The 68,164-nt window shown below is 41.3% G+C and overlaps 1 protein-coding gene across 1 annotated transcript; it reads left to right on the top strand.

Annotated features, from left to right (window-relative positions):
- The first annotated feature begins 20,200 nt into the window (after window positions 1-20,200).
- LOC129639997 (phosphatidylinositol-binding clathrin assembly protein-like) lies at window positions 20,201-60,789 on the top strand. Its single transcript, XM_055565272.1, has 14 exons — window positions 20,201-20,279; window positions 32,654-32,796; window positions 34,383-34,458; window positions 35,563-35,665; window positions 35,829-35,922; window positions 36,035-36,146; window positions 37,000-37,106; window positions 37,990-38,046; window positions 46,873-46,952; window positions 47,723-47,799; window positions 52,678-52,761; window positions 52,865-52,895; window positions 58,615-58,741; window positions 60,781-60,789. The coding sequence occupies exons 1-14, from the start codon at window positions 20,201-20,203 to the stop codon at window positions 60,787-60,789; spliced, it is 1,179 nt and encodes a 392-aa protein (XP_055421247.1).
- The last annotated feature ends 7,375 nt before the right edge of the window (window positions 60,790-68,164 follow it).

Raw genomic sequence — 68,164 nt, 5'->3', positions numbered from 1 at the left:
TCTGAGCCACCAGGAAAGCCCAAGAATACTGCAGTGGGTAGCCTAAATCCTTCTCTTCCTGACTCAGGAATCGAACCAGGGTCTCCTGCATTGCAGGTGGATTCTTTACCAGAGAAACAGAATCTTATTCTTCACTTTTAAATCTTCTGTAAACTGTGTTTTGAATTTCAACAATGAACATGCACTACTTTCATAATAAAAACTAAAATAAAATGTCCAATGTTTAAAAGCACAAAAAGTAACATAAACAGACTCACAGACACAGAGAACAGACTTTTGATTGTCAAGGTGGAGAGGGGGGTGGGGGATGGAAGGAATGGGATTTTGGGGTTAGCAGATACAAACTATTATATATAGAATGGGTAAACAACAAGGTCCTACTGTATAGCACAGGGAAATATATTCAATATCCTGTGATAAACCATAATGGATAAGAAAAATAAAGCACAAAAAGTAATATAATAAAACTTGGAAAGTACAAAGGGAAACTCACCTGTAATCTCATCATTATAATACAATTACTATCACTTTTGCTATTCCTTTCTTTTCCTCTTTATTTATGTTTTTACCTAGTTCTAGTATTAATGCATCTTATATTTTTATATGTAGACTTCATTCATTTGACATAATCTTTAAAATTTTACATAGTGCACTGACTTCATAATTATCATCTTAAATAGTCACTTACTATTCTATCTGATGGCAGCACCATGATTTACTCAATCATTCACTAAATAAAGAACAACAGACCAGAGTTACATACTACAGTACTACAAATGTCCAATTTTCAACAAAAAATATGACAGCAAAAAAAGCAAAGTATGACCCACTGACAGCCAAAAAGATATTAATAAAAACTATCCTAGACAAAGCCCAGGCATTGGATTTACTAGACTAAGAATTTAAATCAACAGTTGTAAATACGTTCAATGAGCAAAAGGAAACCAATAGAATGATGTCTCAAAAAATGAAAGATAATAACAGGAGACAGAAAAAGTTTTAAAAGGAACAAAACAGAAATTTTGGAGCTGAAATGTATAATATCTGAAATTAAAAATGCCCTGCAGAGGCATAACAGCATACTTGAGCAGCCACAGCCACCGCCAAGTCGCTTCAGTCGTGTCCGACTCTGTGTGACCCCATAGTCGGCAGCCCACCAGGCTCCCCCGTCTCTGGGATTCTCCAGGCAAGAACACTGGAGTGGGTTGCCATTTCCTTCTCCAATGCAGGAAAGTGAAAAGTGAGAGTGAAGTCGCTCAGTTGTGTCTGACTCTTAGCGACCCCATGGACTGCAGCCTACCAGGCTTCTCCATCCGTGGGATTTTCCAGGCAAGAGTACTGGAGTGGGGTGCCATTGCCTTCTCCCACATACTTGAGCAGGCAGAAACAACCACTGACTTTAAGATAGGTCAGTTATCTGAGACTGAGAATCAGAAAGACAAATGAAAAGGAACAGGACCCAAAGACTCATCAGACAACATTAAGCCTACCAACATACGTAATTGGGGGTCCAGATAAAGAGAAGGGGGAGAAAAGAATAAGAAGTAATGACTTAAAATTTGCCAAGTTTGGTGAACTCTTTGAATCTACACATTCAAGAAGCTCAAAGATTCCAAATATGATAAACTCAAGAGACCCATACCTAGAACACATGGTCAAAATGTCTAAAGCAAAAGACAATGAATCTTGAAATCAGCAAAAGAAAAATAATTCATCACAAACAAGGACACTTCAACAATACTGACAACTGAATTCTTATTAGAAAGCAGAGGCCAGAAGGCAGTGGGATGATATATTTGAAATGCTGAAAGAAAAAGCTATGTCTAAGAAAACTATGCAGAAGTGAAGTTATAAAAAGACATTCCCAGAAGTGCATGAAACCCAGGGCCCACTTGGGACAGTTCCCCTGCAGAGCAACCTGGAGCCTGAGCAGTATAGACCGGGAAAGCACACACACCGTGAGCAGCAAACCCAAGTGTGGTCCATACACTGTGAACACAACCCACACATGCCAGTGATATTTGTTTGCAGTGTTCCTCCCTCCCCACAACACAACTGAACAAGTGAGCCTAAATAAGTGACCACCTTCGTCTCCTTGTGTGAGGTCAGAAATTAGACACTGAAGAGATTTTCAGACAGAGGAAGCCAAACTAAACAAAGAGGGAACCGCTCTAGAAGTGACTGGTGCAACAGATTAAAACCCTATAGTTAGCATTGACTAATCATTGGAAGGGGCCTATAGACTTTGAGAAGAAGCATAAGCTGGAACAAGGAACTATCTGAAACTGAACTGACCCCACACTGTCCCCAACAGCTCCAGACAAATTCCGAGATTTATTTTTACTATTATCATTTAAAATTTTTTTCTTTTTAAGTTCTTTATTACTAATTTTCATGTTTATAACCTATTACCTTGCAATAAAATACCCTATTTTTAAAGCAAATTTCACACACACATATATATATATATATATATATATATATATATAATTTTTGTGATTCATTTTGTTTTGTATTTTTAATATTGTATTTTTGAGGGTCTAACCTCTACTCTAGAGTTTTAATCTTTGCTTTTTGGTATTTGTTATCAATTTTGTACCTTTAAGAATCTATCTTAATCTTTAGTACTTTAATCTTTAATCTTCAGTACCCATTTTCACTTAGGGGTGTGATTACTGGCTTGATTGCTCTCTCCCCTTTCTCCTCCAGGTCACCTCAATCTCCTCCCTCCCCCTTCTCTTCTCTATGTAACTCTGTGAACCTCTCTGGGTGTTCCAGACTGTGGAGAGCACATAGGGAACTGATTACTGGCTAGATTGCTCTCTCCCCTCTTTTGACTCCCCTTCTCCTCCTGGTCACCTCTATCTTCCTCCGCCCTCTTCTCTTCTCCATGTAACTCAATGAACCTCTCTGGGTGTCCCTCACTGTGGAGAATCTTTTCACCATTAACCTAGATGTTTTATCATCTGGCCGTATGGATGGAGAAGTCTTGAGGCTACTGTAAGAATAAGACTGAAAGCCAGAGGCAGGAGGCTTAAATCCAAAATTGAGAACACCAGAAAACTCCTGACTCCAGGGAACATAAATCAACAAGAGCTCATCCAAAAGCCTCCATACCTACACTGAAACCAAGCTCCACCCAAGAGTCAACAAGTTTCAGAGCAAGACATACCATGCTAATTCTCCAGCAATGCAGGAACACAGCCCTGAGCATTAAAATACAGGCTGCCCAAAGACACACCAAACCCATAGACACCCCAAAACTCACTACTGGACACTTCATTGCACTCCAGAGAGACAATATCCAGTTCCACCCACCAGAATACAGATGCAAGTTTCGCTAACCAGGAAACCTTGACAAGCCACTAGTCCAACCCCACCCACAGGGAGAAACCTCCACAATAAAGAGGAACTACAAACTTCCAGCCTACAGAAAGGCCATGCCAAATACAGCTATCTAAAGAAAATGAAAAGGCAGAGAAATATTCAGCAGGTAAAAGAACATGATAAATGTCCACCAAACCAAACAAAAGAGGAGGAGATAGGTAGTCTACCTAAAAAAGAATTCAGAATAATGATAGTAAAGATGATCCAAAATCTTGAAAACAAAATGGAGTTACAGATAAATAGACTAGAGACAAGGATTGAGAAGGTGCAAGAAATGTTGAACAAAGACCTAGAAGAAATAAAAAAGAGTCAATCAATAATGAATAATGCAATAACTGAGATCAAAAGCACTCTGGAGGGAAACAACAGTAGAATAACTGCGGCAGAAGATAGGATTAGTGAGGTGGAAGATAGAATGGTGGAAATAAATGAAGCAGAGAGGAAAAAAGAAAAATGAATTAAAAGAAATGAGGACAATCTCAGAGACCTCCGGGACAATGTTAAACACACCAACATTCAAATCATAGGAGTCCCAGAAGAAGAAGACAAAAAGGAAGTGCATGAGAAAATACTTGAGGAGATAATAGTTGAAAACTTCCCCAAAATAGGGAAGGAAATAGCCACCCAAGTCCAAGAAATCCAGAGAGTCCCAAACAGGATAAATCCAAGGTGAAACACCCCAAGACACATATTAATCAAATCAATGAAGATCAAACACAAAGAGCAAATGTTAAAAGCAGTAAGGGAAAAACAACAAGTAACACACAAGGGGATCCCCATAAGGATAACAGCTGATCTTTCAATAGAAACTTCAGGCCAGAAGGGAATGGCAGGACATACTTAAAGTGATGAAAGAGAAAAACCTACAACCCAGATTATTATACCCAGCAAGGATCTCATTCAAATATGAAGGAGAAATCAAAAGCTTTACAGATAAACAAAAGCTGAGAGAATTCAGTACCACCAAACCAGCTCCTCAACAAATGCTAAAGGATCTTCTCTAGACAGGAAACACAGAAAAGGCTTATAAACTTGAACCCAAAACAACAAAGTAAATGGCAAAGGGATCATACTTATCAATAATCACCTTAAAAGTAAATGGGTTGAATGCCCCAACCAAAAGACAAAGACTGGCTGAATAGATACAAAACAAGACCCCTGTATAGGCTATCTACAAGAGACCCACCTTAAACTGAGGGACATATACAGACTGAAAGTGAAGGGCTAGAAAAAGTCATTTCATGCAAATTGAGACAAAAAGAAAGCAGGAGTAGCAATATTCAGATCAGATAAAATACACTCTTAAATAAAGGCCATGAAAAGAGACAAAAAAGGACACTACATAATGATCAAAGGATCAACCCAAGAAAAAGACATAACAATTATAAATATATATGCACACAACATAGAAGCACTATAATATGTAAGGCAAATGCTAACATATGAAAGGGGAAATTAACAGTAACACAATAATAGTGGGAGACTTTAATACCCCCACTCGCACCTATGGATAGATCAACCAAACAGAAAATTAGCAAGGAAATACAAACTTTAAATGATACAATAGACCAGTTAGACCTAATTGATATCTATAGGACATTTCACCCCAAAACAATGAATTTCACCTTTTTCTCAAGCGCACATGGAACCTTCTCCAGGATAGATCACATCCTGGGCCATAAATCTAGCCTTGGTAAATTCAAAAAGCTGAAATTATTCCAAGCATCTTTTCTGACCACAATGAAGTAAGATTACATGTGAACTACAGGGAAAAAAAAAACTATTAAAAATACAAATATATGGAAGCTAAACAACATGCTTCTGAACAACAAACAAATCACAGAAGCAATCAAAAAATAAATCAAAATATTCATAGAAACGAATGAAAATAAAAACACAGCAACCCAAAACCTGTGAGACTCTGTAAAAGCAGTGCTAAGGGGAAGGATCAGAGCAATACAAGCTTACCTCAAGAAACAAGAAAAAAGTCAAATAAAGTACATAACTCTACACCTCAAGCAACTAGAAAAGGAAGAAATGAAGAACCCCAGGGTTAGTAGAAGGAAAGAATTCATGAAAATTAGGGCAGAAATCAATGAAAGAGAAACAAAGGAGACTATAGCAAAAATCAACAAAACTTAAAGCTGGTTCTTTGAGAAGATAAATAAAATAGACAAACCATTAGCCAGACTCATCAAGAAAAAAGGCAGAAGAATCAAATAAAAAAATTAGACATGAAAATGGAGAAATCACAACAGACAACACAGAAATACAAAGGATCATAAAAGACTACTATCAGCAAGTATATGACAATAAGATGGACAACTTGGAAGAAATGTATGAATTCTTAGAAAAGGATAACTTTCCAAAACTGAAACAGGAAGAAACAGAAAATCTTAACAGACCCATCACAACCATGGAAATTGAAACTATAATAAAAAATCTTCCAACAAACAAAAGCCCAGGACCAGGTGGCTTCACAGGTGAATTCTACCACAAATTTAGAGAAGAGCTAACACCTATCCTACTCAAACTCTTCCAGAAAATTGCAGAGGAAGGTAAACTGCCAAACTCATTCTATAAGGCCACCATCACCCTAATACTAAAACCAGATAAAGATGCCACAAAAAAAGAGAACTACAGGCCAATATCACTGATGCACATAGATGCAAAAACCCTCAACAAAATTCTAGCAAACAGAAGCCAACAACATATTAAAAAGATCATACATTATGACCAAGTGGGCTTTATCTCAGGGATGCAAGGATTCTTTAATATTTGCAAATCAATCAATGTGATACACCACATTAACATATTGAAAGATAAAAACCATATGGTTATCTCAATAGATGCAGAGAAAGCCTTTGACAAAACTCAACACCAATTTATGATAAAAACTCTCCAGAAAGCAGGCATAGAAGGAACATACCTCAACATAATAAAAGCCATATATGATAAACCCACAGCAAACATTATTCTCAATGGTGAAAAATTGAAAGCATTTCCCCTAAAGTCAGGAACAAGACAAGGGTGCCCACTCTCACCACTACTATTCAACATAGTTTTGGAAGTTTTAGCCACAGCAATCAGAAAAGAAAAAGAAATAAAAGGAATCCAGGTTGGAAAAGAAGAAGTAAAACTCTGTTTGCAGATGACATGATCATCTACATAGAAAACCCTAAAGACACCACCAGAAAACTATAAAAGCTAATCAATGAATATAGTAACTTTGCAGGATATACAATTAATAGACAAAAATGCCTTGCATTCCTACACACTAACAATGAGAAAACAGAAAAAGAAATTAAAGAAACAATTCCATTTGCCATTGCAATGAAAAGAATAAAATACTTTGGAATAAATCTACCTAAAGAAACAAAACAACCTATATATAGAAAATTATAAAACACTAATGAAAGAATTCAAAGATGACACAAATAGATGCAGAAATATACTATGTTCATGGCTCAGAAGAATCAGTATAGAGTAAATGAGTATACTACCCAAAGCAATCTATAGCTTCAATGCAATCCCTATCAAACTATCAATGGTATTTTTCACAGAGCTAGAACAAATAATTTCACAATTTGTATGGCAATACAAAAAAACTCAAATAGCCAAAGCAATCTTGAGGAAGAAGAATGGAACTGGGGGAATCAACCTACCTGACTTCAGGCTCTACTACAAAGCCACAGTCATCAAGACAGTATGGTACTGGCACAAAGACAGAAATATAGATCAATGGAACAAAATAGAAAGCCCAGAGATAAATCCACGCACCTATGGACACCTTATCTTTGAAAAAGGGGGCAAGAATATACAATGGAGAAAAGACAATCTCTTTAACAAGTGGTGCTGGGAAAACTGGTCAACCACTTGGAAAAGAATGAAACTAGAACACTTTCTAACACCATACAAAAAATAAACTCAAAATGCATTAAAGATCTAAATGTAGGACCGGAAACTATAAAACTCCTAGAGGAGAACATAGGGAAAACACTCTCTGACATACATCACAGCAGGATCCTCTATGACCCACCTCCCAGAGTAATGGAAATAAAGCAAAAATAAACAAATGTGACCTAATTAAACCTAAAAGCTTTTGCACAATGAAGGAAACTATTAGCAAGGTGAAAAGACAGCCTTCAGAATGGGAGAAAATAATAGCAAACAAAGCAACTGACAAAGAATTAATCTCAAAAATGTACAAGCAGCTCATGCAGCTCAATACCAGAAAAATAAGCGACCCAATAAAAAAATGGGCCAAAGAACTAAACAGACATTTCTCCAAAGAAGACATACAGATGGCTAACAAACACATGAATAGATGCTCAACATCACTCATTATCAGAGAAATGCAAATCAAAACCACAATGAGACACCATCTCACGCCAGTTAGAATGGCTGCAATCCAAAAGTCTACAAACAATAAATGCTGGAGAGGGTGTGGAGAAAAGAGAAACCTCTTACACTGTTAGTGGGAATGCGAACTAGTACAGCCTCTGTGGAGATCAGTGTGGAGATTCCTTAAAAAACTGGAAATAGAACTGCCATATGACCCAGCAATCCCACTGCTGGGCATACAGTCCGAGGAAACCAGAATTGAAAGAGACACGTGTACCCCAATGTTCATCGCAGCACTGTTTATAATAGCCAGGACATGGAAGCCACCTAGAAGTCCATCAGCAGATGAATGGATAAGGAAGTTGTGGTACATATACACAATAGAATATTACTCAGCTATTAAAAAGAATGCATTTGAATCAGTTCTAAGGAAGTGGATGAACCTGGACCCTATTATACAGAGTGAAGTCAGTCAGAAAGAAAAGCACCAATACAGTATATTAATGCATATATATGGAACTTAGAAAGATGGTAATGATGACCCTATATGCAAAACAGCAAAAGAGACACAGATGTAAAGAACAGACTTTTGGACTCTGTGGGAGAAGGCGAGGATGGGATGATTTGAGAGAATAGCATTGAAACATGTATATTACCATATGTGATCACCAGTCCAGGTTTGATGCATGAGACAGGGCGCTCAGGGCTGGTGCACTGGGATGACTCTGAGGGATGGGATGGGGTGGGAGGTGGGTTCAGGATGGGCGACATGTGTACACTCATGGCTAATTCGTGTCGATGTATGGCAAAAGCCACTACAATATTGTAAAGTAATTAGCCTCCAATTAAAATAGATTAATTTAAAAAAGACATTCCTAAATTAAAAAAACAGATAATTCATTATTAATAGATCTGTCTTACAAGAAATACTAGAGTCCTTTAGGCTGAAATGAAAGAACATCAGAGAGTAACTCAAATTCACACAAAGAAATAAAGATCAGTGGTGAAGGCAACAACATAGGTAAATATAAAAGACAGTATAATTTTATTTTTGTAATTTACAAACTTCATACCAAGAAAATCCCAGGACCAGATGGTTTCACAGGTGAATTCTATGATACTTTCAAATTAATGCTAATTCTGAATTAACACCAATCCTTCAAAAATTATTCAAAAATAGAAGAGGAAATACTTCCTAACTCATTCTACGAGGCCAAAACTATTCTATGTCAAAACCACACAAAGTGTTCATAAGAAAAGAAAACCAGAGACAAGTATGAAACTGGACCCGTGCCTGACAACATATACAAACAGTAAGTTAAGATGTATCACAGACCTCCCTGTTAAGAGCTAAAATTATAAAACTCATAGAAGAAGACATGGGGTAAATACTTGTAACACTGGATTAGGCAATGATTCTTTTTAAAATTAATTTATTTATTTTAATTGGAGGCTAATTACTTTACAATATTGTAATGGTTTTGCCATACATTGACATAAATCAGTCATGGGTGTACATGTGTCCCCCATCTTGAACCTTTTCCCACCTTCCTCCCCATCCCATCCCTCAGGGTTGTCCCAGTGCAGCAGCTTTGAATGCCCTGTTTCATGCATCGAACTTGGACTGGTCATCTGTTTCACATATGGTAATATACACGTTTCAATGCTGTTCTCTCAAAATAGCCCACACTCGCCTTCTCCCACAGAGTCCAAAAGTCTGTTCTTTACATCTGTGTCTCTTTTGCTGTCTCACATATAGGGTCATCGTTACCATAGGCAATGATCCTTTAGGTATGGCACCAAAGCATAAACAGCAAAAGAAAAAATAGATAAATTTGACTGGAATACTGTCCAAGATAGATCATAATTGGAGAACAAAAGGCTTAAATTTATGACAAATGCAATCACATTAAGTATCTTTTATGACAACAATGGTATGAAATCAGAAATCAGTAACAGGAGTAAAATGTACTCATATGTGGAAATTAACACATTCCTGAATAATCACTGGGTCATAAAATAAATCAAAGGAAAATTTTAAAAATACCTTGAGACAAATTAAAAATTGAGACAACAAATCCTATGGGATGTGGTGAGAGCACATCCATGAAGGAATTTTAGAGTAAGAAATGCATGGATTACGCAAAAAGAGAGACATCAACAAAACAACCTAATTTTACACTTCATGGAACTAGAAAAAGAACAAACTGAACACAAAGGAGAAAGAAGGAAAGAATAAAGATTAGAGCAGAAATAAATGGAATAGAGACCAGAAGGGCAACAAAAAGATCAACACAATTGAGTTGGTTTTTTAAGATAAAATTGACAAACCTTTAGCTACTTTAATGAAGAAAAAAAAAGAGAGAAGACTTAAATAATAAAGTCAGAAATGAAAAGGAAGACATTACAACTGATACCACAGAAATACAAAGGATTATAAGAGAATACTATGAAAAATTATATGCCAATAAGTAAGATGACATAGAATGGATAATTTCTTAGAAACTTACAACCTACCAAGACTGAATCATGAATAGAACATCTGAACAGACCAACAATAAATAAGATTGAAGCAGTAATCACAAAACTCCCAGTACAGAAAAGCTCATGACCAGATGGTTTCATGGGTGAATTATACAAAGCATTTAAAGCATAATTGATGACAATCCTGCTTAAACTGTTCCAAAAATTTGAAGGGGAAGGAACATATTGATTTTCATTTAGTAAGGCCAGCATTATCCTTATACCAAAGTCAGATACAGACACTACAAGGAGGGAAAATTACAGGGCAAAATCCCTGATGAATAAAAATGGAAAAAATCCTCAACAGAATGCTAGCAAACTGAATTCAACATCATGATAAAAGGATCAAACAAAACGATCAATTGGAATTTATCCCCAAGATGCAAGGATTGTTCACATACACAAATCAATAAACATAATATACTACATTAACAGAATGAAGGATACAAATCATATAATCATCTCAACAAATGCAGAAAAAGCATTTGACAAAACCCAACATCTCTTCATGATAAAACTCTACAGATTTTTTTTTTTAGGAGAAATGTATCTCAACATAATAAGAGCCATATAACAAGCCCATAGCTAACATCATCCTCAGTGGTAAAAAGTGATCTTTTTCTCAAAGATCAGAAATAAGACAAGGGTGCCTATTTACTACTTCTTTTTAACATAATACTGGTAGTCCTCTGTAGAGCAATTAGGCAAGAAAAAGAAATAAAAGGCATCCAGATTGAAAATAAAGATGAAAAATTATTTGTTTGCAGATGACATGGTCTTATTTGTAGAAAAACCTAAAAACTCTACCAAAAATTTCTAGAATTAATAAACAAATTCAGTGAAGTTGCAGGATACAAAATCAACATACAAAAATCAGTTGTATTTCTGTACACTAATGAACTATCTGGAAAAGAATTTAAGAAAACATTCACATATACAATAGCATCAAAAAACACTTAGAAATAATTTTAGCCAAGCAAATGAAAGATCCACAAGTCTTCAGACCAGGCTTGATGCATGATACAGGATGCTTGGGGCTGGTGCACTGGGATGACCCAGAGGGATGGTATGGGGAGGGAGGTGGGAGAGGGGTTCAGAATGGGAACACATGTACACCCGTGGCGGATTCATGTTGATGTATGGCAAAACTAATACAATATTGTATTTTTATTTTATTGTAAAGTAATTAGCCTCCAATTAAAATAAATAAATTTATATTAAAAAAAGATCTTGTGCCTTGAAAAATATAAGATATTAATGGAAGAATTTGAAGATGATACAAATAAATGGAAACATATCCTGAGTTCATGGGGAATTCCCTGGCAGTCCAGTCATTAGCACTCTGCACTTACCAAGGGTCCAGGTTCAATCCGTGGAGGGAAACTAAGATCCCTCAAACTGCATGGCATGGCCAAACAAATAAAAATAAAAAAGAAATTCTAATATATCCTGTGTTCATGGATTGGAAGAAAGAATATTGTTAAAATGATCATAATATCTAAAGTGATCTACAGATTATGCACTGGAGAAGGAAATGGCAACCCACTCCAGTATTCTTGCCTGGAGAATTCCAGGGACGGGAGCCTGGTGGGCTGCCATCTATGGGGTCGCAAAGAGTCAGACACAACTGACGTGACTTAGCAGCAGCAGATCTACAGATTTAATGCAATCCCCATCAAAATTCCAATGGTATTTTTAACAGAAATAGAAAAAACAATACTAAAAATCATATGGAACCATGAAAGACCCCAAACATCCAAAATGATCCTGAGCAAAAAGAATAAAGCTGGGGGCTTCTAGATTTCAAATGATATTACAGAACTACAGTTATCAAAGCACTATGGTACTGGCATAAAAACAGACTCAGAGATCAATGGAACAGAATAAAGTACAAGAATAAACCCACACATACACAGTCAACTAAATATTGGATAAGGGAGCCAAGAATGCACAATGGGGAAAAGGTAGTCTTCTCCATAAGTGGTGTTGGGAAAACTAGATATCCATAAGCAAATGAATGAAACTGGACCACTATCTTACACCATACACAAAAATTAACTCAAATGGATTAAATACTTAAATGTAAAATCTGAAAGGATAAAACTCCTAGAATTAAATCTAGGGGGATGCTCCTTGACATCCATCTGGGCAAAGACTTTTTAAATTTGACACTGAAAGCAAAAGCAACAATAGCAAAAATAAACAAGTGGTGCTACAACAAACTAAAAAGCTATACAGCAATGGATACCATCAACAAAATGAAAAGTTAACCCATGGAATGTGAGAAGGTATTTGTATATCATATATCTGATAAGAGGTTAATACCTCAAATATGGCTTCACTGATAGCTCAGCTTGTAAAGAATCTGCCTGCAATGTGGGAGACCTGGGCTCAATTCCTGGTTTGGGAAGATCCCCTGGAGAAGGGAAAGGCTACCCACTCCGGTATTCTGGCCTGGATAATTCCATGAACTGTATAGTCCATGGAGTCACAAAGAGCTGGACACGACGGAGTGACTTTCACTCTCAAATATATAAGGAACTTTTATAACAATAGCAAAAAAAAAAATGCAAGCAATCTAATTTAAGAATAGACCTGAGACCTGAATAAATGCTTTCCAGAGAAGACGTACAAATAGCCAACATGCACATGAAAACATGCTCAACACTGAGAATCATCAACGAAATACAAATCAAAACCACAATGAGCTACCTTCTCACATGTGTCAGGATGGCTGTTATCAAAAAGACAACAAAAAACAAGTATCCATGAGGATGTAGAGAAAAGGGAGCCCTCATACAGTGTTGATGGGAATATAAACTGGTATAGCTTATGGACGGAGGTTTGTGACATTGTACAGGAGACAGGGATCAAGACCATCCCCATGGAAAAGAAATGCAAAAAAGCAAAATGGCTGTCTGGGGAGGCCTTACAAATAGCTGTGAAAAGAAGAGAAGCAAAAAGCAAAGGAGAAAAGGAAAGATATAAGCATCTGCATGCAGAGTTCCAAAGAATAGCAAGAAAAGATAAGAAAGCCTTCCTCAGTGATCAATGCAAAGAAATAGAGGAAAGACTAGAGATCTCTTCAAGAAAATTAGAGATGCCAAGGGAACATTTCATGCAAAGATGGGCTCGATAAAATGGTATGGTATGGACCTAACAGAAGCAGAAGATATTAAGAGGTGGCAAGAATACACAGAAGAACTGTACAAAAAAGAGCTTCACGACCAAGATAATCATGATGGTGTGATCACTCACCTAGAGCCAGACGTCCTGGAATGTGAAGTCAAGTGGGCCTTAGAAAGCATCACTACAAACAAAGCTAGTGGAGGTGATGGAATTCCAGTTGAGCTATTTCAAATCCTGAAAGATGATTCTGTGAAAGTGCTGCACTCAATTTGCCAGCAAATTTGGAAAACTCAGCAGTGGCCACAGGACTGGACAAGGTCAGTTTTCATTCCAATCCCAAAGAAAGGCAATGCCAAAGAATGCTCAAACTACCACACAATTGCACTCATCTCACACGCTAGTAAAGTAATGCTAAAAATTCTCCAAGCCAGGCTTCAGCAATACGTGAACCATGAACTCCCAGATGTTCAAGCTGGTTTTAGAAAAGGCAGAGGAACCAGAGATCAAATTGCCAACAACTGCTGGATCACTGAAAAAGCAAGAGAGTTCCAGAAAAATATCTATTTCTGCTTTATTGACTATGCCAAAGCCTTTGACTGTGTGGATCACAATAAACTGTGGAAAATTCTTCAAGAGATGGGAATACCAGACCACCTGACCTGCCTCTTGAGAAACCTATATGCAGGTCAGGAAGCAAGAGTTAGAGCTGGACATGGAACAACAGACTGGTTCCAAATAGGAAAAGGAGTACGTCAAGGCTGGATATTGTCAGCCTGCTTATTTAACTTCTATGCAGAGTACATCATGAGAAACGCTGGGCTGGAAGAAGCACAAGCTGGAATCAGGATTGCTGGGAGAAATATCAATAACCTCAGATATGCAGATGACGCCAGCCTTATGGCAGAAAGTGAAGAGGAACTCAAAAGCCTCTTGATGAAAGTGAAAGAGGAGAGTGAAAAAGTTGGCTTAAAGCTCAACATTCAGAAAACTAAGATCATGGCATCTGGTCCCATCACTTCATGGGAAATAGATGGGGAAAGAGTGGAAACAGTGTCAGACTTTATTTTTCTGGGCTCCAAAATCACTGCAGATGGTGATTGCAGCCATGAAATTAAAAGATGCTTACTCCTTGGAAGGAAAGTTATGACCAACCTAGACAGTATATTGAAAAGCAGAGACATTACTTTGCCAACAAAGGTCCGTCCAGTCAAGGCTATGGTTTTTCTGGTGGTCATTTATGGATGTGAGAGTTGGACTGTGAAGAAAGCTGAGTGCTGAAGAATTGATGCTTTTGAACTGTGGTGTTGGAGAAGACTTTTGAGAGTCCCTTGGACTGCAAGGAGATCCAACCAGTCCATCCTAAAGGAGATCAGTCCTGGGTGTTCATTGGAAGGACTGATTCTGAAACTGAAACTCCAATACTTTGGCCACCTCATGCAAAAGGTTGACTCATTGGAAAAGACCCTGATGCTGGGAGGGATTGGGGGCAGGAGGAGAAGGGGACGACAGAGGATGAGATGGCTGGATGGTAGCACTGACTCGATGGACGTGAGTTTGAGTGAACTCTGGGAGTTGGTGATGGACAGGGAGGCCTGGTGTGCTGCAATTCATGGGGTCGCAAAGAGTCGGAGATGACTGAGCAACTGAACTGAACTGAACTGATAGCCATTTCCAAAACAGTATGGAGATTCTTCAAAAAAATTAGAAATAGAAGTACCATATGATCCAGCAATCCACCTTTTGGGCATATATCTGTAGGAAATGAAAGCAAGATCTCAAAGGTGTGTGTGTGTGTGTGTGTGTGTGTTTGTGTGTGTGTGTGTAGGCAGCCATTAAAAAAAGAAGGAAATTCTGCCATTTGTAACAACATACATAAGCCTGGAGGACATTATGCTAGGTGAAATAAGCTAAGCACAGAATGACAAATAATATATTATTTCACTTATATATGGAATCTGAAAATGTCGAACTTTTATAACCAGAAAGTGGAATAATGTTTGCTGGGGGCTGGAAGTGGGGGAAATGGGGAGGAGTTGATCAAAGGATACACATTTTCAGTTATATGATGAGTTCATTAAAAAAAGATGAATGAGTTCTAGGGATCTAACACACAGCATGATGACCATAATTAATAATATTGCATACTTGAAATTTGCTAAAAGAATAGATCATAAGTGTTCTAACCACAGAAAATATTTCAAGTATGGAGATGATGGATGTGTTAATTAACTAGATTATGGTGATCATTTCAGAGTCCTTATCTTTCACACCTTTAAAGAAAACATTATGGTGTACAACCTAAATATTTACAATTTTTATTTGTTAATCATACCTCAATAAAGCTGAAAAAAGATAAAGAACCAAAGTAAAAAATTAGCAAAGTATAAAAAAAGAAAAATATCAGCAAAGGATCAGAATGGACATTACTCCAAAGTAGATACACAAATTGCAATATGCACATGAAAAAATTATACTAAATTATTAGTCATCAGGAAAATGTAAATGAAAATTACAAAGGGATACCACTTCCACCCATTCAGATGGCTATAATTAAACAAATGGAAAAGAAATGTTGGCAAGGATGTTGAAAAATTGGTACCCTTACACATTGCTGGTGGAATTGTAATAAGGTTCAGTCCTATGGAAAATACTTGGCACTTCCTTATAAAGTTCAACACAGAATAACTATATGAACATGCAATTCCACTCCTAGGTATGTATCTAAAAGAACTGAAAAAGGGTATTGAAAGAAATACTTGCATGTGAAGCAGTATTCACAATAGTTCAAAAAGGGAAACAACCAAAATGTTCATCAATGAATGGATAAATTGTAGTATATCCATACAATGGAATATTATTTGGTCATAAAAAGAAAGGAAGTACTAATTAATGCCACAACATGAATGAAGCTGGAATATATGCTAAGTGAACAAGCCCAGTTTCAAAGGTCCACATATTGACTGAGTCCTTTCATATGAAATATTCAGAATAGGAAAATCTTCAGAGACATAAAGTAGAATAGTGATTGACTAGGGATGGGAGGTTTAGGTGGAAATGAGGAATGATGGCTAATGAGTGTGGAGTTTCTTTGTAAACTGTTGTAAATTGATCCTGGTGCTGGTCATACAACTCTGAATATACTAAAAACTACCAGTTTGTAAACTAAATGGGTGAATGGTATGATAGTGTACATGCTCAGTCACTCAGTTGTGTCTGACTCTTTGCAACCCCATGGACTGCAACCCTCCAGGCTCCTCTGTCCATGGAATTTTCCAGGCAGGAATACTGGATTTGGTTGTCATTTCCTCCACCAGGGGATCCTTACAGCCCAGGAATCAGACCTGGGTCTCCTGCACTGGTAAGTAGATTCTTTACCACTGCACCATGATATATGAATTAAATATCATCTATGAATTAAATACCAATAAAGTTGTTTGAGAAAACATATGCTGAAAGGATAGAAGAGATATTAAAGTAATGTATGTGCCTGTCTAAACAAACTTTAACATTCTGTAAAGGAATATATAAAAATATAGCACTCAGTGAAGCAAAATTAACAATATTTGACATCTATACAAAATTGCATGGGAAGAAGCAGAAAAAATGTTAGCTACGTCAAAGACAAAAATAAGTCAATAGAAACAGAGCCAGAAATGTCAAAGATGAAGGAATTGGTTGATAAGCATACAACCTTGATAGTTACTGTGCTATCCTCAAGGGTTTAAAGGAAAATGTTAACATAATGAAGAGAGCGTTGAAAGATAAGAATCAAATGGAAATTCTAGAGATGAAAAATACCTTATTGGACATGAAAAAACGGGATTAAGAGAAGATTAGACTCTGCAAAACTAAGATCAGTGAACTTGAAGACATAGCAAAATAAAGTCTCCAACCTGAAGTTCAGGGTTGGGGAGAAAGGCTATAAAAATGCAAATGAACAGAGCTTCAGTCACTTGTGATACAATACCAATAAAGGTAAAACACATTTAATTGAACACTGCATTGAGCAGGAAAAGAAAAATGCAGCTTTCAAAGACCTAAATGTAAGACCAGAAACTATAAAACTCTTAAAGGAAAACTTGATGACATAAGTGAAAGCAAGATCCTTTATGACCCACCTCCTAGAGGAATGGAAATAAAAACAAAAGTAAACAAGTGGGACCTGATTAAACTTAAAAGCTTTTGCACAGCAAAGGAAACTACAAGCAAGGTGAAAAGACAACCCTCAGAATGGGAGAAAATAATAGCAAATGAAACAAGTGACAAAGGATTAATTTCCAAAATATACAAGCAACTCAATACCAAAAAACCAAACAACCCAATCAAAAAGTGGGAAAAATAACCTAAACAGATATTTCTCCAAAGAAGACATACAGATGGCTAACAAACACATGAAAAGATTCTCATCATTGCTCATTATCAGAGAAATGCAAATCAAAACTACAAAGAGATATCACCTCACACTGGTCAAAATGGCCATTATGAAAAAGTCTACAGACAATAAATGCTGGAGAGGGTGTGGAGAATAGGGAATGCTCTTGCACTGTTGGTGGGAATGTAAACTGATACAGCCCCTATGGAAGACGGTATGGAGATTCCTTAAAAAAACTAGAAATAAAACCACCATATGACCCAGAAATCCCAATCCTAGGCATATACCCTGAGGAAATCAGGGTTGAAAAAGGCATGTATCCTATTGTTCATTGCAGCACTATTTACAATAGCTGGAACATGGAAGCAACCTAGATGTCCACAGACAGATAAATGGATAAAGAAGTTGTGGTACATATACACAATGGAATATTACTCAGCCATAAAAGGTATGCCTTTGAGTCAGTTCTAATGAGGTGGATGAACCTAGAACCTATTATACGAAGTTAAGTAAGTTGGAAAGAGAAAGATAAATATCGTATTCTATTGCATATATACAGAATCTAGAAAAATGGTACTGAAGAATCTATTTACAGGGCAGCAGTGGAGAAACAGACATAGAGAATAGACTTATGGACATGGGGAGAGGGGAGGGGAGGGTAAAATGTATGGAAAGAGTAACATGGAAACTTACATTCAGTTCAGTCACTCAGTCATGTCCGACCCTTTGCAACCCCATGAATCGCAGCACGCCAAGCCTCTCTGTCTGTCACCAACTCCCGGAGTCTACTCAAACTCACATCGATTGAGTCAGTGATGCCATCCAGCCATCTCATCCTGTCATCCCCTTCTCCTCCTGCCCCTAATCCCTCCCAGCATCAGGGTCTTTTCCAATGAGTCAACTCTTTGCATGAGGTGGCCAAAATATTGGAGTTTCAGCTTTAGCATCAGTCCTTCCAATGAACACCCAGGACTGATCTCCTTTAGGATGGACTGGTTGGATCTTCTTGCAGTCCAAGGGGCTCTCAAGAGTCTTCTCCAACACCACAGTTCAAAAGCATCAATTCTTCGGTGCTCAGCTTTCTTCACAGTCCAACTCTCACATCCATACATGACCACAGGAAAAACCATAGCCTTCACTAGACGGACCTTTGTTGGCAAAGTAATGTCTCTGCTTTTTAATATGCTATCTAGGTTGGTCATAACTTTCCTTCCAAGGAGTAAGCATCTTTTAATTTCATGGCTTCAATCACCATTTGTAAAATAGCCAACGGGAATTTGCTGTATGGTTCAGGAAACTCAAACAGGGGCTCTGTATCAACCTAGAAGGGTGGGATGGGGAGGGAGATGGGAGGGACTGATTCATGTTGAAGTTTGCCAGAAAACAACAAAATTCTGTAAAGCAATCATCCTTCAATTAAAAAATAAATTAATTTAAAACATATGCAGCTTTCATGGATACACTGAACATTTACCTTGGTAGCGCATATATTCTGTTCTATAAAATAGATCTCAATTATATTTAAAAGACTGAAATAATATCTTTGACAGCAACAAAAGCTGTACTTAACCCTAATGTCCTATACTATAAAAAAAAAAGAATCTTAAATAAAGAATCGAACCTCTCTTCAGAAACTAGAAAGTGAAGAGGAAAATAAACTGCAAGCAAGTAGAAGCAATGGATTAATACAGATAGAAGTAGAAATCAATGACATAGAAAAGAGAATGAAATCAATGAAACCGAAACGTGGTCCTTTGAGAGGATCAATCAAATTAATAGTTGTCTAGCCAGATCGATTAAGGAAGAAAAAGAAGGCATACATTACTATCAGGAATGAGAGTAGTAAGATCACTACAGACTGCAGGGGTAAAGGAAATAGTATTAAGAAGTCTATGACCTTCCATATATGATGCTGGGTGAAGGGCTGAAGGCCAGGGATTTGGGCAGGATATAGATCCCGTTACCCGTGACCGTAGCCTCCCTAAGAAGGCCAGGTCAAGGATTTCCAAAGCACTGTCACATGACCGCTTAACTTCCTAAGACCAAAAGATCTCCAGATCTTTCATCTGTGGTCTGCAATATGTCCCTCTTTCTCATGATATTCACTCAATGGTGGTTGTTTATTCTCTTATTGAGGGTCTATCACACCATGAGTCTGCCTGGGTCGCCTGAGATGCTCCGCCTCACTCGGGGTTCTGCCCCGCCTGAACCCGCTATACCCGGACCCAGCACCTCGTGACTTCACGCCTCACCTCATAAATCTGCAGGCCTGAGTCAGGGGGCGCAGGACAGAGTGGCGGTGAAGGCCTGCTACCGTGCAAGGTCTTTCTTCCGTCATCTCAGGCGCCCCTCCCATCGCCCGGGTCCTGGCTCAGTCTGCTGGCCGGAAGAGGAGGGACCAGTTTCCGCTGCCTACCCTCGTGGCTGGCAGCTTGCGACGCAGTTATGGGGTCATCCGTGTCCAAGGCTGCCCTCGGGGCGACCACCAACGAGCCCACAGAACCCGAGCAGAAACACCTGGCGGGTGAGTAGGCTCCATGGCCTCGCAGGCCCTGCTGCAGCCCCAGCCCCCCCCACCGGCCCCCCCACCAGTTCCCCCCCCCACCGCCCCCCCCACCAGTTCCCCCCCCCACCGCCCCCCCCACCAGTTCCCCCCCCCGCCCCCCCACCAGTTCCCCCCCGCCCCCCCCACCAGTTCCCCCCCGCCCCCCCCCAGTTCCCCCCCCACCGCCCCCCCACCAGTTCCCCACCCCCCCCGCCCCCCCCACCAGTTCCCCACCCCGCCCCCGCCTCTGCGCCGGGAGGCCACGGGCGTGGAGGAGGGTGCGTTCGCACTCCAGTGCCTTTGATTGAGCCTGGAATCCAACCTATCTATGGTCTCTTTAACCCCAAACGTCGAACTCTTTACACTTTCCGCCTGAAGCTTGGGACATAATAGCCAGCGGAGTAACAACTCGGTTTTCTGAGAGGGGTCTCATTCTTAAAGTTATCTGTTGCCCAGAGACTCCCTGTGGAGAAAGTATGGGGGTCTGTGTGTGTGTGCATGCTCAATCATGTCTGACTCTTTGTGCCGGAACAGTGGCGGATGGGGGGTGTGTGTGTGTGTGTGTGTGTGTGTGTGTATGTATGTGCATGCTCAGTTGTGTGCGACTCTACGCCAGAGCAGTGGTTTATGGGTGTGTGTGTGCACGCACACGCTCAGTCATCTCCGACTCTTCACTGGAGCAGTGGGATATGGGTGTGTGTGCGCATGTGCACGCATGTGCATGCATACTCAGTCATGTCCAATTCTTTGTGCCAGAGCAGAGGCGTATGGCTGTGTGTGTGTGTGTGTGTGTGTCTGTGCTCATTCCTGTCCGACTCTTTGCACCAGAGCAGTGGCGTGTGTGTGCGCGAGCTCAGTCATGTCCTACTCTTTGTGCCGGAGCAGTGGCATATGGGTGTGCATGTGTGTCTGTGTGTGAGCTCAGTCGTGTCCGACTCTATGCACCTGAGCAGTGGTGTTGGGTGTGTGTGTGTGTGTGTGTGTGCTCAATCGTGTCTGACTCTTGGCATTGGAGCAGTGGTGGATGGCTGTGTGTGTGTGTGTGTGTGAGTGCTCAGTTGTGTCCGACTCTGCACCAGAGCAGTGGAGTATGGGTGTGTGTGTGTGTGTGCTCAGTGGTGTCCAACTCTTTGCACCAGAGCAGTGGCATATAAGGGTGTGTGTGTGTGTGTGCACACTCCGTAGTGTCTGCCTCTTTGTGGTGGATCAGTGGCATATGGGTGTGTATGTGTGTGTATGTGTGTGCATGTTCAATCGTGACTGACTCTTTTCACCAGAGCAGTGGTGTATGTGTGTGTGCATGCATGTGTGTATGTGTGTTCATGCTCAGTACTGTCCAACTCTGTGCTGGAGCAGTGGCATATGGGTGGGTGCATGTGTATGTGTGTGTGCTGTCATATCTGACTCTGCACCAGAGCAGTGGCATTGGGTGTGTGTGTGTATGTGTGTGTGTGTGCTCAGTCATGTCTGACACTTGGTGCCAGAGCAGTGGCATATGGGTGTGTGTGTGTGTGTGTGTGTGCGTGCTCAGTTATGTCCGACTCTTGTGCCAGAGCAGTGGCAGATGGGGGTGTGCATGTGTGTGTATGTCTTTGTGCGAACTCAGTCATGTTCTAATCTTTGTGCCTGAGCAGTGGTGTATGGGTGTGTGTGTGTGTGCTCAGTCGTGTCCGACTCTGTACCAGAGCAGTGGCAATATGTGTGTGTGTGTTCATGCTCAGTCCTGTCCGACTCTTTGCGCTGGAGCAGTGGAATCTGGGTGTCTCTGTGTGTGTGTTTGCACGTGTGCACTCAGTTGTGTCTGACTCTTTGTGATGGAACAGTGGCATATGGATGTGTGCATGTGTGTGTGTGTGTGTGCGCGCTCAGTCCTGTCCGACTCTTTGCACCAGAGCAGTGGCGTATGGGTGTGTGTGTGTGTCTGTGTGTGAGGTCAGTCATGTCCAACTCTATGGTCTGAGCAGTGGTGCTGGGTATGTGTGAGTGTGTGCATGCTCAGTCATGTCTGACTCTTTCCACTGGAGCAGTGGTAGATGGCTGTGTGTGTGTGTGTGAGTGTGCTCAGTTGTGTCTGACTCTGCACCAAAGCAGTGGCATATGGGTGTGTGTGCTCAATCATGTCCAACTATTTTCATTGGAGCAGTGGCATATGGGGGCGTGTGTGTGTGTATGCTCGTGCGTGCTAAGTCATATCTGACTCTGTACCAGAGCAGTGGCATATGGGTGTGTGTGTGTATGTGTGCATGCTCAGTCATGTTTGACTCTTTGCACTGAAGCAGTGGCATATGGGTGTGTGTGTGTGTGTGTATGCACATGCATGCTAAGTCATATCTGAATCCGAACCAGAGCAGTGGCATATGGGTGTGTGTGTGTGTATGTGTGCATGCTCAGTTGTGTCTGATTCTTTGCACTGAAGCAGTGGCGTATTGGTGTGTGTGTGTGTGCTCAGTTGTGTCCAACTTTTTGCACTGGCTCAGTGGCATATAGGTGTGTGTGCGTGTGCGCACGCGTGCGCACATGCATGCTCTGTAGTGTCTGACCCTTTGTGTTGGAACAGTGGTGTATGGGTGTGTGTGTGTGCTCAGTCATGTCCGACTGCACCAGTGTGGTGACATATGGGGGTGTGTGTGTGTGTGTGTGCGTGTTCAGTCATGTCTGACTCTTTTTGCTGGAGCAGTGGCATACGGGTTTGTGCGTGTGTGTGTGTGTGTGTGTGATCAGTCATGTCTGACTCTGCACCAGAGCAGTGGTGTATGGTTGTGTGTATGTGTGTTCATGCTCAGTCCTGTCTGACTCTTTGAGCTGGAGCAGTGGCATATGGGTGTGTGCATTTGTGTGTTTGTGTGTATGTGTGCTCAGTCGTGTCCAACTCTTTGCACTGGAGCAGTGGCTTATGGGTGTGTGCGTGTGTGTGTGTGTGGGCTCAGTCATGTCCAACTCTTTGCACTGGAGAAGTGGCATATGGGTTTGTGCATGTGTGTGTGTATACTCATTCATGTCCGACTCTTTGCACTGGAGCAGTGGTGGATATGTGTGTGTGTGTGTGTGTGTGTGCATGTGCTCAGTCATGTTCGACTCTTTGCGCCAGAGCAGTGGCAGATGAGTGGGTGTGTGTGTGTGTACATGCTCAGTCATGTCCAACTCTTTGCACTGAGCATTGGCATATGGGGGTGTGGGTGTGTGTGTATGTGCAGAGTCATCTCCGACTCTTTGTGCCAAAGCAGTGGCATATGGCTGTGTGTGTGTTTGTGTGTCTGTGTGCGAACTCAGTTGTTTCTGACTATTTGCACCTGAACAGTGGTGTATGGGTGTATGTGTGTGTGTGTGTGTGTTCAGTCATGTCTGACTCTGCACCGGAGCAGTGGTGGATGGCTGTGTGTGTGTGTGTGTGTGCTCAATCGTGTCGGACTCTGTACCAGAGCAGTGGCATATATGTGTGTGTGTGTGTGTATGTGTGCATGCTCAGTCGTGTCTGACTCTTTGCACTGGAGCAGTGGCATGTGGGTGTGTGTGTGTGCATGTGTGTGTGTGCATGTGCACTCAGTTGTGTCCAACTTTTTGCACTGGAGCAGTGGCATATAGGTGTGTGTGTGTGCGCACGCATGTGCACACTCTGTACTGTCCGACTGTTTGTGGTGGAACAGGTGCGTATGGGTGTGTGCGTGTGTGTGCTCGGTCAAGTCCGACTGCACCAGCACAGTGGCATATGGGTGTGTATGTGGGTGTGTGTGTGTTCATTCGTGTCTGACTCTTTTCGCTGGAGCAGTGGCATATGGGTCTGTGCATGTGTGTGTGCGTGTGTGTGTGTGATCAGTCATGTCTGACTCTGCACCAGAGCAGTGGTGTATGGTTGTGTGTTTGTGTTCATGCTCAGTCCTGTCTTACTCTTTGCGCTGGAGCAGTGGCATATGAGTGTGTGCGTGTGTGTGTGTGCTCAGTTATGTCCAACTCTTTGCACTGGAGCAGTGGCATATGTGTGTGTGTGTGTGTGTGTGTGTCCTCAGTAGTGTCTGACTCTTTGTGGTGAAGCAGTGGCATATGGCTGTGTGTGTATGTGTGCTTGGTCATGTCCGACTGCACCAGGCAGTGGCGTATGGGTGTGTGTGTGTGTGTGTGGGTGGGTGGGTGTGTGTGCTCAGTCATGTCTGACACTTGGTGCCAGAGCAGTGGCATATGGGTGTGTGTGTGTGTGTGTGCGTGCACACGTGTGCTCAGTTATGTCGGACTCTTTGTGCAAGAGCAGTGGCATATGGGTGTGTGTGTGTGTGTGTGTGCGTGCACTCAGTTGTGTCCAACTTTTTGCACCAGAGCAGTGGCATGTGTGTGTGTGTGTGTGTGTGTGTGTGTGTGAATGCTCAGTCGTGTCCATATGTGTGAATGTTCAGTTGTGTCCAACTCTTTGCACTGAAGCAGTGGCATATGGGTGTGTGTGTGCACATGCACATGCTCAGTTGTGTCCAACTTTTTGCACCAGAGCAGGGGCATATAGGTTTGTGTGTGTGTGTGTGTGCACACGCATATACACTCTGTAGTGTCTGACTCTTTATGGTGGAACAGTGGCATATTGGTGTGTGCATGTGTGTGCTCAGTCATGTCTGACTCTGCACCAGGCAGTGGCGTATGGGTGTGTGTGTGGGGGTGGGTGGGTGGGTGTGCTCAGTCATGTTTGACACTTGGTGCCAGAGCAGTGGCATATGGGTGTGTGTGTGTGTGTGCACACACATGCGTGCTCAGTTATGTCCGACTCTTTGTGCAAGAGCAATGGCAGATGGGTCTGTGCATGTGTGTGTGTGTGTATGGGATCAGTCATGTCTGACAATTTGAGCTGGAGCAGTGGCATATGGGTGTGTGCATTTGTGTGTGTGTGCTCAGTCATGTCCAACTCTTTGCACTGGAGCAGTGGCATGTGTGTGTGTGTGTGTGTGTGTGAATGCTCAGTCGTGTCCATATGTGTGAATGTTCAGTTGTGTCCAACTCTTTGCACTGAAGCAGTGGCATATGGGTGTGTGTGTGCACGTGCACACGCTCAGTTGTGTCCAACTTTTTGCACCAGAGCAGGGGCATATAGGTTTGTGTGTGTGTGTGTGCGCACGCATATACACTCTGTAGTGTCTGACTCTTTATGGTGGAACAGTGGCATATTGGTGTGTGCATGTGTGTGCTCAGTCATGTCCGACTCTGCACCAGGCAGTGGCGTATGGGGGTGTGTGTGTGGGGGGGTGGGTGGGTGTGTGTGCTCAGTCATGTCTGACACTTGGTGCCAGAGCAGTGGCATATGGGTGTGTGTGTGTGTGTGTGTGCACACACATGTGTGCTCAGTTATGTCCGACTCTTTGTGCAAGAGCAGTGGCAGATGGGTCTGTGCATGTGTGTGTGTGTGTATGGGATCAGTCATGTCTGACAATTTGAGCTGGAGCAGTGGCATATGGGTGTGTGCATTTGTGTGTGTGTGCTCAGTCATGTCCAACTCTTTGCACTGGAGCAGTCACATATGGGTGTGTGCGTGTGTGTGTGCTCAGTCATGTCCGACTCTTTGCACTGGAGCTGTGGTGGATGGGTGTGTGTGTGTGTGTCTACGTGCTCAGTTGTGTCAGACTTTTTCCACCAGAGCAGTGGCGGATGGCTGTGTGTGTGTGTGTGCTCAGTTGTGTCCGACTCTTTGTGCTGGAGCAGTGGCCTATGGTGTATGCGTCTGTGTGCTCAATCTTGTCCAACTATTTGCATTGGAGCAGTGGCATATGGGGGTTTGTGTGTGTATGTGCATGCATGCTAAGTCATATCTGACTCTGTACTGGAGCAGTGGCATTTGGTTGTGTGTGTGTGCATGTGTGTGTGCTCAGTCATGTCTGACTCTTTGCACTGAAGCAGTGGCATATGAGTGTGTGTGTGCGTGTGTGCACGCGTGCATGCTCTGTAGTGTCCAGCTCTTTGTGATGGAACAGTGGTGTATGGGTGTGTGCGTGTGTGTGCTCGGTCATGTTTGACTGCACCAGCACAGTGGCATAAGGGTGTGTGTGTGCATGTTCAGTCGTGTCTGAGTCATTTTGCTGGAGCAGTGGCATATGGGTCTATGCATGTGTGTGTGTGTGCGCGCGTGCACGTGTGTGTGTGTGTGATCAGTCATGTCTGACTCTGAACCAGAGCAGTGGCGTATGGTTGTGTATGTGTTCATGATCAGTCCTGTCTGACACTTTGAGCTGGAGCAGTGGCATATGGGTGTGTGCATTTGTGTGTTTATGTGTGTGCTCAGTCTTGTCCAACTCTTGGCACTGGAGCAGTGGCATATGAGTGTGTGTGTGTGTGTGTGTGTGCACTCAGTTGTGTCCAACTTTTTGCACCGGAGCAGTGGCATATAGGTGTGTGTGTGTGTGTGTGTGCTCAATTGTGTCCAACTCTTTGCACTGAGCAGTGGCATATGGGGGTGTGGGTGTGTGTGAACATGCAGAGTCATGTCAGACTTTTTGTGCCAGAGCAGTGGCATATGGCTGTGTGTGTGTTTCTGTGTCTCTGTGCGAACTCAGTCTTGTCCTACTTTTTGCACCAGAGCAGTGGCGTATGGGTGTGTGTGCATGTGCAGAGTCATATCCAATTCTTTGTGCCGGAGCAGTTGCATATGTCTGTGTGTGTGTTTGTGTGTCTCTATGTGAACTCACGGAGAAGGCAATGGCAACCCACTCCAGTACTCTTGCCTGGAAAATCCCATGGATGTAGGAGCCTGGTAGGCTACAGTCCATGGGGTCGCGAAGAGTCGGACACGACTGAATGACTTCACTTTCACTTTTCACTTTCATGCACTGGAGAAGGAAATGGCAACCCACTCCAGTGTTCTTGCCTGGAGAATCCCAGGGACGGAGGAGCCTGTTGGGCTGCCATCTATGGGGTCACACAGAGTCGGACACGACTGAAGCGACTTAGCAGCAGCAGCAGCAGCATGCGAACTCAGTTATTTCTGACTGTTTGCACCTGAGCAGTGGTTTATGGGTGTATGAGTGTGTGTGTGCTCAGTCATGTCTGATTCTGCACCAGAGCAGTGGTGGATGGCTGTGTGTGTGTGTGTGTGTGTGCGTGCTCAATCATGTCCGACTCTTTGCATTGGAGCAGTGGCATATGGGGGTGTGTGTGTGTATGCATGTGCATGCAAAGTCATATCTGACTCTGTACCAGAGCAGTGGCATATGGGTGTGCACATTTGTGTGTTCGTATGTGTGTGTGCTCAGTCTTGTCTAACTCTTTGCACTGGAGCAGTGGCATATGGAGGTGTGCGTGCGTGTGTGTGTGTGCTCATTCATGTCCAACTCTTGGCACTGGAGCAGTGGCATATGTTTGTGTGTGTGTGTGTGTGTGTGTGTGTGTGTGTGTGTGCTCAGTAGTGTCTGACTCTTTGTGGTGGAGCAGTAGCATATGGCTGTGAGTGTGTGTGTGTGCTCGGTTGAGTCCAACTCTTTGCATTGGAGCAGTGGCATATGGGGGGGGGTGTGTGTATGCACGTGCATGCTAAGTCTTATCTGACTCTGTACCAGAGCAGTGGCATATGGATGTTCGCATTTGTGTGTTTGTATGTGTGTGTGCTCAGTCGTCTCCAACTCTTTGCACTGGAGCAGTGGCATATGGGTGTGTGCGTATGTGTGTGTGTGCTCAGTTGTGTCCAACTCTGCACTGGAGCAGTGGCATATGGGTGTGTGTGTGTGTGTGTGCATGCTCAGTAGTGTCTGACACTTTGTGGTGGTGCAGTGGTATATGGCTGTGTGTGTGTGTGTGAGATCAGTCACGTCTGACTCTGCACCAGAGCAGTGGCGTATGGTTGTGTGTGTGTGTTCATGCTCAGTCCTGTCTGACTCTTTGAGCTGGAGCAGTGGCATATGGGTGTGCGTTTGTGTGTTTGTGTGTGTATGTGCTTAGTCATGTCCAACTCTTTGCACTGAAACAGTGGCATATGGGTGTGTGTGTGTGTGTGTATGTGTGCATGCTCAGTCGTGTCCAACTCTTTGCACTGAAGCAGTGGCATATGGGTTTGTGTGTGTGTGTGTGCACTCAATTGTGTCCAACTGTTTGCGTCGGAGCAGTGGCATATGAGGGGGTGTGTGTGTATGCACATGCATGCTAAGTCATATCTGACTCTGTACCAGAGCAGTGGCATATGGTTGTGTGTTTGTGTATGTGTGCATGCTCAGTCGTGTCCGACTCTTTGCACTGAAGCAGTGGCATATGAGTGTGAGTGTGTGTGTGTGTGTGTGCTCAGTTGTGTCCAACTTTTTGCACCGGAGCAGTGGCATATAGGGGTGTGTGTGTGTGTGTGTGTGCGTGTGTGCATGCTCTGTAGTGTCTGACTCTTTGTAGTAGAACAGTGGCGTATGGGTGTGTGCGTGTGAGTGCTCGGTCATGTCCGACTGCACCAGCGCAGTGGCATATGGGTATGTGCGTGTGTGTGTGTGTCCTCAGTAGTGTCTGAATTTTTGTGGTGGAGCAGTGGCATATGGCTATGTGTGTGTGCTCGGTCCTGTCCAACTCTGCACCAGAGCAGTTGCATATGAGTGTGTGTGTGTGTCTGCATGCTCAGTTGTGTCTGACTCGTTGCACGGGATCAGTGGCATATGGCTGTGTGTGTGTGTGTGTTTGTTTGCTCTGTCATGTATGACTCTGAACCAGAGCAGTGGCATGTGGTTGTGTGGGTATTGTATTCGTGCTCGGTCGTGTGTGACTCTTGGTGCCGGAGCAGTGCAGATGGCTGTATGTGTGTGTGTTTGTGCTCAATCGTGTCTGACTCTTTGCCAGAGCAGTGGCGTATGGGTGTGTGTGTTCATGCTCAGTCCTGTCCCACTCTTTGCGCCTGAGCAGTGGCATATGGGTGTGCATGCGCGTGTGTGTGTATGTGCACTTTCTCATGTCCAACTCTTTGCACTGGAGCAGTGGCATATGGGTGTGTGTGCGTGTCCATGCACTCAGTAGTGTCTGACTCTTTGTGGTGGAATAGTGGCGTATGGGTGTGTGTGTGTGCTCGGTCATGTCCAACTGCACCAGAGCAGTGGCATATGCGTTTGTGCATGTGTGTGTGTGTGTGTGTGCTCAGTTGTGTCCAATTCTTTGTGCCAGAACAGTGGCATAGGTGTGTGTGTTTGTGTGTGTGTGTGTGCGTGTGCTCAGTCCTCCATTACTCTGTGCACTGGAGTAGTGGTAGATGGGTGTGTGTGTGTGTGTGTGTACTCAATCATGTCCAACTCTGCGCTAGATCAGTCACAGACTGGTGTGTGTGTGTATGTGTGTGTGTTTGTGTGCATGCTCAGTCATGTCTGACTCTTTGTCCCAGAGCAGTGGCATGTGGAAGTGTGTGTGTTTGTGTGTGTGTGCACGTGTGTGCGTGCATGCTCAGTCATGTCCAACTCTGTGCTGGAGCAGTGGTGTATGTGTGTGTGTGTGCATGCTCAGTCATGTGTGATTCTGTGCAGGAACAGTGGCAGATGGGTGTGTGTGTGTGTGTGCTCAGTGCTGTCCAACTCTGCAGCAGAGTAGTGGTGGATGGCTGTGTGTGTGTGTTGTGTGTGTGCACTCAGTCATGTCCTACATTTTGTACCAGAGCAGTGGCATATGGGTGTGTGTTTGTGCATTTGTGTGTGTGCGTGCTCAGTCCTGTCTGACTTTTTGTCCCAGAGCAGAGGCATATGGGTGTGTGTGTGTGTGTGTGTGTGTGCATGCTCAGTTGTGTCCGACTCTTTGTGCTAGAGCAGTGGCCTATGGTGTGTGTGTGTGTGTGTGTGCGCTCAATCGTGTCCAACTCTTTGCATTGGAGCAGCGGCATATGGGGGTGTGTGTGTGTGTATGTGTGTGCATGCTCAGTCATATCTGACTCTGTGCCAGAGCAGTTGCATATGGGGGGGTGTGTGTGTGCTCAGTCATGTTTGATTCTGCACTGGAGCACTGGCGGATGGATGTGTGTGTTTGTGTGTGTGCATGCTCAGTCGTGTCCAACTCTTTGCTCCAGAGCAGTGGTGTATGGGTTTGTGCCTGTGTGTGTGCATGCTCAGTCATGTCCAACTCTGCTCCAGAGCAGTGGCATATGGGTTTGTGCCTGTGTGCATGCTCAGTCGTGTCTGACTCTATGTGCTGGAGCAATGGAGTATGTGTGTGTGTGTGTGTGCTCAGTCATGTCCGACTCTTTGCACCAGAGCAGTGGTGTATGGGTGTGTGTGTGTGTGTGCTCAGTCATTTCCAACTCTTTGCACCAGAGCAGTGGTGTATGGGTGTGTGTGTGTGTGTGTGCTCAGTCATTTCCAACTCTTTGCGCCAGAGCAGTGGTGTATGGGTGTGTGTGTGTGTGTGTGTGTGTGTGTGTGTGTTTGCTCAGTCATGTCTGACTCTTTGCACAGGAGCAGTGGCTTCATAAACAGTCTGTGCTGTTGGCAATAGATGTAAATCCCATTGCTATTACAACCTTTGTAGCTGATTCAGCCTTTTGATCAACTCTTGATTTTGCTCTTTGGCTTCAAAACTATTCATTGACCTAATGTGCGTTGGTCTCCTGAAGTTTTTTCTTACCATCATGATAACGGGTGTTTATTGCAGCAACTACCAGTTCACCACAGTTAAGCAGATTAATTTCCTCTTGCTATATATATTTTCAAAGTTTCCTGAAAATTATTCTCAACAGGTCCCATATTAGATTCTGGGACAGTATATATAATCCAGCCCTGTGGTAGGATGTAACATGTACCAGGATTAACTTTTCAAAACCTGAAGGTTAAGCAATAATTACCAATGTTAAGGGTGCATGGAACCAAACAGGAGCACTTGAATCAGTACCAGCATAACTGAAAGATTCAGTCCAAAGACTGAAATCATGCTGAAGCAGAAATGAAAAGGTTGCAGAGGAAACTGCATAGAAAGAGGAATGAAGCAGACCTAAAGATAAAAAATATAGCAGAGAATCTCATTCTTCATAACCTTAAACATGGCATGAACATGTGTGCTAAGTTGTTTCAGTCGTGTCCAAGTCTGTGCAACTCTGTGGACTGTACCTGCCAGGCTCCTCTGTCCATGAGATTCTCCAAACAAGAATACTGGAGTGGGTTCCTATGCCCTTTTCCAGGGGATCTTCCCCACCAATAATCAAACCCATGACTCCTGTATTGCAGGGAGATTATTTACTGCCTGAGCCACCAGGGAAGCCTGCCAAACATGGCACAGCAACTGGCACATATTAGGCATTGACGCTGAGTATATATGTTTGTTGAATAAGTAAATCTTACTTTGCAGGGTCAGTCTGTCACTTTAATCCACTAGCATATTTGTTAAGCCCCCTCCTCAGTACCTGTCCTACTGCTGTGCATATGAAGATGCTGCATAATGGATAAGTGCTATGGATGAAGTTGTTTTAGAATGATAGTTTATAGATGGTTTGGAAAGCAAGGAGAATTTTTGAAGTGATAAACAGCAAGGAATCATTGCATGTTCTTCAGTAGGAAAACGAAGCAATGAGACTTACCTTTTGAGGGGCTGTAAAAGTCAATTAATTAATGGTTATAACCTTGAGGCAGGAAAGCAGAAAGCTGTTGCAATAAACCAGGTATGAGGCTGTGGGGAAGTGGACTAAAGAAGAAGAAGCAGTAAGAAATTAAAAGGTGTAAACCAAAAAGTAAGTCTTAGGGAGACAAAGCTCCTTACTGAACCTTCATGGAATGACACTTTTCTTGAGTGAGGCACAATGACATAATATTTAATACCTTGATCTTCAAAGTCAAACAAACCTTATTTCAAATCCCAGCCCTTCCACTGAACTACCTGTATGACCTCGAGCATGTTACTTACCTTCTTGAGTCTTATCCATTTATTTAACAAGTATTTTCCTTACTTCTTCCAACTTGGTATGTGCCAGCTACTGTGCTGGGTCTTGAGGAGACACTGGTGAGCAGAGTCAATGCAATCACAATCCTCATTAACTCTATGGAACAAATAGGATAAACAGTCATTCAGTGTCACCTACCATGTTAGTACCAGGTGACTCAGTGGTAAAGAATCCGCCTGCAATACAAGAGAAGTGGGTTTGACCCCTGGGTTGGGAAGACCCCCTGGAAGAGGAAATGGCAACCCACTCCAGGATTCTTGCCTGGAGAATCCCATGGACAGAGGAGCCTGGTGGGCTACAGTCTGTGGGGTTGCAAAGAGTCAGACATGGCTGAACAACTGAGCATGGGCATGCACAAATTTTACTATTGGAAATGAAGAAAACGTTTCAGATGATTCTCTTTGTCATGTCTCTGAGATTTGATTGCATCTGTATTTCAGGTAAAGTTACCGATTTTGGTTTTGAAATTTTTTTTCCTCAGTCTGTGTTTTAATGCTTGTCACTGTCTCTAATTTAGATCTGATCCAGTACATAAATGGAACAAATATGAGTGTTGTTCATCTGGCTGACATTCTTTCTGAGAAAACTGGTAGCAGCAGCTGGGTGGTGGTGTTCAAAGCCCTGGTTACTGTCCATCACCTCATGGTGTATGGAAATGAGGTGAGCATGGTGTATATTCCTTCCTTTTAGTACAAAGGACTGTCGGGACACAACTGCTGAAAATGCTCAGTGTGTTAGGGGCTTACTACATTTTGCTTCCATTCATGACAAGTGGGGAAAGTACATAGAAGTAGATATTAAAACACCAATTTTTCCATTTTTACTTATGAATTTCTCCTTGCAATCAGTATTTAATAAAGTATACCATTTTGCTAGTAGAGGAAGTATACCATGGAATGATATTTAGAGTCCAATATAATTTCTATAAATGTTTAAAATTCAAACAATATTTGTCCATGTAACAGGTATATATATGAAACTATAAATAAAATAGGATGCAAAGATAACACATGAAAATTTTGATAATGTTTCCTTCTAGGTAGGAGAAGTAAATTGAACTTGAGGATGGGACAAAGGACACTATTAACTTGATCTGTAAGGCTTTATGCCTCTTATTTTAAAAATAGAGTTGAAGGGAATTTCCTGGTGGTCCAGTCGTTAAGAATCTGCCTTGCAATGTAGGGGATGAGAGTTCGATCCCCAGCTGGGAAACTAAGATCCCACATGCCACAGGCCAACTGAGCCTGTGCCACAGCTAGAGATTCGGTGCGCCACAACAAAAGATCCCGTGTAACAAAATGAAGATCCATTGTGCTGCAACTAAAACCTAACTCAGCCAAATAAATAAATGATAAATTCCTGCCAAAAAATAGAACTGAAGGAGATATGTGCAAAAGTTAGCAGTTGTCATTTCTGGGCATTGGGGTCCAGAGATGTACCACAGTATTCTTTTTATTTTTCCATTAATTGAATTGTTAAATAATTTAACATGAATGATTAAAATAATTAATCCTATAATTGCCACTGACCCTTGAATACCCCAGGTTTGAGCTGCACAGGTCCTCTTGTATGTGGCTTTTTTCCATTGTAAATACTACAGCACTACGATATTCATTCTTGGTTGATTCCACAGGCATGGATGGAATCACAGTTACAGTGGTATGGCATCTACAGATAGCTGACTGTAAATTATATGTGGGTTTTATTCCCTGGTGGCTCAGCTGGTAAAGAATCCACCTGCAATGTGGGAGACCTGGGTTTGATCCCTGGATTGGGAAGATCCCCTGGAAAAGGGAAAGGCTACCCACTCCAGTATTCTGGCCTGGAGAATTCCATGCACTGTATATAGTCGATGGGGTTGCAAAGAGTTGGATATGACTGGGTGACTTTCACTTTATATACTATGAATTATATGGGAATTTTCGACTGCATGGTGGGTCAGTGTCCCTAATTCCTGAGATGTTACTGATAGAAAGACGTGGGTGAAAAGTGTGTATTCACATTAGCTTTAATGTTTAACCCCTTGTTTATTTGGTGGGTATGTCAACAGACTTGGCAGCACTACAGATCCTTATGTTGGCTATCCCAGGGTGTGATGGTGCTCACCTTAATCAATGCCCCTGAAAGAGATAGAAGATACGTGCGATAGAATTATGTTAAGTATGTATCCACAAAGACAAAATCACGAATGAACTCTATTTGTGAACTGAAACTAATTTTGAGAATTTGGCACACTTGTTTGACAGCGTTTTATCCAGCATCTTGCATCGAGAAGTTCTTTGTTCACTTTACACAACTTTCTGGATACAAGTGTCGTAGAAGGTAAGATGATTCTTTGATGGAAATATTTCTTTGTGGCAAGGAGGGAAATGTTCTGGAAACCATGCCTAGTTTATAAAAATGGTTCTGAATGATGAAGGGTGTGATGTGGTGTACGTTTTATGATGGAAAGTAATTTCTAAATTCATTGACACAACACATATGCAGGTATTTACTCAGTGAGGCTTTCCTGCCTCAGCCTCCCAAAAATCATGGTCCCTTTATCCCTTCTCTGCTTGAGTTTTATTCTTTCCACTTCTCAGCAACTAAACATCTCTGTATTTTTCTTTTCTTTTGCTTGTCTATCAATCACCATTGGAGTATAAGATCCATGTAGGCAGATTTTTTCTTTTCTTTTTTTTTTTTTTGGCGGGGGGAGGTCTCTGTTGTTCACTACTGAACCTACAGCATCATAGTGAACACTGAATAATTGTTGAATGAATAAGTAAATTGAATAAATGAATCAAGGCCCATAGTGAGCAGCTGAGTTTCAGTCATGGCCTTTCTCTTTACATTTTGTCTATGAAGTAGGGGCAAGGTCGTTTGTTGAATGAAAGGAAGACCAGAGCAATGGTAACAAGGGGATAGCGGGTGTCAGGAAAATGCTAAGGATTTATAATAGTGTCTATGAAAATGTGAAAAGAACTAATAAAGTTCAGTTATTTCTCCGGTTCAGAAATGTCACCATCAATACCACATCCAAAGGTGATATCAACACTTTGAGGAAGGGCTGGTGCACTGGGATGACCCTGAGGGATGGCATGGGGAGTGAGGTGGGAGGGAGGGTCAGGATGGGGAACACATGTACACCCATGGCTGATTCATGTGAATGTATGACAAAAACCACCACAATATTGTGAAGTAATTAGCCTTCAATTAAAAATAAATAAATAAACATAAATTCATTTAAAAAATAATCTTTAACAGAAAGTTTTAGGAATACTGTACTTGATGAGTAATAAAAGCCATTCTAGTGTTTTATGCGTCAAAGATACTGTTGAGGGGTATGTGTGAATGTGGAATGATAAATCTTTGCATTTGATGACATATGTTGTAAATGGTTAACATTGGTTAAACTGGAAATAATAAAAGGTATTTCATTTTTAGGCTATGCTATGTCAGCTTTCATCAGACGATATAGCAAGTACTTGAATGAAAAGTCACTCGCGTATAGACTGATGGAGTCAGACATCACCAAAATCAAGAGAGGGTAGGTAAATATTGTTAGTTTTTAAGCAAGAAGTACTGCAGTACATATCTATTCTGATATGTAGTTTGGCAAAAATGCAGCTGTTTTTCAAGATGCCAATGTCACTGTGCTTCTCAAACTCTTAATTAGCATTGATGTTATGAACTTTTTTTATCTTTTATAGGACAGACGGTGTGATGAGAACTATGAACACTAAGAAACTGCTGAACACTCTTCCAGTTATTCAAATTCAGTTTGATGCTCTTCTGAATTTTAATGTAAGAGCTTTATAAATCCTTTTTTAAGAAAATATTGTTAAGCAGCATTGTTTGACTGTAGGTGGAAGAGGGAAAAAACCATGGTGGTAATTGATTCCTCTTTAATTTCCAGGCAAATGCTGATGAACTAACTAATGGTATAATACATGCTGCTTTCATGCTCCTCTTTAAGGATTCTCTTCGCCTCTTTGTAGCCTATAATGAGGGGATCCTTAATCTGCTAGGTAAGCTAAAGAATAGACATGACTTTTTAAAAACTAAACTGGCAAAAATTCTTTATTTGTAAAAACCTTTTATATCTACATTTAGATTCATCTGTGTTTTAGGTTCAAAATAGAAGATCCTTACAAGGTCATATATATTTACATAACTAGACATCATATTGCTTTTTTTGTTAAAAATAATTAATCACCCACAGAACTTTTCAATTTGTATATAAGTGCTAACTGATACTTCTGGGAAATTTATTGGGAAATTAACATGGATTGCCATATTTATTCATTACACAGTAAGTCCCACTCAACTAATGTTAAATAGTACAATTCTAACTTTCCTAAGATACAGCCTACAAATTATTGTTTTGATCATATACAAGCAAATGTTTCTTAGGCTTTTTAAGAAACTTCAGTCATCATTTAGCCCTAACCAGTTTCATTGTTGACAATTTGAGATATTTCTTACATTTAGGAAGTGCCTGGTACATTTGTTGAGTTATAAAGGGTAGGAAATAACAGCCTCTCTGTCAGAGACCATCAGAACTTGATGTTAATCAAAAAGATTCCAGGCTAGAATTTGTAGAAATTAAACAAAACTATCTAAATTATATGTGTATGCTATTAAATGCCATATATATTACCAGCACCAGTGTTCAGCATGCAGTAGTTCCTGTATAAAAAATCTGTTGTTTATACTTAGATGTGCAGTGTTGTTTGATAAAGCAAAACATTATTGGATTAAAACTATAATTGTTTTCAAGAAGTTAAAATAATATCCAGAATTAACATATAATCATCAGAAAGGAATTAAACTTGGGATTGCTAAAATACTGGCTACTTTGTCATTTTTTTCTATTTTTAGATAAATATTTTGACATGGGAAAGAAGCAATGCAGGGAAAGTTTGGATGTTTACATCAAGTTCCTCGAAAGAATGACCAAATTGGCACAGTTCCTTAAAGTTGCAGAGGTACAGAAATCTATTTCTAGCCACAGCTTTTGTGCTATTTTCTGTATTAGTTTAGTATCCTGTACAACTATACCTCCACCCCACAATCACTGCCACATAAACAGAAATGGGTAGTTTTAACTATTTTGTAAACAGTACAACTAAAAACTAGGAATAGGTACTTCAAATGTACCCTCCAGTGCACTTGTGATCAAAAACAATCTTACAATGATTTCTGTTTGTGACTTGAGGATAATTTATACCAAGCTTACCTTCCTACCAGAAACAGCTCTAAAACCAGTGAGATAAGGAAACATATGAGGTGGGCCACAGGTTTGCCCTAGTAGCTAATTCTGAGTGTTTGAAAAGTTAGAACACATTTGTATGATATCCAAAATGAAGCCAAGCTCTTCACAAAACAACAAAGACTCAAAATCTGACAGGTCTTTTTAAATTTTACCCTAAGAGCAAATATAAGTTTATGCTTAAGTGTGCAAGGAATTCTTTTGTGGTTGTTGCTCAGTCGCTAAGTTTTGTCCAATTGTTTGCGACCCTGTGGACTGTAGCCCACCAGGCTCCTCTGTCCAGAGGATTTCCCAGGCAAGAAAACTGGAGTGGGTCGCCATTTCCTCCTCCAGGGGATCTTCCTGACCCAAGTATCAAACCTGCGTCTCCTTCATTGGCAGGTGGATTCTTTACTGCTAAGCCACCTGGGAAGCCCCACAAGACATACTTTAGCCTGCCATTTTTCTTGATCTGGGTGTGTACCAGTCCAGCAAGGCACTCTTGCTCTTGGAGTCCTTTCTCTTTAGTGTACAAATTGGTCTCACACTTACTTTTCTTTGTTAACAATCCTTGCTGTAATGTTTGCTCCCCACCCTCCCCTTTTTTTTTCTATTTTCAGCAAGCTGGAATTGACCAGAATGACATTCCATATCTTTCTCAGGTCAGTACATCTCTTGTCTGTCTTTAAGTGGCTTTTTGTCTTTGGGCTGTGTTTATCACCTGAGATGCCATCATTTTCTGTATGGTTACATGTGTATTTTCATTTCCCTGAGAGTAACATTTATATTTCTACTTATATATACATAGACTTGTGTCTTTGGAACAGGTCTGTGAGCTGTAGGTCTTACAAAAGAGGTCGTTCCCCGCTGAGTGCTAAATGGTGACTTATAGTGTAACAACTCCAACATGCTTTTTCAGTGGACAGAACTGATTGGTGAAAATAGCAAGGTATTCTTTACATCTGTGTCTCTTTTGCTGTCTCGCATATAGGGTCATCGTTACCATCTATCTAAATTCCATATATATACATTAATATACTGTATTGGTGTTTTTCTTTCTGACTTACTTTGCTCTGTATAATGTAAAGAACAGACTGTTCAACTCTGTGGGAGAAGACGAGGGTGGGATGATTTGAGAGAATAGCATTGAAACATGTATATTATCATATATGAAATAGATCGCCAGTCCAAGTTCGATGCATGAGGCAAGGTGCTCAGGGCTGTTGCACTGGGATGACCCTGAGGGATGGGATGGGGAGGGAGGTGGGAGGGAGGGTTAGGATGGGGAACCTATGTACACCCATGGCTGATTCATGTGAATGTAGGGCAAAAACCACCACAAAATGGTAAAGTAATTAGCCTCCAATTAAAATAAAAAAATAATAATAAAAAAAAAAGAAAATATCAAGGTATTGCAAACAGTGAGTTTAAACTTGAGGCTGCGTTATCTGCCTTTCAAGTGTGTCACCTCAAGCAACTCATTTGCATTCTCTATGCCTCCTTTATGCAAATGCAGAATGAGGGTGATGCTATTGTCTGCCTTACAGCAGAGTTGTGAGCATCAGATGAGCTCAGGCTTTTTCCTTCCCCCAAAGTCTCTCGTCAGGAATCCCTCAGATGGCAGGCGGTGCAGGTGAGGATGAAATGCGGGTCTGGCAGTCTGCTCATGCAGCCCGTGGGTGCCCTGTGGACCTGCCTGCTCTCCATCCCACGTGTATTGTAGGGCTCGAGCAGCAGGAGTTGCAGGCCCAGCCTACTGACCCGCTCTGGGACCCAGACTAACACAGCAAGCTACTTTAGGTCATTTGGAATATGAGCCAAAGCAGTCTTTCCTGGTCTCCAGATCTCCAAGAGACCTCCCAGTACTCATGTTTCCTTTTTCATGGTGAGACGTGTGAGATAACACTTTATCTTCTATTTTGAATGGGATTTCCTGGTAGACCCCTGGCCGCTGATGCTCTAAAAATTTTACTGCTATGGAAGCCTCCTGAATCTTTGTAGGGTTGACCTCCCATCCCCTGGAGTGCATATCACTTTCCAAGGTCCCCTTTCTGCTCATCTGGTCCATTTAGCATGACATCATGAATGGAAGTAGATCAGTGCAATATTCTGAGGGGTAACCAAAGGGTCTAAACTTCTTCTGACCATATTCTGACCAACATATGGGTTGAGAGAGTTAACACAGCCTGAACAGGATCATAAATGTATAGCATTGTCCATTTCATCTGCCCACAAACTCTTACTGATTCATACTTTAGATGGCAATGGAAAGCACAGCACTCACCAGACTGTTAGCCACATACCATGTTCCTGAGACTACATTAACCTACATCTACTGAAGAGCTATGACAAACCTAGATAATATATTAAAAAGCAGAGACATCACTTTTCCGGCAAAGGTCTTTAGAGTCAAAGGTTTGGTTTTTCCAGTAGCCATGTATGGATGTTAGAGCTGGATTATAAAGAAGGCTAAGCACTGAAGAAGTGATACTTTTGAACTGTGGTGTTGGAGAAGACTCTTGAGAGTCCCTTGGACTGCAAGGAGATCCAACCAGTCAATCCTAAAGGAGATTAGTCCTGGGTGTTCATTAGGGGAACTGATGTTGAAGGTGAAACTCCAATCCTTTGGCCACCTGATGCGAAGAGCTGACTCATTAGAAAAGACCCTGATGCTGGGAAAGTTTGAAGGCAGGAGGAGAAGGGGATGACAGAAGATGAGATGGTTGGATGGCATCACCGACTCAATGGACCTGAGTTTGGGTAAACTCTGGGAGTTGGTGATGGACAGGGAGGCCTGGCGTGCTGCGTTTCATGGGGTCACAAAGAGTCAGACACTACTGAGCAATTGAACAACAGCAACAAAAACCAAAGAAACTATAGTGGCTGCAACTGGGTTACTACTTGATTGATTATGCTGCGGCTTGTCATTCTTCAGGGCCTGACTGGTTTGGGGGCCATACTGGTGAGTTATATGGAGATAAAGTAGGGACCATCACCCCTGCATCCTTTTTACTTTTAAGATTGGCACGGATTTCTGCAATCCTCCTAGGAGGTGATCTTGTTTATTTTTACTGTTTTTAACTGGAATGTAGGTAGAGGAGCATGTCCCCAGCTGGCAATGCTGTGACTTAACTGTAGTTAGAGGCCTAGAGGCCAGGAAGGGGGTGAGGACATATCCTGATGAGGCATTCAACTTGGGGGGGTAGAACTCTCCATAGCATCTCCAGCAAGGGAGGAGGAGAAAGCTTCTTCAAGTTCAGAGCCTTCTGGGGAATCTGGGGACTCAGAACTTCCATGGCTATCCCCCAGGTCTCCCCATCCCATAAGTCAGGTCCTTAACTCTAGCACAACCTGCTGCCTGACTCTGGTGTTGCAGAGCTGCCTTGGTTGAGACTGGAGGAATGGGAGGTGGTCAGGCATGTATGGGGGGAAGCTTGTGAAGAAAAAACCCAATGGACCTTGGGAGGACAGGATCATTGCAGCTGCAAAGAAATGTTGAGTTTGGTGTCAGGAGAAGGAGGGAGTGTCTATCTGATGACTTCTCAAAAACCTTTGAGGGAAACATACGTGTCTTCACAAGCATTCCTTCATGTGTGGAGAGGTACCAAAGTGACCTATTTTCTGCACAGACATTGAACCCCATCAAATGGTCCACAATGGGAACCACTGTTGGATGCTATAAGGCACAGCTTCTGGAATGAGAATTCCACTAACCAGACAGAGAGACAATGAGAATGTCTGCCTTAGTAGAGGAGAAGATGGGATTTCATTGCCCAGAGTCACTATAATTAGTGATATCTCCCCAGATATCATCCTCTGACTTTCTCTGCCTTGACCTCCCTTCCTTGAGGGTGGTGGCAAAGGTGGGAATGGTTCCCCTGCTGAGAATTTCGAAGCCCAACATGGTGACACAGACCAGCTTCAGTTGAATCGGCCCATCATGGCAGCAGACAAGCTTCAGTTGAACTGGGCTTTGGCGTCTTGGCCTTGGCCCCCTTCAGTGCTCAGTGCCTGCGGCCGGAGCTTTGGAGGAGGGGCCCATCTGGACAAGACAGACCCCGGTTAGAGATCCTTTCTTCCCATGAGACCCTCCTCTGTCCTCCTTACCTCCACTCTTCCTGGTTCCTAGGATCCCCAGGACCCCTGAATCAGAAACCAAAATCGATGGCTGGGGGAGAGACCACAGAAGTCAGGCGAGGCACTTTGATGTTCAAGTATCACGCAGGTCTCCACTCCTTGCCCCGTGAATCAGCTGCTTTTACTGCAAGGGCTTCCTTATCAGCACACTGGCTTGGGGCCCTCAGCCAGTGCAGAGAGTCATCTGTCCCAGCCTTGGGCTGGCTGAGCTGCTCACTGGGCATGTGCTTTCTGGGGCATTCTGGAAAGCCCGGGATGGACTGAGACGAAGGCTCTCTGGGATGGGAGGGAGGCGGGGAGTCACTTGATCTTTTAATTCAATGGATCACATTTGAAAAGAGCCAGAAGAATGGTCCCCTGGCTCCTCTGATGACATATTGATTCAAAGTTCAAGATGAGGTCTTCCTTCCTTCCTCCTCTTTGCCCCCTCGGTCAGCCCCCTTGAGAAAGGTCCATGCATCCTTGGGAGGAGCGTTTGCAGTCAATCTTGATGTTCGACCCCTGCAAGGCTGCGGAGGTCTTCCTCTGCACCTCTGCATCACTTGGCTAGTTTCTCTCATGCTTCCGACAATCTTGACTTTACGTGGAGGAAGGGAAATGTTAAGTGCACGCTCCCCATGTTCAGACTCAGCTAAACCCTTCGTTTTCTGAAGAGGCGTCTACCTCACTTCCTTGGCTGATCCTTCCTCCTCGGTCTCAACCCCGTCTCTGGCTCATGGAGCATCCTTCCATGAGTGGCTGTCCGTTGTGTCTGTCTGGGTCTACCCCTTTTCTTGCCACCCTTCCCCACTCTTTCATTCGTGTTGGGTTCAACTCCCCTAAAACTCACGCATTGGCTGCACTGCTTGCAATTCATTTTTCACCCAAGCACTTCAAACCTGGGCTGCACCCCTCAGCAGAGTTCCAGGAGCCCAAACTCAGGGGGACCTACCGGATGGCATGGCCATGGTTTTGGTGGGCAGAGGGCTACTGGGTGCTTCCAGAAGAGCTCGGAGAGCCTCCCGCCTACCCTTTTGCTGGAATCGTTGGAAAGCAAATTGGATGAAAAAAGAATGTTTCCAACCCACATTGTGCAGGGAAAGGCAACTTCTCTCTGTTTATAATTTTGTCATGTGTTTGTTGAATGACTGAGTGACTGATCCAGAAATTCTTTGTGCCTTTGCTGTACATGTGTGTTTGCCCTGCTGATGTTGGCAGTCCCCTCATCATTTTGGGTCCCTCTCCCTCTTTTTTTCCCATCTTGTATGTTTGAACATTTGAAGCTCACCCTGGACTCCAGACCTCCTAGTTTCCCTGCTGCTCAGGGGCCTGTGGCCTCTGGCTAGGGACATACTCGCCAATTCCTTTGTGCTGAGAGTGCCCACGTGTTTAAGAGGCGTCTGTGGGGAAGTCTTCTCCTTGTCCCCATACTTGGTGTGATGGGAAATTCCTCTGAACAGATTTCTGCTTTGCTGCATCATCCCAGCAGCCCATGAGTGATACCCAGCCTCCTCTGAGTCTTCTCAGACTCATGTGTTTGCTGCTTTGCTTTTCTTTTAAAAAAATTTTTTTAATTTAATTGGAGGATAAGTGTTGCCCTTCTTGATAACTTTTGTGCCATTATCCCTGTTGCTCTCAGAATGGTCCCTTAGCCCTGCCACACCTCTGTGAACATTTCCTTCGTTAAACCCTTTTCCAGCTGCTAGTTCAGCCGCATTGGGGTTGGTCTCTGCCACCTTAAGCTCAAGAACTAGCTTCAGCTCACTTCTCCGCTGCTCTACGTCCATGTACTTTGCCCCCTGCTGATTGCTTTATGCAATGCAACCAGGATGCTGGTCTGAGAACTTTCACAATACAGATCTAATCATTTCATTCCTCACTTCAAAGCCATCCAGTAGTCATCCAGTATTCTCAAGGTGTCTAGGTTTGTCATAGCTTTCCTGCTAGAAAAATCGTCTTCTAATTTCATGACTGCAGTCACCATCTGCAGTGATTTTCAGTTCAGTTCAGTTGTTCAAAGAGGCGTGTCTGACTCTTTACAACCCCATGGACTGCAGCATGCCAGGCTTCCCGGTCCATCACCAACTCCCAGAGTTTACTGAAACTCATGTTCATCGAGTCAGTGATGCCATCCAACCATCTCATCCTCTGTTGTCCCCTTCTCCTCCCACCTTCAATCTTTCCCAGAATCAGTCTTTTCAAATGAGTCAGTTCTTCGCATCAGGTGGCCAAAGTATTAGAGCTTCAGCTTTAGCATCAGTCCTGCCAATGTATATTCAGGACTGATTTCCTTTAGGATTGACTGGTTGGATCTCCTTGCAGTCCAAGGGACTCTCAACTGTCTTCTCCAACAGCACAGTTCAAAAGCATCAGTTCTTTGGTGCTCAGCTTTCTTTATAGTCCAACTCTCACATCCATACATGACTACTGGAAAAACCATAGCCTTGACTAGACGGACCTTTGTTGGCAAAGTAATGTTTCTGCTTTTGAATATGCTGTCTAGGTTACTCATAGCTTTTCTTCCAAGGAGCAAGTGTGTTTGAATTTCATGGCTACAGTCACCATCTGCAGTGATTTTGGAGCCCCCCCCAAATAAAGTCTCTCACTGTTTCCACTGTTTCCCCATCTATTTGCCATGAAGTGATGGGACCAGATGCCATGATCTTTGTTTTCTGAATGTTGAGTGTTAAGACAGCTTTTTCACTCTCCTCTTTCACTTTCATCAAGAGGCTCTTTAGTTCTCTTCACTTTCTGCCATAAGGGTGGTGTCATCTGCATATCTGAGGTTATTGATATTTCTCCCGGCAATCTTGATTCCAGCTTGTGCTTCATCCAGCCCAGCCTTTCGCACGATGTACTCTGAATATATTAAATAAGCAGGGTGACAATATACAGCCTTGATGTACTCCTTTCCCACTTTGGAGCCAGTCCATTGTTCCATGTCTGGTTCTAACTGTTACTTCTTGACCTGCATGCAGGTTTCTCAGGAGGCAGGTCAGATGGTCTAGTATTCTCATCTCTTGAAGAATTTTTCACAGTTTGTTGATATCCACACAGTCAGAGGCTTTGGTGTAGTCAATAAAGCAGATGTAGATGTTTCTCTGGAACTTTCTTGCTTTTTCGATGATCCAGCGGATGTTGGCAATTTGATCTCTGGTTCCTCTGTCTTTTCAAACTCCAGCTTGAACATCTGGAATTTGGGCAGTGATTTTAGAGCCCAAGCATAGGAAGTCTGTCACTGCTTCTGCTTTTTCCCCTTCTATTTGCCATGAAGTGATGGGGCTGGGTGCCATGATCTTAATTATTTTAATATTTAGTTTTAAACCTAGACAGTGTGTTAAAAACCAAGGACATCACTTTGCTGACAAAGGTCCAAATAGTCAAGGCTGTGGTCTTTCCAGTAATCATGTACAGTTGTGAGAACTGGACCTTAAAGAAGGCAGAGCGCTGAAGAATTGATGCTTTTGAACTGTGATGCTAGAGAAGACTCTTGAGAGTCTCTTGGACTGCAGGGAGATCAAACCAGTAAATCTTAAAGGAAATCAACCCTGAATACTCTTTGGAAGGACTGATACTGAAGCTGAAGCTCCAAACTTTGGCTGCCTGATGCAAATAGCTGGATCATTGGAAAAGACCCAGATGCTGGGAAAGATTGAGAACAGGCAGAGAAGAGGGCGACAGAGGATGAGATGGCTGGATGGCATCACTGATACAATGGACATGAACTTGGGAAAACTCTGGGAGATGGTGAGTGACAAGGAAGACTGGCATGCTGCAGTCCATCGGGTCTCCAAGAGTTGGACCTGACTTGGCGACTGAAAAACAACAATTTTCAGGTTAATGTCCAAATGCCACAACGTTGACATGAGTTTAAGGTCTTGCACCATTGAAAACCCTCCCAGTTTCATCTCCTCCACGCTCCCCTTGGCTCTCCCTGCCCCGGCAACATAGTTCACCTTTACTTGTGGTCTGTGCCATATGCCCCCCTGTCATCCTCATTCATTTCATACCATCCTACTTTTCTCCCTCAGCTCTCATATCAGCTGTTATGTTGTTCAGCTTGCTTGTCTCTCATCCCTCACTTGATCAGATTCACCTAAACACCGATTATCATGTACCTCTCCTTCATAGTACTTTTCACAGCTTTCATTTGACATTTATTCGTTTGGTTATTTGTTATCTCTCCTCTCCCACACCCCAGGTCATGAGGCCTGCTGTATTCTTTGTGCCTGGTGGTTTCTAGTAGTTTATTAACAAACTCCTCCTGAGGAGTGAGTGATTGGATCAGGGGAGACATACTGGGACACACAGAACCCTGGTTGGGAATTGACCTTATGTAAGAAACACACTTCTCCCATCTTTAATTGGAGTGGAAAATGAAAGGATGCATCCACATTCATTTGGCAAATACCAATTAAGCAGTTATTATATGCCAAACACCAAGATTCATCAATGAACAGACAAAATTGCTGTCTTTTTCAGTTCAGTTCAGTTCAGTCACTCAGTCGTGTCCAACTCTTTGTGACTCCGTGGACTGCAGCATGCCAGTCCATCCCTGTCCATCACCATCTCCCAGAGTTTACCCAAACTCATGTCCGTTGAGTCGGTGATGCCATCCAACCATCTCATCCTCTGTCACCCCCTTCTCCTCCCACCTTCAATCTTTCCCAGCATCAGGGTCTTTTCCAATGAGTCATCTCTTCACATCAGGTGGCCAAAGTATTGGAGTTTCAGCTTCAACATCAGTCCCTTAGAGTTTTATATTTTACTGCAAGGAGACAGGCAATAAACATACACAGAATGAAACCTATAATTTCAAGGATGATCATTGCCATGAAGAAAAAAAAAGGTGGTGATGGTAAAGAGATTGTTGGTAGGTACTGTTTTCTCTAGGACACCCAAGGAAATCCTGGTTGAGGAGGTGACATTCCAGGGGAGACCAGAGACCATGAATGAGCTTCTCTGTTCCCTGCTGTGTTTCTTTCTCTGTCTCTCTGTTTTCTTCTCTCCTCCTCTCCCTCTTCCCCACTAGGCTTAATGTTTTACTGAAATTTATCTAATAATCTAGTGACTCATGAAAGAGCCATAAGTAATGAATAATTTCAAGCCCAGTGTCGTTTCCAAAGGAGACAGATATTTTAGCAGCTGTTTGATCATCTTAAGGGACTTTTGTTGTTTCTTTAAAAAGGTATGTAAAAGCATAGTCTGAAAATCTGATTTCATACCAAGATGCTACTTTTAAGAATGAATTTACTTGTAGCAATGATTTCACTTTAATCATTTGCTGGACAGGTGTCCTAATTGTTTTTCAGAAACTTTTCATGATATCAGAGAGTCTGAATTTGCTAATAACTATCAAAAAACAACTTTTTCCTAATTATCTTTAGGCACCCTACAGTTTACTTGAAGCACTAAAACAGCATTTGGCTTCTCTGGAGGACAAACATGACATTCTACCTCCTTATGGGTAAGTTGATAAATTTCGTAATATAGATTAATTTTGTTTTCATCTAAATAATTTGTCTTAGTTTAGCAACATCTGATTGACTAAAGAAATTTTGGGCTTTAAATATGGTGAAATAGTATATAGCCATTTTTTAATGATAATATGGAATAGAGGTTTTCAATCTTTTGTGGGATTCCATACTCTTCACAGAGTTGTCGGCCTCCCAGAGGAACATCTTTTGTTATACTGAATGATTCTGAAAGTCATAAGTTGGCCCTAGAAGAACCTCTCTTTGAAGAATTTGATTTATTCCCTTAGGGACTCTGCTAGGGAGAATTAACTATTGTGGATGATTATTTAATGGTATGGCAAACTGTTTATCCACAAACATACATGTACTCTTCTACATACATACAAATTAAATAATATAAACTTTGAGGTGCATCACTTCAAAATATTCATGTTAGCTATTTCTGAGTAGAATAATCATGGTTGATTTCAGCTTCCTGTTTTGTCCTTTTCAGTATTGTTCAAAGATTTCTATCAGGGTCATGTATTATTCATTCAGTCTACTTTTTAAGGTTATGTTAATTATATTTGATTTATACTATCAACCTCTACTAGACAAGTCTGTTGACTATTAATTATCTCTTTATCATAGGTAGGTATGTAGTTAGTATATAATAGAATGGATAGATAAATAAATGAAAGAAATGCAGGCTCAGCCAGGTAGGATATTTGTATCTCTCTTGATTGCCTAGCATGACTCATCTTTCCTGTGATCTCTTTAGCATGCAGCGTGCATTGATTCCCTCCATACCAAACGGTCCAGTTGTGAGAACCTCAGCAAGCAAAGTCAGGTTTTCAGGTGATATGACTCTGTTCTATGATTATGACAGTGATAATTGAGGGCAGGATTAGAATCTTTAATTCTTTAATTTCCTAACCACTCACTATATGTGCCGCCTCTTCCTAAAGCAATCTTTGACCTAGCAACTTCATTTCTAGGAAGTTATCCCATATATATTCATAGTTGTGAAATGTCATATGAACAAGGATATACCTTACAACATTGTAATAACAAAATGACCCTCTATAAGGGGCACTGGAATGGAATGACCTCCAACATGTATTGTAAAATACATGTATTTTCTATTGTTGAATAGAAAATGAGCAAGGTGGGAAACAGTGTATAGTATGCTATTGCTTATTCTTTTTAAAAACAAAAAAGAAAGCATATATATTTCTTTAATTTCTTAGAGAATATTTCTGGAAGGATATCTGAGAAATGAATAAAATGGAAAGGGATGGGTGAGCGAGTCTTCACTGTATCCATTTTTGTAATTTCTGAATTTTGTACCTTCAAATATTACTTAGAAGATAAGTGTTAAAAAGTAAACACATAATACATACATAAATCAAGTGTGATGTCTGTACGTGGAGCAAGTCTTGCTTACCAGGGAAGTCCAAAGGTTAGTTAGCCTTATACTCAGTGAGTATACAAGATACAACTCAGACCAGCTTGCAGGAGCCCAACTGCTATTGTCTCAGGAAATCTGGAAGCTAGTTGATGACACAGTGGTAACTTGAAATTGGCTGTGATGTAAGCATTTATACCACAGAAATAAATGGACGGATGCGACAAAACAGGCCTTTTCCTAGATAGCTGGTTGTTGTACATTTACTGGTACATGACTGCACATAATCAGCCATATACTGTTTTTTTTAATGGCTGATTATATTTCAGTGATATTACTTGGCCCTCTATGCTAGACAAAAATTCCTGTAGTAATGAGGTATACTCTCATGGGGTTTATATGTATTAAAATTTGCTTGCTCTTAATTTAACTTGAAGACTTAAACTGTCTATTTTAAATGATGTTTTTTAATTTTTCTTTTGTATATATTTTCTCAATGGACACACTTTCTGCATTTCCAATGGGTGACTTTGACCAAAACTATGATGAACGTAAGTCCTTTGAGTAACACTAAATGTATGGTAAACATTTGCTTCATTTCCAAAAGAAGGACTTTTTCTGAGGCCCTATGGTTTTGGGATCATTAGTGCTTTTAAGAAGGTTAAACATAAAACAGTTATTCACTCAGTCGTGACTGACTCTTTGCGACCCCATGGACTGCAGCATGCCAGGCCTCCCTGTCCATCAACTCCCAGAGCTTGCTCAAACTCATGTCTATTGAGTTGGTGATGCCATCCAGCTATCTCATCCTCTGTTATCCCCTTCTCCTCCCATCTTCAATCTTTCCCAGCATCAGGGTCTTTTCAAATGTGTCAGTTCTTCGCATCAGGTGGCCAAAGTATTGGAGCGAGCTTCAGCTTCAGTATCAGTGCTTCCAATGAATATTCAGGACTGATTTCCTTCAGGATGGACTGGTTTGGTCTCCTTGCAGTCCAAGAGACTCTCAAGAGTCTTCTCCAACACCACATTTCAAAAGCATCAATTCTTTGGCGCTCAGCTTTCTTTATAGTCCAACTCTCACATCCATACATGACCACTGGAAAAACCATAGCTTTGACTAGATGGACCTTTGTCTGCAAAGTAATGTCTCTGCCTGAGTCCCAACAGCCCAAAACTGGCTTCTGGTGATCTCTGCCCATGCTGTCATGAGCACTTAGCTGCTGCTAAGTCACTTCAGTCGTGTCTGACTCTGTTTGACCCCATAGATGGCAGCCCACCAGGCTCCTCCGTCCCTGGGATTCTCCAGGCAAGAACACTGGAGTAGATTGCCATTTCTTTCTCCAATGCATGAAAGTGAAAAGTGAAAGGGAAGTTGCTCAGTCGTTTCTGACTCTTTGCGACCCCATGGACTGCAGCCCACCAGGCTCCTCCATCCATGGGGTTTTCCAGGCAAGAGTACTGGAGTGGGGTGCCATCACCTTCTCTGTGAGCACTTAGTTTTGGCTGCCTAATGCTCGTTTCTTGAGCCAGTTGTATCAAAAACTGTGTGGCCAGCTGAAACTACTTTTTCTCTTCAGTCACTGTGAAATAAAAATACTGGCCATGGAACCAGAGTACTTGACTTTAATTTTCACTCTGTCATTCATGGACTATGTGACTTAACTGCTCTGTGACTCAGCGTCCTTATCCTCAGAAGGTTCCTGTCAAGATAAAAGAGTCAATATAAATGTAGAATGCTTAGAACAGGACCTGGCCCATGTGTTACTTAGAAGTATATATTTAAAAGTTCGTGTATATGAGACCCTTCTAATTACCTTTTTTGTAGTTATTGAAGTATAGCTTACTTGCACTATGTCAGAGCACCTTCTCTATATTTTAATACTTCGGAAATTTGTTGATACTTGCCTCATGGACAAGTATATAACCATGATTTTTGGTAGATATTTAATGTGCACTTGAAAACTGTGTCCTGCTGAGGTTTTTAATTCTGTTGTTCAATCCTCTGTATTTTCACTGATTATTTTGTCTGCTTGTTCTTGTAGTTAAGAAGGCGGATTCATGTTGATGTATGGCAAAACCAATACAATATTGTAAAGTAATTAGCCTGCAATTAAAATAAATAAATTTAAATTTTAAAAAAAGACAAAAAAAAAGAAAGGTGTGTTCACATTTTCCCTGCTTTCTCTTAAACTACTTTAAGTATTGATACTTTAATAGTTGTGTAGTACTAATGAGGGTTTTGTTCCCACCACACCACTAAAATGGCTCTAGTCAAAGTCACCAGTGGCCTCTAGGTTGCAAATAAAGTGGTAATTTCTCAGCCTTCATCTTACTGGACATGACTCATGACTCCCTCTTCTTTGTTACATTTTCTTCAGTTTCCCTGTTGGTTTTCTTCTTGTCTAACTCTTGCCTCCCTTAGACTGTTTTCCACTGATTCCTGCTCATCTCTCTTCTTTATCCATATACACTCATTCCCTAGATGACCTCATCCAAGTCAATGGCCTTAAATACCATTTACATGATAAGAACTCCCAGCTGCAGCCACTGCTCCTGAACTCCAGGTTTGTATATCCAAGTGTCCATTCTGTGATAGCACTTGAACATCTAGTAGGGTTCCCAAACTCCATGTGTCCAAAATTAAGCTTTTGACCCTTGACCCCAAGCCTCCTTTATCCATGGTTTTCCCCCATGTCAGTTAATGGCAAATAGCGACTCATTTCTTCCAGGAAGAATGTGACTAGGACCAATGCAACTCAGGCTTGGAGTCATCTTGATTCCTTTATTTCTGTAACACACCCACATCCAATACATGAGGGAATGTTTTGACTTTACCTTCAAAATGTATGTAAAAGCTGACCACTGTAGTCAGAGTTACCATCACCTACACTACCGCAAGGGCTTTCTGCTTCTACCCTTGCCCTCTGCAGTCCACTATTTACATACCAATCAGAATGATCCCATTAAAATACAAATCAGAGATATTCAGTTCAGTTCAGTTGCTCAGTCATGTCTGACTCTTTGTGACCCCATGCCCATCACCAAATCCTGGAGTCCACTCAAACCCATGTCCATTGAGTCAGTGATGCCATCCAACCATCTCATCCTCTGTTGTCCCCTTCTCCTCCTGCCCTCAATCTTTCCCAGCATCAGGGTCTTTTCCAATGAGTTAGCTCTTCGCATCAGGTGGCCAAAGTATTGGAATTTCAGCATCAACATCAGTCATTCCAATGAACACCCAGGACTGATCTCCTTTAGGATGGACTGGTTGGATCTCCTTGTAGTCAGAGAGATTCTGTCTGTTCAAATCCCTCCAGTGACTTTCCCATCTCAGAGACCTTGGGCTGAAATGGCAGCCTGAGAGTGAAAACCAATTCCTTACAAACCCATTCATCACCTTCTGACTCTGACCACTTTGACTCCAGATACACTGGAGTCACTGTTCCTCAAATACACCAAGCACAGTGTTTCTTCAGGGCTGTTTATGCTGTTCCTTCTGGTGGATTTGCATGGGTCACTCTTTACAAGCTTCAGGTCTTTATATAAAAGTCCCCTTCTCAGTGAGCCTTTCTTGTCTAAAATTTAAATGCCCACTCTCCCACAAACATATTATATTCCTTTCCCTGCTATTTTTTCCTTAGCACTTATTACCATCTAACAGTTTTATGTGGGCTTCCCTGGTAGCTCAGCTGGTAAAGAAACTGCCTGTAATGCAGGAGACCCCAGTTCAATTCCTGGGTTGGGAAGATCTGCTGGAGAAGGGATAGGCTACACACTCCAGTATTCTTGGGCTTCCCTGGTGGCTTAGCTGGTAATGAACCTGCCTGCAATCCAGGAGACCTGGGTTCATTCCCTGGATTGGGAAGATCCCCTAGAGAAGGGAACAGCTACCCACTCCAGTATTCTAGCCTGGATAATTCCATGAACTGTATAGTCAGTCCATCAGGTCGCTAAGAGTCAGACACGACTGAGCGACTTGCACTTTAACATGTTACATACTTCATCTTGGTTATTGTTGGTCTCCAACGGAACGTAAGCTAAATGAAGGCAGAGATTTTTATCTTCTTTATTCACAGCTGTATCTTTAGCACCTAGTACAGTGTCTAGCACATAACAAGTGCTCAATTTAAATTTAACAAATAATTTTAAATGACCTTATTTATACTAATTAGCCTAGTAATTTAAAGTACTGTTACTTTGTAATGGGAAGGTATAGACATAGATATCTCATTACTGTATTGATGGAAATTTGGTTTAGGTTTTCGTCTGGTTCTTATTTTCAGATTCTTTTCTCTGTGCTTTATGACAACCAACATTGCCTTCACAAGCCCGCAAACATGTTGAAGCCAGACAGCAAAATGAAAAAGTTGTAGCAAATGACCTGGACGGTTCAGTTGTTAGCCTTGTAGAAAGTAAGCATCTATTTTTAAACTAATATTTTACATATATATTTATATGCATTTTAATAGTATTTACATAAAATAATATGAAATTTGTGTTTGTTTTATAAAACAGATCTTAACTTTGGAGAAAGCGCAGTTAACAGGTGAGTTATTTTAAAAAAAGACAGCCAATAAATACATGTTAGAGGAAGGGACTGATGAGCATAGCACCTAGAAAAAAAGGTCATTTTTTACTTTGATTTAACCCTTCATGGTTTGTCTGAAGGCTCTTCTTTGGCTAAGTATGTCTTATGTATTGGCATTCTTTGTAGTTCTTTGTATTCTTGGTTATTTTCTTACTTTATGGTAGAAACTGTAGTAAATGATTGATACTTATTTTATTACTTTATTAAACAAAGACAATAAAACTACCAGTTGGAGCTCCTCAGCATTGTAAGGTAATCAGCATTACTTCAGTGAGTGATTCCCTACGTTTTTGCCAAAAAATTGCCACAAAAAAAAAGGGCAAATGGAAATCAGAGGAAGGCCGAACTGATAATATTAACAAGAAATGGTGTGGAATGTAAGGTTAAAAGCACTCAACAGAATAAGACACTATTTTGGGAGATAGAACAGTCTTAATAGTGTATACACAAAGCTTAATACTTAAAGCAAAATGTTCATTTTCTTCCAAGGAATCCCAAAGAAAATCTTAAAAACAAACAAACAAACAAACAAAGAATTTTATGGACTACATTTTATCATAATCCAATAAAATTATATCTAATTAATGAAAAGTTGACCATGAAAATCTGAATGAATCAGTAATCCTTTGGCAAGAATTAATGCGAATTGCAGGACACGTTGGGCTTCCCTGGTGGCTCAGATGGTAAAGAATCCGCCTGCAGTGTGGGAGACCTGGGTTCGATCCCTGGGTTGGGAAGATCCCCTGGAGGAGGGCATGACAATCTGCTCCAGTATTCTGGCCTGAAGAATCCCAATGGACAGAGGAGCCTGGTGGGCTACAGTCCACAGGTTGAAAAGAGTCAGACACGACTGAGCAACTATGCATAGAACACAATCCTTTTGCCAAACAGGAAATCAAAAGGGAAGTTATCAATTATCTTTGTCATTCAGTCGCTAAGTTGTGTCCAACTCTTTGCAACCCCATGGACTGCAGCACACCAGACTTCCCTGTCCTTCACTATCTCCTGGAGTTTGTTCAAACTCATGTCATTGAGTCGGTGATGCCATCCAACCATCTCATCCTCTCGGCCCAATTCTCCTCCGGCCTTCGATCTTTCTGGGCATCAGAATCTTTTCTGAGTTGGCTCTTCACATCAGGTGGCCAAAGTATTGGAGCTTCAGCTTCAGCATCAGTCCTTCCAGTGAGTATTCAGGGTTCCTTTCCTTTAGGATGGACTGGTTTGATCTGTTTCCAGTCCAAGGGACTCTCAAGAGTCTTCTCCAGCACCATAGTTCAAAACCATCAATTTTTCAGTGCTCAGCCTTTTTTATGGTCCAGCTCTCACATCCATACATGACTCCTGGAAAAACCATTGCTTTGACTATATGGACCTTTGTTGGCAAAGTGATGTCTCTGCCTTTTAATATGCTCTCTAGTTCTGGAGGTGATGAAAAAGAGAACTTAATATCAGAGTTAATGGGGCAATGTGAAAGCTGAATAGAAAAAAAATCATCATTGTTAAAAAAGATAGATTAATAAGAACTTAATTTTATCTTAAGAAAAAACATCTAAACTAATAAAAATATATTACAAAGATAAAATTTATAAAGATAAAATCTTAAATTAATAAAATTGCAGGAATAATAAATCCAAAACAATGATTTAAAGTCCAATAAAATAAGCTCCTCTGATTAAACCGAAAGGAGAATGTATACAAGGTGAGGAATAAGAGGGCTGACAAAACCACAGATGTAGGAGAGATTAAAACAATTATACATCAATAGTTTGTTCAACTGTTTGGTAACAACATATTTGAAAATCTAAAGGAAATTGATGGTTTTCCAAATTAAATATAATGACAGAATTCATCCAAGAAGAAGCAGAAACATGCATAGGCCCATTGTCACATGAAGTTGAGCTTTATCTATCCTTAAAGAGTTCAGTTCAGTCACTCAGTTGTGTCCGACTCTTTGTGACCCCATAAATTGCAGCACGCCAGGCCTCCCTGTCCATCACCAACTCCCGGAGTTCACTCAGACTCACGTCCATCGAGTCAGTGATGCCATCCAGGCATCTCATCTTCTGTTGTCCCCTTCTCCTCCTGCCCCCAATCCCTCCCAGCATCAGGGTCTTTTCCAATGAGTCAACCCTTCACATGAGGTGGTCGAAGTATTGGAGTTTCAGCTTTAGCATCAGTCCTTCCAATGAACACCCAGGACTGACCTCCTTTAGGATGGACTGGTTTGGTCTCCTTGCAGTCCTAAGGACTCTTAAGAGTCTTCTCCAACACCACAGTTCAAAAGCATCAATTCTTCGGTGCTCAGCATTCTTCACAGTCCAACTCTCACATCCATACATGACCACCAGAAAAACCATAGCCTTGACTAGATGGACCTTTGTTGGCAAAGTAATGTCTCTGCTTTTTAATATGCTATCTAGGTTGGTCATAACTTTCCTTCCAAGGAGTAAGCATCTTTTAATTTCATGGCTGCAGTCACCATCTGCAGTGATTTTGGAGCCCCCAAAAATAAAGTCTGACACTGTTTCCACTCTTTCCCCATCTATTTCCCATGAAGAGATGGGACCGGATGCCATGATCTTCGTTTTCTGAATGTTGAGCTTTAAGCCAACTTTTTCAGTATCCTCTTTCACTTTCATCAAGAGGTTCTTTAGTTCCTCTTCACTTTCTGCCATAAGGGTGGTGTCATCTGCATATCTGAGGTTATTGATATTTCTCCCAGCAATCTTGATTCCAGCTTGTGCTTCTTCCAGCCCAGCATTTCTCATGATGTACTCTGCATATAAGTTAAATAAGCAGGGTGACAATATCCAGCCTTGACGTACTCCTTTTCCTATTTGAAACCAGTCTGTTGTTCCATGTCCAGTTCTAACTATTGCTTCCTGACTTGGATATAGGTTTCTCAAGAGGCAGGTCAGGTGGTCTGGTATTCCCATCTCTTGAAGAATTTTCCACAGTTTATTGTGATCCACACAGTCAAAGGCTTTGGTATAGTCAATAGAAATAGATGTTTTTCTGGAACTCTCTTGCTTTTTTGATGATCCAGCAGATGTTGGCAATTTGATCTCTGATTCCTCTGCCTTTTCTAAAACCACCTTGAGCATCTGGAAGTTCACAGTTCACGTATTGCTGAAGCCTGGCTTGGAGAAGAGTAAGCGATTTCAATTCCAGGCTATTGAGAAGAGGGATGATCTACAATACAGTCTAGAAAATGACATAAATTTAATATGTTAGTTGCTCAGTCATGTCCAACTCTTTGCAACCCCATGGACTGTAGCCCGCCAGGCTCCTTTGTCCATAGGGTTATCCAGGCCAGGATATTGGAGTGGGTTGCCATTTCCTTTGCCAGGGGATCGTCCTGACCCAGGGATTGAACTCAGGTCTACCTGCATTGCAGGTGGATTCTTTACCATCTGAGCCACAAAGGAAGCCTGTAACTTTAATATGAAAGCCCAAAAAGATAGAGCAAAGAATGGAAACTACTGACTAAGCTCACTTATTAATTATAAATATCAGAATTGTACATAAAATATTCACAAATAAAATCCAGGAATATATTTAAAAATTCCACTACCTGTACAGACTGCTTTGAGTGTGCACATGAAATACTCTGTCTGGAATGGTGGTCATGCAGGGGGTATAATGGAAAGTGGACACCCCTGGGACATATTTTGGAGGTAGAGTTGATAATAATTGCTATCAGAGGTGAGGAAATAAGAGGGATCAAGCTCTCAAGGAAATATAAGGGATAGATTCAGACACCCAAAAGTTAAAAAAAAAAAATGCCTACCAAGAACCTTTGCTGAGAAAGATCCCACAGCATGTGCTCCAACAAAACAGTGGTTTTCTTAAATTAAGAAAGAGGAACACATGGGTTTCAGGGAAACAGAGAGCCCTACTTAAAGAGGTGGAGGGAATTCCCAGTATAACAATGGAAGTCCAAGGGTTGTATTTACTTGTACAGAAGCTAATTTGGAATGGAATAGAAGGATGTAGATAGATCTCCAGGACAAAAATCAAAATGACATATTATATGGTGCTAAGATTTGTTTCCTCTGAGCCAGATACTGTTCATCCTAAGTATTTTACACATGATGACTCAGTCTTTCTACTTGGGAAAGTTATTATTTCCACTCGATTATAAGCTCCATGAAAGCAAATATTTCCATCTGTTTTATATAAGACACTAAGGATGCTGCCTTGCACCTACTAGATATTGAATGGGTATTTGTAGAATGAATGCAATGAATTCACATTTAACATATGCAGAAACTGAGATACACAGATTCTGTAACTTCTCCAACATACATATATGAAATGACTGAAATGGAATTTGAACCCAGGCAGTCTTGCTCTAGAGCTGGGGCCTGTATTGTCAAGATATAGCGGAGTGAGAGGGGAAGACATAGTAGCATAAACATCTTCTTTATGATTATGGAATTAAATACCATAAGGAAAAGAGTGGCTGCTTTTGTGATGACTGGTGTTTTGGTTTTAGGTCTTTTAGCACTATTTGACTTTTTAAACTCTGGATTACTTGGATAAAAACTAAATTTTAATAAATCAAATTATGAATACAAAATAAAGATGAGCTTGTAGAGACAAGAAACATATCTTAGAATTAAAACTAAAGTGTATACAGAATAGATTATTATATAATTTGGTAGAGGAGTTGAAATAGATGAAGAAAACAGGGATAATAACCTTTACCAGTGATATAGAATATGGGCTTCTAGGCCTGCCACTAATTGACTATAAGACTTTGAGCAAGTTATTTGCCCTCTCTGAGAGTCTTGTCTCCTCATCCATAAAACGAGACTTTATGATACCTACTTCACACAGTTATTATGAAAACTAAATATTTAATATTGTGAAAACACTTAACACAGAGCCTAGTAAGAGTTCAATAAGAGTTTGTTTCCTTTTTGCTGTATTTATTCTCTTATTTATACAAAATAGTACATGTGTTACATTATTTATTCTCTTAATAACTCTAATTCTATGAATCATAGTTTATCTTAATTTTACAAATAAAGAGTTTAAGTTGTTTAGTCAAGGTTGCTGCTACTTCTAAGTCACTTCAATCGTGTCCAACTCTGTGTGACCCCATAGACGGCAGCCCACCAGGCTCCCCTGTCCCCGGGATTCTCCAGGCAAGAACACTGGAGTGGGTTACACAGCTCCAATACTTCGGCACCTGGTCTTTTCATTGGAAAAGACCCTGATGCTGGGAAAGATTGAGGGCAGGAGGAGAAGGGGATGACAGAGGATGAGATGGCTGGATGGTATCACTGACTCAATGGACATGAGTTTGAGCAAATTCCAGGAAATAGTGAAGGACAGGGAAGCCTGGGATATGGCAGCCCATGGGGTTGCAAAGAGTTGGACATGACTTAGCGACTGAAATAAAATTTTAAAAAATAAATAAAATAAAGTAAAAACTAAGAAATAAAATAAAAACTAAACTGAAATATGTAGCTTTGTAATGATACCTTAATTTCATGTAGAAAATAGCCACGGTCTTTTATTTTTTTTACCTTTTTTACTGGTTCCTTCATATTAATCTTTTACCTATTGATGAGCATAAGCATTGTCTCAAAGGCTATGTCCTGACTAGATGTTTACACGGTAGACTTGTCATCTCCCAAAGTGAGCTGATTTATCAATTGCCCTTTAGATCTGATGTGAAGTGGCGTCACCCCTCAGAGATGGAAATGACCAGTGAAATGAACTGGCAGTTGAGTAACTGCACCTGCATGTCAACCATCTGGGACCCAGTTTCTGTTTCTTCCATCTCCTACATGGTAATGTGTCTGATGTATTACTACCTTCTTTCTTTTTTGATATATACAGGTAGCATATACATTTGTATTAGGGAAGTAGGTCAAGCAAGAAATGTCTTCTCTCTCTCTCTCTCTTTTTTATTTGCCCATACTGCATGGCTTTTGGGATCTTATTTCCCTACCCAGGGACTGAACCTGGGCCCTCAGCAGTGAAAGCACTGAGTCCTAACCACTGGACTGCCAGGCACTCCTAGAAATGTTTTATTTTTCATCAGTTTTTTTAAAAGACTTTATTAAATGACATACATTGACATGAATCAGCCATGGGTGTACATGTGTTCCCCATCCTGAACCCTCCTCCCACCTCCCTCCCCATCCCATCTATGTATTCTGCTAATATTTGCTGTAGACAGGCTGAGCTCACTCTTCCTCTTTTTGTGGAAGAGTGGATTCCATGATGGGGAGAGAGCTACAGAGTTACCCAGCTTTGCTCCACATTTCTTGAGCATCTATTAGGCATTTAGGCAGCAGGCTGACAGGTCAAGATACAGGGGCTGCAAGGGTAGATAGACATGTCATCAATTAGAGGCACTGACTATTCCAAGTGGAATGAAGACTTCACAGGGTGTGTGGGCTACTTTGATAAAGAAGCTGAACGTGAGGGAAAAGGAGATGAGGTGGATTGACAGTAACTGGTTGGCAAATGGAAGCTTGGTGGGTTATTCTGGGAACTTGGAGTAGTTTAGCATGGGCATACTGTCATGGATGATGGGTGCAACAAGAGATAAAGCTCAAGCTTAGAGTTACTGGATCTTGTAGGAACTTGTATAGAAATTTAGGCTTTGTTATATAAGCAGTGGGGAGTCAAAGCTACCACACAGTCCTTTTTACAGTTTTGAAAGATTAGTCTGGGAGGAGAGTGGAAGATGATTAGTAGGGAAATAAGACAGATCAGGGAAGTCAATTAGAAGTCTTTTCAAGTCATCCAGGCCAGAGATTTAGAATAATCTGGTCTAGAATGCTAGAATGTTGGCAGTAGATCTAAAGAAAGAATTTCAAGAAGCTTGATCTGCAGATATGATTGATAGGAGTTGCTGATAAGTTGAAGGTTGAAATATGGGTCCCCAATAAATTGTCTGCAAATATAAAATTCAAAAAACTCCAGGAAACAAGATTTGTTAAGTTTGCAGCAAACGCTTTTGGTCACAGAACTGTACTTGAACTATAATGAGGCTACAGTCATTGTTTATCTTACTAAGTGTAAATATTCATATGTAAATTTGGCATTTGCATTTTGGTACAAAAATAAATATTAGTGTGTTTCATTACAGGGTGCTATTTCAGTCCCTGTGGGGTATTACTAGCATGTTCTATGTGTAAAACATTCTGAATTCCAAAACACATCTGGCCCCAAGGACTTAAATGATGTGCACCTGCTATTTTTGCACAATTTTGCTTTAAAACTTAATTGCTCCAATGATATAACCAACTGCACATTCACTCTGAGTACATAGTAACTTTGTTCTTATATGCAACAGAGCTGCATTTAGGAATGAGAATTTTGATAGGATTTTGGAAGAAGTAATTTTGAAATGTACTGAGCAAATATGTGGCTATGCACCTAGGAAGAGTTTAGCAAGAAAGTTTGGGGTTTCAAGGGAAAAAAAATCACAAAATGAAGAAGCAACATAATGTGGGCCAAATTTATGTTCACTAAGCTATTAATAGCTCCTGTGATTCTGATGAAAAATACATAGTCATCATAATCATAGATGTTGCATCATTTTTTCAAAATTTTTGCTGTTTCATTTTGAGAAGTTTGATTATGAATTTGCTTTGGCATGGATTTGCAGGGCGGGGTATTATTTTCAGGTTCATACAACTTGAGTCTTTGGTTTTGTCTTTTCTCAAACTTGGAACATTTCCTGCCATTATTACTGCACTGATTCTTTTCCCTTTCCGTGACTCTAATAACACAAATATTAGAGCTTTAGATGTTGTCCCAGCTGGTCCTTGAGGCTCTATTTGGTTCTTTAAATCTCTCTCTTTCTGTTTTGCAGAATGAGTGATTTGTGTTCATCTATCTAAAGTTTCACTGAATCTTTCCTTTTTCATCTCCCTTCTGATAATTTGTCATTCCATTAGATATTTTTATTCCAGTTAATTATATTTTTCAGTTCTGAAGGTTCTATTTGGCCTTTCACTGTATCTTCTATTTCTTGGCTGATGCTTTCTATTTTAACTTTTGTTTCAAGTGTTCATGATTACTCATGCAAGCATTTGTGTACTAGCCACTTTAAAAGTCTTTGTCAGATAATTCCATCATCTATGTCATGACTGTTAATGGTTTTTTCCCACGGAAGTTGAGATTCTCATGGTTCTTCATGTGCCAACTAATTTTGGATTTTATCCTGGATTTTTTAAAATTATTTTTTTAATTTATTTTAATTGGAGGCTAATTAATTTACAATATTGTAGTGGTTTTTGCCATACATTGACATGAATCAGCCATGGGTGTACATGTATCCTGGATGTTTTGACTGTTAATTTAAAAGACCCTTCTTCTTCTTCTTCTAAGTCGCTTCAGTCTGGCCAAATTATGGAGAATGTTGATATCTGTGCTTTAGCAGACACTTGACCTGGTTCAGTTTAAGCTACACCTTCCAGCCTGCTTCTTTGACCTGTGGTCCTAGTGGCAGCTCAGTTTCTATAGCCTTTGCTCTGCTGTTCCTGTCTGTCCTGCATGTACTCCATTCAGCAGTCAACCTGGGACCTGGGCTTTGGTCTCTCCAGGGGCTTAGTAATCAAAGTCTTTGGTGTGTTCATTAAGAGCCCATTCACTCACGTACAGGAGTGGGAAGGGGACTGATGAACCCGGGAGGTCATAACTAGCTTCCCCGAGCTTCTCTATCTCTGTGATTGAAACAAGTTTCCAAGTAGTGGTAGGACAGAGAGAGAATTGAAAAATATTTTCTGTCAGCCAGTTCACGAAGCCACAGCTCTGCCTAATGAAGAAGAAAGTTCCTCTCGCTCATATGTTCGGCTCTTTTTATTTTATTTTATTTTTTTTTTTAAGTTTGGGCTTCCCTGGTGGCTCAGACCACACATGGGTTTGATCCCGGGGTCAGGAAGATCCCTTGGGGAAGGGAATGGCTACCCACTCCAATATTCTTGCCTAGAGAATCCCATAGACAGAGGAGCCTGGCGGGCTATAAGTCCCTGGGGTCCCAAAAAGTGGGACATGACTGAGCAACACTTTCACTTTCATATTGTCACCTTAGTTCTCTTTTGTGTTGTTGGTTTTTCCAATTTTGAACTTTATATAAATGGAATCATACTGTACATATTCTTTTGTGACCTCCTTCTTTCAATCAGTAAGTATTATGTTCAATTCACAGTCGCTCAGTTGTGTCCAACTCTTTGCAACCCCATGGACTGCAGCACCCAGCCTTCTCTGTCCATCACCAACTCCCAGAGTTTACTCAAATTCATGTCCATTAAGTTGGTGATGCCATCCAACCATCTTATCCTCTGTCGTCCCCTTGTCCTCCTGCCTTCTATCTTTCCCAGCATCAGAGTCTTTTCCAGTGTGTCAGTTCTTCACATCAGGTGGCCAAAGTATTGGAGTTTCCGCTTCAGCATCAGTGCTTCCAATGAATATTCAGGACTGATTTCCTTTAGGATGAACTGATTTGATCTCCTTGCAGTCCAAGGGACTCTGAAGAGTCTTCTCCAACACCACAGTTCAAAAGTGTCAGTTCTTCAGTACTCAGCTTTCTTTATAGTCCAGTTCTCACATCCATACATGAATGACTACTGGAAAAACCATAGCTTTGACTGTATGTACCTTTGTCGGCAAAGTAATATCTCTGCTTTTTAATATGCTGTCTAGGTTGGTCATAGCTTTTCTTCCAAGAAGCCAGTGTCTTTTAATTTCATGGCTGCAGTCACCATCTGCAGTGATTTTGGATCCTAAGAAAATAAAATCTGTCACTGTTTCAATTCTTTCACCGTCTATTTGCCATGAAGTGATGGGACCAAAGTTGGAAAACTCAGCAGTGGCCACAGGAATGGAAAAGGTCAATTTTCATTCCCGTTCAGAAGAAGGGCAATGCCAAGGAATGTTCAAACTACCACACAATTGCACTCATCTCACATGCTAGCAAAGTAATGCTCAAAATTCTCCAAGCCAGGCTTCAACCGTAAGTGAACTGTGAACTTCCAGATGTTCAAACTGGATTTAGAAAAGGCAGAGGAACAAGAGGCCAAATTGCCAACATCCGTTGGATCATATAAAAAGCAAGAGAATACCAGAAAAAAACATCTACTTCTGCTTTATTGATTATATCAAAGCCTTTGTGTAGATCACAACAAACTGTGGAAAATTGTTAAAGAGATGGGAATACCAGACCACCTTACCTGCCTCCTGAGAAATCTGTATGCAGCTCAAGAAGCACCAGTTAAAACCAGACATGGGAGAACAGACTGGTTCCAAATTGGGAAAGGAGTACCTCAAGGCTGTATGTTGTCACCGTGCTTATTTAACATATATGCAGAGTACATTGTGCGAAATGCCAGGCTGGATGAAGCACAGGCTGGAATCAAGATTGCGGGGAGAAATATTAATAACCTCAGATATGCAGAAGACACCACCTTTATGGCAGAAAGTGAAGAGGAACTAAAGAGCCTCTTGATGAAAGTGAAAGAGCAGAGTGAAAAAGTTGGTTTAAAACTCAATGTTCAAAAAACTAAGATCATGGCATCCAATGCCATCACTTCATGTTAAATAGATGGGGAAACAATGGAAAGAGTGACAGTTTTTATTTTCTTGGGATCCAAAATCAATGCAGATGGTGACTGCAGCCTTGAAATTAAAAGACACTTGCTCCTTGGAAGAAAAGCTATGACCAACCTAGATTGCATATTAAAAAGCAGAGACATTACTTTGCCTACAAAGGTCCATCTAGTCAAAGCTATGGTTTTTCCAGTGGTCATGTATGGATGTGAGAGTTGGACTATAAAGAAAGCTGAGTGCCAAAGAATTGATGCTTTTGAACTGTGGTGTTGGAGAAGACTCTTGAGAGTCCCTTAGTCCATCCTAAAGGAAATCAGTCCTGAATATTCACTGGAAGGACTGATGCTGAAGCTGAAACTCCAATACTGATGCGAAGAACTGACTCATTTGAAAAGACACTGATGCTGGGAAAGATTGAAGGCAGGAGGAGAAGGGGATGACAGAGAATGAGATGGTTGGATGGCATCACCAACTCAATGGACATGAGTTTGTGTAAACTGTGGGAGTTGGTGATGGATAGGGAAGCATGGTGTGCTGCAGTCCATGGGGTCGTTGGACACGACTGAGCGACTGAACTGAACTGAATACAAGTAATGGAAACTCTGAAGTCCCTTAGCCCACACAACCTCACAACCAGTTCACTCATGCTTTTACTGTTGGTGTCAGTTTGGAAAAACGTTTAAAATGTAGGAAAGTATAGAGGATAACAAGCATCTATGCTTCAACATTCTAAATTACTAAATATTAACATTTTATCATAATTTTTCCAGATCATTTTTTAATGAAATTTTACAAATAAGACCAAACTCTCCTTGGCTCATCCCTTTTCCCAATCACCCTCTGCCACTCCAGAGACAATGACTATGGTGAATTTTCTGTATAGCCTTTCAGAACATTTTCATTCTTTTACTAAGGAAAAATATGTAGTACTCTTCTACGTGATTTTAGAAAATTGATTATAATTGGTATTATTTTGTGTTTATGTTTTTGAGATCTGTATTTATGTTTTGAGATATTATGTTTTATAGATTGGTATATATTAACTATATATATAAAGGCTCAATGATATTTCACATAGGAATATACTACAATTTAGTGGTATATTTTATACCTTTACTGAAAAATTCCTTAAAAGAGTTCTTAAATATGCTATGTAAGTACTTCTTTTCTTTTCATTCTTTTTTTGAAATTTAAATCAAAATTTTTATTGGAATATAGTTGATTTACAATGTTGTGATAGTTTCTGCTCTATAGCAAAGGGAATCTGTTACACATATACATATATCCATTCCTTTTTAGACTGTTTTCCCAGTTAGGTTGTTACATAACACTGAGCACAGTTCCCTATGCTATACAGTAGGTCCTTGTTGGTATCTATTTTAAATACAGCAGTGTGTACACGACCATCCCAAACTCCCTAAGTATCCTTCCCCCTATCCACCCACCCCCCCCAGCAACCATAAATTCCTTATCTAAGTCTGTGAGTCTGTTTTGTAAATAAGTCCATTTGTATCATATTTTTAGATCCCACACATAAGTGATCACATATGATATCTGTCTTTCTCTGTCCAACTTATTTTTTAAGTTTTTTTTTTAATTGAAATATAGTTGATGTACACTATTATATAAGTTTCAGGTGTACCATATGGTCATTCACCATTTTGAAAGGTGATGCTCTGCAATTATTATAAAATATTGGCTATATCCACTGTGGTTTACAATATATGCTTGTAGCTTATGTATATTATACGTAGTAGTTTGTACCTCTTAATCCTCTACCCCTATCTTGCCCCTCCCCAGGTCCCTCTCCACACTGGTAGCCACTGGCTTGTTCTCTGTATCTGTGAGTCCGCTTCTGTTTTGATATATTCACTAGTTTGTTGGGTTTTTGCTCTCCTCCTCTCTTGAACCTGTTCCAGTAAGGATTCTGCCTGCCCCCCCTCATTGTCCTTATCTCAGTTACAAGTAACCCCCATATTACTGCATCCCTTCTACTTCATGGCTGTGCGTCATCTTTTCCTTTTTTTTCCTTGGAGATTTTTCTACAGCCTCTCCAGTGCCAGTATCTGTTGCTTCTTTAGAAACATCAGAGCACTTGATTTGTAAACTAGTGATATTTTATTGTCCTTGAATGCACAAAACGCTGTCAGCATCTGAGCAAAATACTTGAAATTTTAGTTCCATGTTTATCTCCAGGGTCTGCTGTGACTCAGCTGGCACCTTCTCATGTTTAAGGATGGAGGCATTTTCTCTTTTTTTTCATATCTGACATTTAGCATTTTCAGTGGACATCCTTTAAATGTAATATTTCCTCTAGAGCAGTTGTTTGTCCTCTTGGTACTATTGTTTTCAGTTTAGTTCAATCGCTTAGTTATGCCCGACTCTTTGCGACCCCATGGACTGCAGCATGCCAGGCCTCCCTGTCCATCACCAACTCCTGGAGTTTACTCAAACTTAAGTCCATCAAGTTGGTGATGCCATCCAACCATCTCATCCTCTGTTGTCCCCTTCTCCTCCTGCCTTCAATCTTTCCCAGCATCAGGGTCTTTTCAAATGAGTCAGTTCTACGTGTCAGGTGGCCAAAGTATTGGAGTTTCAGCTTCATCAGTCCTTCCAATGAACATTCAGGAATTATTTCCTTTAGGATGGGCTGGTTGGATCTCCTTGTAGTCCAAGGGATTCTCAAGAGTCTTCTCCAGCACCACGGAGTAATAAAATAGTAATTAAGTTTTTCCTTTGTTTTCTCTTCCATTTGAATTCATAGGTTCCAACTCCAATGAGACTCCCTTCTGTGATGGCACCTCAATCCATGAGTTACACCCAACCAGCCTTAAGCACCAGCAAGGCTTGTGCTGCACCCACAAGAAATAACGTATGTTTGAACTGTTGTTGTTTTGGCCCTTGGTAGACATGTGCAGGGGCTTCCCAGGTGGTGCCAGTGGTAAAGAATCTGCTTGCCAGTGCAGGAGACATAAGAGACATGGGTTTGATCCCTGGGTTGGGAAGATCCCTTGAAGGAGGGAATGGCTACCCACTCCAGTATTTTTGCCTGGAGAATTCCATGGACAGAGGAGCCTGGCAGGCTACAGTCCATAATAAAGTCGCAAAGAGTCAGACACGACTGAAGCGACTTAGCATGCATGCAGACATGTGCAATCACTGGAGGCAAGACCAGTGTAAGAACAGAGTTTTGCAGTCTTCTGTGTACTGTTGTTTCTTCATAGAAGAAAAAGGAATTGTCACATTTTCAGCCTTCAATTTCAGCACAACAGTTTCAGCATTCTAACATTTTATTTTTTGCATTCTAACATTTTAAAAAGACAAAACTGTAAAAACCCAATCCTCTACAAAGTTGTGTGGTGAAACCTCAACCAAGTTCCGATATGTAGTCAGCAAACCTTTTATTCATTCATTCAACAGACACAACTGAGAGCAGTGCTGAAGAGGTGGGTAGCTCAGTATGAAGGTTTTAGGCACCTGAGTTGCATGCTCAGACTTAAAAATGGGTAGTCAGTCAAGGGAGTGGGGAAGGGATCTTCCAGACAAGCATATAAACAGATAGGAAAGCCAAAGCACCATGGGAGATCACAGGAGGGAACAATTAATTCAGGGATAAAAGGTTTCAGGGCCTGCATGTGTGGCATTACTTATAAAATGTTAAGCAGAATTGCGACTAGTGGAGGTATGCATGATAGAAGTTTTACGTTAGACATAGAGAAAACAGCTTGAGCACAGAAGTGGAAGCAGGCAGTGGTAACATGGATGAGGTATAGCTAACCTCAGAAGCAAAAGGGAGTGTCATGATCCAGGTGTTCATTGCCTCTGATTATTGTTCTCTAGAAATCTTTACAAGGTTTCTACCTTCAGTCTTCAGACCATGCCCTGGGGGTCCCCTGGTTCCTGAAGGTTTTAAGAGGCCTGATAAAGCTTCAAGCATCAGATAGTGAGCAGACTGACCTGAGTTTTATGTAAAAATATTTGTAGTTTATTTTATAACCACAAGGAAAAGTATGTGGGAACAATGGAAGATTTATATATCTGTCTGTCTTTAACAGACAAAATCCATGTCGAAGTACCAAAGTGAAAATGATTCCGAATCAGAGGTCAAAACAAATGATGATCTTTCTGCAGCCTGAACTGAATCACCAACAGCTTCCAAGTCAATAAACATTCATTTGGACATTCAATACCCTTGGGATTCTTCAATTCAGTGTTTTTGAAGTGATGCACTCTCTTGTTTTAATAGTTATCCTGGAAACTTTACCTGTAAAATTATAAAAAAAAAAAAAAAAACCCCTAAAGTTAATATCTTAATCTCTTCTATTAAATAACACAAAGACCTTAGAATACTTTTAAACTACAGGGGCATTCCCTCCCAACTTATGGATGATGGTGGCCCAATATATTAGCCCTGTCCCAAATTTAAGGTGTTAGAGAGAAACGTTTTTGTTTACACTTGGAAATGTGTTCACAAATTCTTTGTTCACCATCCCTTCTTGCATTGGAACCATTTCCCTCTTCTTGAAGTACATGTTTTAGAAGTTTATTTAGTGTAGTTATACTGATGATAAACTCAGTTGTTATTGGAAAATGTAGTGCTTCGTACTCATTATTTTAAACTAAATTTTAAATTGATACATACATACAAA

Source organism: Bubalus kerabau, chromosome X (assembly GCF_029407905.1).
Source record: "Bubalus kerabau isolate K-KA32 ecotype Philippines breed swamp buffalo chromosome X, PCC_UOA_SB_1v2, whole genome shotgun sequence".
Classification (NCBI taxonomy): domain Eukaryota; kingdom Metazoa; phylum Chordata; class Mammalia; order Artiodactyla; family Bovidae; genus Bubalus; species Bubalus kerabau.
The sequence above is the reverse complement of the archived record's forward strand: the minus strand, read 5'-3'. Positions and strand labels throughout refer to the sequence as shown.

Excerpts from the sequence above, each read along its gene's own strand:
- LOC129639997 (XM_055565272.1), top strand. The coding sequence starts at position 20,201 with ATGGGGTCATCCGTGTCCAAGGCTGCCCTCGGGGCGACCACCAACGAG. Across the intron at positions 35,923-36,034 it reads ATGCTCTTCTGAATTTTAAT|GCAAATGCTGATGAACTAAC; the intron begins GTAAGAGCTTTA and ends TTTAATTTCCAG. Across the intron at positions 36,147-36,999 it reads GGGGATCCTTAATCTGCTAG|ATAAATATTTTGACATGGGA; the intron begins GTAAGCTAAAGA and ends TTCTATTTTTAG.